The sequence below is a fragment of the Pipistrellus kuhlii genome, unplaced genomic scaffold (assembly GCF_014108245.1).
Source record: "Pipistrellus kuhlii isolate mPipKuh1 unplaced genomic scaffold, mPipKuh1.p scaffold_m20_p_8, whole genome shotgun sequence".
Taxonomy (NCBI): domain Eukaryota; kingdom Metazoa; phylum Chordata; class Mammalia; order Chiroptera; family Vespertilionidae; genus Pipistrellus; species Pipistrellus kuhlii.
This window is the reverse complement of record NW_023425584.1, coordinates 9,175,181-9,247,269: the sequence shown is the minus strand read 5'-3', so window position 1 is coordinate 9,247,269 and position 72,089 is coordinate 9,175,181.

Genomic DNA, 72,089 nt, shown 5'->3' with positions numbered 1-72,089 from the left:
ATTTCCAATAAATTTATTAACACAGTTAACCTATTAATAGCATTCTAATGCTATCATAAACTTCTCTAGCATTGCCTTCTATACAGCAACACCTAATTTTTTTCTGGGATGGAATAAAAATTAAAGTATGACAAAATTAGAAGAATATAATTCGAACATTAAACTAAGTAAATATTTAGGAAATTATACTTTTGACGCTTTTGGGGAAAAACAACCTTACAAAATTTAATAAGACTTACAGTATTATTTTGCTTTTTAAGTTAATTGATCTGCAGATGCCACTGATTTAGTACAAAAGGCTGTTGTTATAAATGAAGTTTATAACAGAGTTTGCAACATTCTAGTATTTCAGTTTGACAAGTAGAAGAAGGAAATGCTATATTTGCATGCAACATATATAGTATATTTTCATAAAATCAGTTAAAGCATTTCTACAAATCCTTTCTGAAAGTTCTAAACAAATTAGAATGACATGTAATACTACAGTACACATGGAAACATTTTCAATTACATCGCATTTGCTAAAATAATATACAGTAAGGTTTAAGAAGTTACAAAGAAAAAACAGAAGAAACAAACTTTAATCCATTTCAGTTAACGTAAAAATCATATAAATTAAAAATTTTAAACTATTCAAGGAAAAACAATTAAATACATGGATGTAGTAAAGCATAACTATTAAATTTTCTACATTCACTGGGGTGTTAAGCATGACATATTATAAAAAAGATTGGATTAGAAGTCAAAGAAATTTTTATTTAAAAGATGAGAAAAATAACTTACATTATGTAATTGCCTGTTCCAGTTCTTGGCCTCCTGACTTCTTCCTGCCATGCTCTAGTAAACAGTATTTTACAAAAGGGCAGAGTATTATAGCATTTTACAATATAACAAGATTGCATATTTGCAGAATGCTAACCATGGCATACTTCTCAACTGTAGCCTGTAATGAGTTACATACTTCTTTTAAATCTTTAGTGTGTGTTTTCTCATTAGTACAACCACAAAACTAAAATTTCATGGATAAATATTTATGATTGACATTTCCTTTGTGCAAGTAGACGATGCAATGTTAGAGCCAGAATGCAAGGCTAATAGTAAGAAATGTATTACAAGATATTTTGATATTTGACAAATGTATAATAGTATTATCAGGTGTACCAGCTAAATAATGCGGGGTTTGTAATAAAAGAAAACACCATCATTTCAAGAGAAACATCAAAAGTGCTTTATTCAAAGTAATGTCCATCGCTATTTACATGTTTCCCTCATCTTTCAGGTAATTTGTGGATACTGTTCCAATAGAACTTTTCTTGTTTTAAGGTAAACCATTCAGAGACCCAATTTTCCATTTCCTTCTACGTTTTGAAGTGCTGCTCAGAAGGTGTTTGTGCCATGGATCAGAACAAGTGGTAATCTGAAGGAGCAAGATCTGATGAATACAGCAGGTGGGTTAATACCCCCCAGGCAGGATCTTTTAACATGTTTTTAACTGGTTTTGAAGTGTGTGGTGGTGTGTTATCATGATCACAGTTACTTTGCCATGTTTTCTGGCCCATTCTGGTCATTTCACAACCAAAGCCTGGTTAAAATTGATTATTTGTTGTCTGTAACAATCAGTATTAATGGTTTTACCTGATTTTAGAAGCTCATAATACACCAGACCTTCCCGATCCCACCAAACACAGAATATTGTCTTCTTTCCTAAGTGATTTGGCCTTGCAGTTGATGTTGGTTGACCTGGACCAACCCTTGATTTTGTGCATTTAGGATTCTCAAAAGAAATACGCTTTTCTTTGCTGGTCACAATTCGATGCAAAAAAGACTTTCTTTCGTGCATTTGAAGCAACATTTTACTGATGACTTTTCGGTTTTCTATTTGTCTTTCATTCAGTTCACGTGGCACCCATTTTCTTTCCTTTAAAATCTTTCCCATTGCTTGTAAATGATTAGAAATTGTTTGCTGAGCAACATTTAATCTTCAAGTTGTTTTTGAGTTTGACATGCATCTTCATCTAATAATGCTTATAATTGTTGGTCTTCAAACTTTTTCGGTTGACCTGGACATTCTTTGTTTTTTACATCGAAATCACTTTTAAAGCATTTAAACTAGTGTTCACATTGAGATGAAGCATATTCACCATAAACTTCCTGAAGTATTCAGCAGCACCCTTCTTCAAAATAAAGTAATGCATTATAACGTACCTCAAATGCTCTTTTTTTGGCACAGAATTCGACGTTTTTAAATATAAAAATATCTATAATGTTAATACCTTCAGAAAATTTGACATATGAAGTTTTGAAGCTTGTTGTCAATACAACAAAATAGCATAAATATCAAATCGCATGTGTAGCAGCATATGTGTAATTCCATCTATTGAAAAAAATCCTCATTATTAACTAGCACACCTGGTAAACTGTATTTAGGACAGCCTTAGTTGTATAATGCCTAGTCATTTTTTTAGATTGTACATCAAACATCGTATTTAAAATCAAAATTTTACCAATTATGACAAATTTAGGGAGTAGAGTGAGTTTGGAAAAATTACCTTGGGATTTTACCATATTAAATTTTAATTAAAACTGTAGAAATGATGTTGGGAATGTTGACATACCATCTTGTTAATGAACATAAACCAAGCTGAGTGTTAGGGAAGATTATGAAGGAATTAGTAAATTCTTCCTGCTTGAGAAAATGACCAAGTGATCATAACTCAGTACCTTCATATTTTTTAAAATTAAAACACATGCATTTTCAAAACTAAAAATGATCACCAAAGCTTTTCAAGTGACATAAACTACCTTTATTTTTTAGGTCACTGATTTGTTTGTACTTAAAGGCTCTAATATGTGGTGGATCATTTCATGTGTCCACTTGGCTAGGACATGGTATGCAGATAATGATCAAATAGTATTCTAAATGTTTCTGTAAATATATATTTTAGGTGAAATGACATTTAAATTAATAGACTTCAGTAAAATAGATTACTCTCCATAATGTTAGTAGTTCTGACCCATTCAGATGAAGGCTTTAATAGAAAAAAACAATGTGGTTCAATTGGTTGGGCATCATCCCATGCACCAAATGGATGCCAGTTTGATTCCTGGTCAGGGCACATGTCCAGATTGTGAGCTTGATCCCAGATTGGTGGTGTGCAGGAGGCAGCTGATTAATATTACACTCTCACATTGATGTTTCTCTTTTCTTCTCCCTCTTTCTCTAAAAGTCAATCAAACATAAAAATAAAAGAAAAAAACTGATAATTCCAAGATATTTACCAGTCTACCTTGTAGATTTTAGACCTGTCAAGCCTCTATAATCTCACAAGCCCTCTCTTTTCCTCTCTCTATTTATCATTACTGATTTTGTATCTCTGGAGAACCCTAACCAATACAATATGCTGTTAAAATACCACAGTTGTACAATATTTTGCAAACTCTGCTTCACTTTGTCATTAAAGACACAATGAAAACTCAGAGGTAGGTGGATGTTGTCTTTAGTATGATTAGTCTCATTTTCTAGGGAAAAAAAATGTGCTAGGAGTTCACATATGAGTGATTTGCGAAAAAATTTTCAGGTTTCAATATGAATTATATATTTTTATATGGATAAATAGTGATAGTAGATAAAACTACGAGGCAGCAGGTAGGGATTATATATGATAAGGGAATACTTTTAATGGTTTCAGATGATTTAATCTTATTTCTAAATTACCATGGTACTAGAAGTCAAGCCTTAATCTCAGTAAAACTTTGGTACACATACCAAAGAAGCAAATAATTTATAAATAGAACTGTGAGTTTTGTTTTCTTTTACTCATTTATACTTTACTTAGTTTTAGTAGAAAATATGATATAGATTATTGATTCTTCAGCTCTGTCCAGTTTTAAAAGGTATTATGAGGAAATTAAAAAAAACACATTATTGTTCAGCATACAGTTCCATTCAGTCAGGTAAATCAAAGTATTTCTGGGTTTGGGGCACTTCACTGAACAAAAAGGCCCCAGGAATCCCAAATTCCACTTGTTTCCTACCTTCCCTTTCACCAGAACTTCACATGAGGTAAAGATTGAATAACCACAGTGTTTGATCACACATCAGAAAAGAACATCATAAGCAAGTTAATAATTTTTCTCTGAAACAAAATATTGTGATTTGCATATGTAACCTGTGGTGACTATTGAATATTCTCTTTTATTAATTTAGGTATCCTTGATCAACTTGATGAATTTCCATGTATATTTTACACATTTGCTGCTATTAGTACAATTAAAAAAAGAGAAAAGCTTGAAAGTTTTCCCCAAAGAGAAATTGTCTTTTGAATCAACACAAATGGGTTGAAGGCCTACTATGTAACCAGAACAAAATGTCTAACTTAAGTCTTCAAATATTTTTGTCACCTAATTCTATGCATTCAGAGTATTCTGTATTTAATACAAAATTTTCTTCTCAGAGAATAAATTAAACAATATCTATCTATCTATCTATCTATCTATCTATCTGTCTATCTATCTACAAAGGCATACCAACAATACATTAGCTTTTCTATCTACTAAAAATACTTTACAGCTTATTATATTTCAGACTACATATTGAAATGAAAATTCTCTCATCCTATTTTCCATTAACAAAACAAATTATCAAGTGCTATGATTGAAAAATTGCCATATAATTTTAGAAAATATTAAAATTTGATTTGACTGGCTTGTATAGTGGTTGACCTATAGTTATTTTCCTTGCATTAGGTTGACTACAAACTGTCTCCTGTATGGAATGGAGTTTCATGTAGATGATTTATGTTAAGCCTTCCAAACCCAAGAGTATTGTTCTGGGGTGGAAAAATCTTCATCATGTGCTAACAAATTAGGTATCAGTTTCATGACATGAAAGATATCATGATTAGCAAGCTCAGCAAGAGCCAACACTCGATGTGGCTCAAAGTTCCTGTAGGAGGGAACAAAAATGGTTTTGAAAAAAATAATTCCTTGGTTAATGCATGCCGCCTAAAAACATGATGGCCAGGCCTCCTAGTTTTCATGGCTCAAAACCTCAAATTATCTTAGTAAGTTGTGTTTCTGTGAAAAGAAAAAGAAATGCATGGAAAGTTAAATAGAAATGGCTATTTAAATTTAAATAAAATAACATTAACTCAAATCAAACTGTAGTTTCTCAGTTTCTGAGCAAACCCACATTCCAAGTGCTCAACAGCCACATGTGGGCAGTGGCTGCTGTTTTGGACAGTGCAGAATAGAACATTTATCTGAACCTGATTGTTTGGGGATTCTTTTGGTAAAAAAAAAAAAAAAAAAAGGTGAACAACAATTCATATTTACATTATACTCTGACATTTAAAACTACTTTCTCATATTTTACCTTCTTATTACAAAACTGATAAGTATAAATAGTTTAGCAGCTTTATTTTGCTCTCTCAACCCTGAAGTTTAAGGAAATAACTTCTATATGACCAGTAAAAGGCAGAGTGGTGAATTTAGCTTACATATTCTGATTCCAACTTGGAAGTGGTCAATTTCTCTTGACTACTTTGCATTTGCATTCCCATATGGAAAAGCTATGTCAGGGTAAGAGGCAAATCTTTAAAAAGGAAAGAAAGAAAGGAAGGAAGGGAGGGAGGGATGAAGGGAGGAAAATAGGGAAATGGAAAGAAAAAGAGAAAGACAAACTTATTTTGGTAAACATCAGTTTAGCATCATTGTATATATTCTCAAGATGGTTATTCTGAAAAACACGCTTTTTGGATGTATAGATCTTTATATTTATTACCTATTTAATATTTTTAATTATCATACCTTACATGTTTATAATACCTAATTGATATTAATTATCTTTATATCAGATCTTAGTATAGTATTCAGTCATTGTTTTTGTCACAATTACTATACATGGGTTAATAATTATAATTTCTAAATCTAATAATTTATGCATTAATATTTGTTCCTGTCATGTCTTTAATTTTTGCAATTAATTGTTTTAATAACAGAAAGGTTAATTGTGCTATTCATCAGAATCGCTTGCTGTGAAATGGTAGACAAATAAGAACCTTACAGATAAAGGGCATACTTACTAATCAAGCCTGTCATTTCTTTGGAAAATAAGTTTGCTGTGACAGCCTAATAAATTTATTTAATTTGTAAAATCTTAGGGTTCAGAAAAGTTCCTACTAAAACAAATGGAGTCATAACAAATTGTCAATTTTATATTTATACTCAAAACCTATCCAGAGTTGCATGTATGTCTAGGTGTAAATATATACATATTTGCTTACACTGAGAGCACATTTTCATAGTGTGTGCTCAGTTATCTATTAAAACTATCACCTAGAAAACCAGGATTTGTTTTAAAGTGTAATCAGATATGAAGCCTCTTATAATTTCCAGCATATGATAGACAATATTATTACATTCTTATAATAATGAATGTAAAGCTAGTGAACATCATTCTTAATAACACTAATAGATATTTAGAACCTTAAAAAGTATGATGGTGATAATTATATGCTAGCAATTTATCTCTCAACTCTGGAAATGTACGAGAAATATCATGAGGTAATACAATTTACAAACCTCTAAAATGGATTACAAAGTTTGTTCTGGGGCCTGTTGGCATGAAAATACATTTAGGAAAATTTTGGGTTAAGTACAGAAGCTTAGAAGATTAGTATCTTAAATTAGGTAAGCATTTATTTTTATTTCACAAAACTTAAAGTCCCCAAATAGGTACCGTGTTTCCCCGAAAATAAGACATCCTCCGAAAATAAGACCTAGCGCATGGAAAGATAAGACATCCCCTGAAAATAAGACCTAGCACAACTTTGGGAGAAAAAATTAATATAAGACACTGTCTTATTTTTGGGGAAACAGGGTAATAATGGTGATTGACTTAAAAATTTTACTCTGCTATCACTGGCTTTCACCTACCAAGTTGCCTGATTGTTACAAGGTGGTCATTGGAACAACGACCATTTCATTCCTATTCTAGATTCCAGTAAAAGGACAGACTATTAGTGGAACAAATTCCAACTGAAGCAGTCAGGGAGAGAGTTTTTTTTTTAGAAGGCCTATTAAATGACTTACCTTGATATTTTAATTTCTACAGACTTACAACCCACATATCACTCTCCAAAGTCTGCTGTAGTTACTACATCTCCCATATATTCTATGACTTAAATGTGGTGTATAATCTTCCCTGTTGGGGTTGGATATTGTGTCTAACAGTCTATTGAGTGATTGAGGACCCAACCCACTGAAGATACAGTGGCGGAGGAAAAACAACATAACAAAATAAAAATGCCCATTTAAAAAATTGAAAACAATAAGCATTATTCTTATATTATAAATGATTAAATTTCCACGAACATAAATAGTATTGACTACCTTTTCCACAAAAACCCTTCAGTTAGTTCATCCTTGGGGCAGCCTTCGTCCTGCCCTCTGCAAGGCTCTCCTCTGTGGCCTTCCATGATTAGTTCTATAGTTCTTGGGATTGTTATTTACTGGTTTTTATCTATAGTGCTAGTTCTCTTCTTTCCCATACATTTCCTTCCAAAGACCCAGTAGCTTTTTATTCAGTTTGGTTCCAGTTAATTCCATGGTTGAGTAACCACAACCAAAATCTTGTTTTGACACAGCTATAAGCCTGGGAACTCTTGTCATTTCCTTTTTCTGTTGTAAGCTCTGCTTTTAATTACCAAGATCAGTCTTTCCCTTTCTGTTCCCTGATAATTAGCCATTCAGTCAAGAGCCTCACTTGTAAGCTTCTTTCTCAAACTATTGACACTGAAAGCAATGAAACAAAGTGGGAAGACAACAGCTTTTCCCTGGACTTGGTAGAAGGCTGAATCCCAGCACTATCCCCACCTAAAACTACATTATTTAAAAAGTTCTCACCATAGGATATTTTCCATTGATTTTTAGAGAGAGGGAAAGACAGAGATAAATATCAATGTGAGAGGAATACATTGACTGGTTACCTCCAGCATGCGCCCTGACCAGGGCCCGGTTAAGGGAGGAGCTTACAACCAAGGTACCTTCCCTTAAACTGAATCAAACCTAGAAACCTTTCATCTACTGGCTGACACTCTATCCACTGAACCAAACTGGCTAGGGTTAAAGTTACATTAAAAAATGTTTATTGTTTTTTAAGGAGAGGGAGAGAGAGATAGAAACATCAATTATGAAAGAGAATCATTGATCTTACTGGGGATCGAGCCTGCAACCTGGTCATGTGCCCTTGACCTGAATTGAACCTGGGACCTTTCAGTCTGCAGGCAGACAGATACTTCTTGTTTCTTTAATCAGAGATAAAGAAATGAACAGATGGGAGATCAAAGGAGCAGCTGAACAGAGAATCTGGCAGAAGTATGTAGCAATTTATATGTGGATAATAAAAATTTGGTGAACTAGTACAGAAAGAGATTATAAAAATGATGCCTAATTCCTATGGGATGGATATTGAGATATTCTGAGATCTTCTCTCATAGAAACTTTTACACCAGTATAAACTAGTATAAACGTTCTACTAGCTAGCCATAATACGTAATTGCTTTTTAGTAAATAGCCAGGGTGGAAACTTGTCCTGGAAAAGTGCAAGTTTGTTGAAATATTTTGCAAGAAAGTAAAAAAGAAAAAGTTAAATAAATAATTTCTATGAAACGTTACCACCTTAGAACTAAACACGTGGCTTTACTGGTTGGGAGCTTATTAAGAAATATACTCCTTTAATTAGGTCCATGTGCCTCCCTGTACATCCAGTAGGGATTTCCTCCAATAATACTATGCAATGTGATTCTAAATGGAAGGCACATTTCAAGACCAGAGAAGCCTGCTATTGAGGTTAGATCTTTCTGCCTATTTTGTTGCATCTGGATTTTCCTTCATTCGGTGTTATTGTTATTGAAGGAAATGGGTTATTCATTGGTGTCACAATTGAAGAATTTCAGGGTCACCTGGGAAGGAGGAGTTTAGTGATTTATTAGAGTGAAAAGTGACAAGTGACAGTACACTCTCAGGAGGCAGAGAGCTAGCAAACTATAGGGTAGTGGCTTCCCTGAGTCCCTGCTAAACCTTCATGTATTTCCTTGAGTTTTGGAAAGAGCAAGCTTTCTTTCAAACTACCCAATTTCTTTCTTGGCTTTTTCCAGGCCTGTGCTGGTGCCCTTCCCAATCCAATGTCTTTCCTGGGTTTTCCTGAGTTTTCCTGAGACTTGTGCCCTTCTCCAATCTGACCATTTCCCCTTACTTTCCAGGGTTACTATTGTCCTCTCCCATTTATGGTCCTACTGGGCATGCCTTGTAGCTCTGCTTTGTCTTGGCTTCTACTGCTGCAGGCACTCAGAGAAAGGATTTCTCTCATGTTTTCTCCCTCCCCCTGCTAATCTGGGGGCCAGTGCTGGTGGTTACCCCCTGTGGGGACTGTGATATGGGAAACTTGGACTGGAACGCACGGTGCTCCCTCGGGCAGGATGGTCCCCGGGTTCTTTGCCCCGTGGAACTGAAGAATGAAACCATGGAAGAAAAGTTGTATAGTAAAAATAGGAGATTTTGTGGGAAATCAGCACAGACTCCCACATGGGGAGAGGGAAAGAGTCCAATTGGGAAGGGGGAAAGAATCCCCCTGAGTCCCTTTTCTCCAGGGTTTATGAAGGCTGCAGGTCTTAGTGCCTTGATATCCTTTCTGGTTGGTTACCATCCCCTTTGATTTTGTCACTATAACAACTCTTGAGCTAAAACCTCATGTGAAGTGAAGTAAGTGATGTTCCTTCCTCCTCTCCCTTATTATTTCCCTATTCCTTTTGGGATTTCTTTTTCTCTCTCTGAATAAGGGGATTCCTTCCCTTTATTCTGTAAATGTATGCCTTTCTGCCCCTCCCAGCTTCCTTATCCTATGGAAATGTCCCCTTTGCAGCTCTGTAGCCCTGTGTGTTTTTCCATGGACCCCTTAATTCCTAAAATTTCCTAACCCTGCCTATTTTGCCCATAAAAACTCCTTTCAACTGTAAGGCTTTCTTGCCTAAGCAGCATATTGTTGAAAATGATGCTGGTTATTCCCTGAAGGGTGTGTGTGTGTGTGTGTGAGGGAGACTGCAAAACTGAGTTAATCAGACTTAACTTTGCTCTCTTTCTTTTGATAATAGCCAACAAACTACCTATTCTAACATAATTTGTTACTTTTGTAGACACATCCTACTGTCCTTTGAAGTTAGAAATTACTGTATTCATCTTTCTAGGTCTCACTACAACACTAAATATGCATGCAATATTTGTTATGTAAATAGGACAATTATTTGCAATATAAGACAAATAAACATTATTATAATAATTGAGGAATTTTCAATTCTAAAATTTCTTCTGTAGCCTGCATAAATAGGGTTGTAATAATTACTTGCTGATTTTCTAAATGTATATGAAAATAAATCAGAGCTTTTACAAGGAAAGTTTATTTAGTTACTTTTCAATTCTTACTTGCTCACTCTGTTTCAGGTGAGGAGATTTTTTGTTGTTATTGCTCTTTGAATATTTTAAACATATATTTATTACACCTATACTCTATTTTCTGTTTGCCAATGTTAAAAGTTAACTACTTTGAGAGGGGAACTTTCTCAATTTGATTTTTAAAAAATTTGACCAAAAAATATACAGCTAACATCATATTTAATGATGAGAAACTATAAACTTTCTAAAATCAAGGAGAATGTCCTGAAAGGCAAGAATGTCCTTTCTCATAAACCCTTTTCAACATTGTACTGAAGTTCTACCTAATGCTAAATAAGAAAAATAAAATATATAGATTGAAAAGAAAGAAATAAAACAGTCTTTATAGACAACATGATTGTTTATATAGAAAATATAAAACAACCAAAAAATTCAGGGAATTAAAAAGCAATGATAGCAAGGTTGTAGGATACAAAGCTAATATAGGAAATAAACTGTTTTCCTGTATACTAGCAACAGATAAGTGGAATTAAAATTACAATGCCATTTATATTATAATTTTCCTAAATGAACTACTTAGAATAGATATAAAAAAGGTATGAGGAAAACTATAAACTTCAAAAAGAAATCAAATAATTAAATAAATAGAGAAATACTTTATGTTCATAGAATTAAAGACGGACTATCGTTAAGTATCGGGTTTTTTGTTTTTTGGTTTTTTTTTTAATGATCTACAGTGTAATCCAGCAAGTTATTTTGTGGATATTGACAGTCTTACTCTGAAGTTTTATGGATAGGCAAAAGACCCAAAATAGCCAAGGGGATATTGAAGGAGAAGTACAAAGTTGGAGGACTAGTGCTACCTGACTTCAAGACTTAATATAAAACAAGATTAGTCAAGACAGTGTGGTGGGCCCATGGAATGGAATACAGAACCCATCATAGACCTATTCAAATAGAGTTAACTAAATTGTGACAAAGCAACAAAGGTGCAATGCGTTGGAAAAACAATAGTTTTTTCAACACATAATGTTGGAACAATAGGACAGCCATATGCAAAAAAATAAAAGAAAAAAAGAAAGAAAGAAGACAAAGATAATCAATCTAGACACAGACTTTACACTTTTATAAAATCAGTACAGTCTGAATCATAGACTTAAATGTAAAATGCAAAAATGTAAAACTAGAAGACAACACAGACCTTAGAATTAGCAATGAATTTTTGTTGTTGATGTTAATCATCACCTGAAGATATTTTTCCATTGATTTTTATAGAGAGTGGAAGGAAGGGTGAGAGAAAGAAACATCTGTGTGAGAGAGGCACATTGATTGATTGCTCCCATATGGGCCCTGACTGAGGCCAGGGATCTAGCCTGTAACTAAGGTATGTGCCCTTGACCAGAATGAACCTAGGACCCCTCAGTCCGAGAGCCATCTCTCTATCTACTGCGCCAAACCAGCTAGGGCAGCAATGACCTTTTTATATACAACACCAAAGTCACTTTCCATGAAAGAAATAACTTAACCTGAACTTCATTAAAATGAAACACTTTTGTTCTCTGAAAGACACTGTCAGCAGGATGAAAAGACAACAATAAACTGGGAGAAATTATTTATAGAAACATATATGATAAAAAATTGTTATTTAAAATATGTATAGAAAAATGATAGGGAAAAAAATATTAAATACCTCTCCAAAGACATACATAGATACTGATATGCATATGTAAAGCTGTTCAACACCCTGTGGAGATACCACTTCTTACGTATTAGAATGGCAGAAATTGAAAACACTAACAATATCAAATGCTGGCAAGAATGTGGAGCAATCAGATCCCTCATTCCTTGTTGGTGAGGATGCAAATTGATGCAGCCACTTTGGAAGGCAGTTTGTCAATTTCTTACAAAATTAACTATACTGTTATTATATGATTCAACAGTCACAGTTCTTGGTTTTTACCCTAATGAATTGAAATCTTATGTTTACAGTTTTATGAAATAGGTCTAAGCCTCAATAAGTATATCATATTGTGCGTCTGACTTTTGTTCACACTATGCCGTATATGGTTATTTTTAATAAGGACCTCTTTGAAATTAACTATTATTTACCACGCACATTCTTTATTTGAAGTGTATAGAACCATCTAATGTTTCAGGAGAACATTAGATTATATTGGTTTAATATAAAAAATCAGTATGATGTGATAATGATAGCAATTAATATTTCAGAACAGTATAGACTTTTCCTCCCCAAAAGTAGAAGATTAATTTGCACTTGAAAACAATGTTCTGAGAGACTGGTTCGTTTCCAACTAACTGTCCTTCAGCCTCAGTTAAGAAAATAAATAAATAAATAAATAAATAAATAAATAAATAAACAAGAGAGAAAATTTTCTGTAGTCACTAGCTTAAATATAAACAAATACATTGTTGAACTCAGACCACAACAGGTCCACAGAGAACTGTTTTAGTACCAATTAAATTGATGATTGCAAAGAAAGGATTATTATTTTTCTTTATTTACAGAGTAGACTCCGAGTGGAGGAGGAAAATGTGTAGAAAGGAGAATGCCACTCAGAAATCATGTTTCAGCAAAGTAGGCCATGTTAAATGTTGAATTTTAATAGCATGCTGCTAATTATGCTTTCCTTTCTGTCCTCTACCACTATGTACTTACACATTCCCCTTATGGAAGATAACTTTTTTAAAAAATACATTTTTATTGATTAGAGGGAGGGGAGATGAAAAAAATCAATGGTGAGAGAGAATCATTGATTGGCTGCCTCCTGCATGCCCACCACTGGGGACTGAGCCTGAAATCTGGGCATGTGCCCCTGACTGGAATTGAATCTGGGACCTCTCAGTCCATAGGCTGATGATCTGTCCCTGAGCCAAACCAGCAAGAGTGGGAATAGAACTGTTTTGACATTCCTAATATTTTAAAGTGATAAACCAAAGTTATTCATTGGAAAATATATTTGTTAGTAATGAAAAACTGCTATATTTCTCTGCTATGAAGATGTGTTTTAAGCAGAAGCAGGATACTTTATGTCTTGTCATCTTAGAATGCTTTGATATGTTAATTATTTATCATTTTAAATTATGCATCTTCTAAAATTAAAGAAACACATAACCTATAATTTATTATTTATTTAGCATGAAAATGTCTTTATGTGGCTGATTCTCTTCTAGGTACAGAATTTCTGTTTTGATATAAAACGTATCAACATATAGCTTCAAATGCAGGATTAAAAAGCTCAGTGTTGTTTTTTTTCATGCACACACAGAACCTTTACCACTTGTTCTCCAGTTCAGTTGTACCATTTTTATATGTCTCCATGATGTCTGAGGCCTGTGTCATTAGGAATATATATGACTAGATAACATTGTAGATGTAAGTAAATATATAGATTAGACATAGATTAAGATATAGATATAGATACAGGTATAGATATAGATATAGATATAGATATAGATATACAGACATAGTTGATATCCTATTTAATAGAGAGGTTATATGCAAATGGTTGTCACACTGTGACATATAATGACCCATTAGCAGGAGGGTGGGGCAGCAAGCTACAAGAGGCAGAAAGCTATGAGCAGCGGTAGGCAGGGCAGCCAGATGATAGAAGTGGCAGAGAACTAGTTGCACAAGAATTCGTGTGAAGGGCCACTAGTCTATATATATATATAAAAGCCTAATATAAAAATTGTCCCCTCAGAAGTTTGACAAGGAGACTGAGATTGATCACTCACTATGACATGCACTGACCACCAGGGGGCGGAGCAGAATGAAGGAAGGCCCAGCTGGCAGCTGGAAGGCCCCGATCAGCCCTGATCACCAGCCAGGCCTAGGAATCCTACCTGTTCACAAATTTCGTGCACCAGGTCTCTAGTAGATATATAAATCAGTTTGTATATGTGTGCATACAGGCAAGGATGCTATCAATATAAACTCATGGCATTCTGTAAAGAAACCTTTCATCATCTTGGCATCTCTAAAAGGTGAATGACCTAACTGCCTTTTATGCTATTTGTTCTTGCAAGAATGCTCTTCTGTCTTGCATAAAACATTCACCAGATAAACTTTTTTTTTTGTATGAAATACTTTCACATGTGATGGTCAGTATGAAAAGACCAGTGTCAACCTTAAATTCCTCTAAGAACAGCACTATTTTATTGAACATATATTTAAATCCCTATACTGTTGAGAAAATCAACATTATACCCCAATATATTCTTGTAAATAGATCTTCCTGATAAGAGAGCTTTAGAAAGTTACCTTTGCCAACATTCTATTTCTCCCATCACTTCTTATCATGAAAGAGAACAATCATGCCTTATAATCTAAGCCAATATCACCTGCAACATAAATCATTGTAACGTTAACGCTTAATATTTATTGCCTGTTCTATCTTGTTGCTGACAGTCCTATTAGTGCTTCGCTTAGCAAGTAAAAAAGCAATACCTCAGTATTATGTAGTACTGGAAGAGATTGAGAAAACTCTTTGTACACAAATCAGCTGAAAGCATATGAAAGCATAACTTATCTGTTACAGCACAGGAAGATAAAACACATGGTCCTAAAAATCCCTGCAATCACGGTTATTGGAGTTGAGGTTGCCTCTATTGCTTTAATAAATCCTTTAAGTGTGCTTTCCATTTCTCAGCTTTCTTGACAAGCTTGAGCGCTGTTGTCTGTGAATCTGCCTCCCTCGAAAGTCCTGGTGGGGACTGTTGTCACGTGGCTCACCACTCCCGTGTCTCCAGCTTAGGAGAAGCTGGTGATCTCTTTGCTTGTGCTTCTTAATACCTTATTAGTTGAAGATTGATCTCTACTCCCAGCTTTTAGCCACCTAATTTCCTGTTATAGAAAATAAAAATTTTACTTTTGGAAATGATGAATGGGGTGATTACTTTTCACAAATGTTAAGGCCACAGGCCATTAACTGAGTCACTCGGAGCACTTGTCATTTTACCCTCATGTATGCAACAGGAAAGGAGAGGGTTGTGTTATAATAACTGATGACACCCACAGAAGAGCTCTTGTTAACTTCTTATGAAGACTTTGCTTTAGTTTTTTAGGTAAAAGTAAAAATAAATCACTATGAAAATGAACCCTTTCAGTGAGAACTGACCTAACTGCTCATTTTTAAGTATGGATTTCAAGTATAGTTACTTTCTATTTATTCTTAGGATTCCTAATATAGTATCAGCCAGAAGGTTATTTCAAACAACATTAGGAGAGTATAAATAGGTGAATATTTTTGCTCAACTTTATATATCTCTTCATTGAAGGTTTATGAGTTCAAGCAAAATATTATTATTGGGACATTCAGACCTTTGGATTTATTAGGCTGCTTCTCTGGCTTGGTATTTTAAGAGAGAGGATTTTACTTCACCTTGTTGGGCATAGACTCTAATTCCTTTTGGGTGATTAGGGCTTGACATTTCTCAGTGACAATTTAAGGCAGGCAAGGTATACAAAATAATTGCCAAAGAGTGTCTGTTAAGGAATTCCATGTAGTACAAGTCACCATTCCTAGAACTTTTTTGTTGTTCTTGCAAATATAATCAACTGATATTGTTATTTTTATTTTTTTATTGTAGTTTGCATTCCATACTTGTATGAATTTTGGGTGTATAGCCAGAGGATATGTATTCATATATGTTACAAAATATTCCTCCGATAATTCTGGTGCCCATCTGGAAGCATACATAGCTATTACAGTATTGTTAATCAAATTCCCTATGCTTTAATTTGCATCCGCACGACTGTTCTGTAACTGCCAATTAGTAGTTCTTAATCCAATCACCTTTTTTTTCCTTTATACCCATCCTACAATGCCCCTCTGCTCTGGCCATCATCAGTTGTTCTCTGTATCTACTGGTCTGAGTCTCTTTCTGTTTTGCTTATTCCAATGTGATATCACTTATATGTGGAATCTAAAGACCAAAATAGCCCCACCACTTTTTAATTCAAAGTTTATTCTTAAATACAACCCATTTGTGAAGGAAATGAGTTTGCAAACCTCTAAGCCGATGACAACTATAGTTTAGTCAAGTTGTACCCTCATAAATAAAACAATAGGAAAACCAGCCCATTTGTTGAGGGTCTGTGGTGCATTAAAATTGAATTTTATGAATTGATGGTATATCAAAGCCTGCAGAAGATAATTACACATGGTGAAAATTGGTCTGAAAAAAATTTTAGGATGATTCCCCCTTGGAGACAAGGCATATATTATTGTCAGCAAGTCTGACACTGCAGTTTTTCTACCAGAACTGCCACAGATTTTTATTTCTCTTTTAAGCCTCAGTAAGAATTGACTGTATTTAGGAACCATGTAGTATAAAAATCATGTAAAACTGTCTTATTGAGTCGTGTCAGCTCAGTGGGGGTGTGAACAGAAAAGAATCCATTTTTCTACAACCACTGCTTTCAACTGTGATGGGTCAAAGTGTCCTTATTGACAACTCTGGCAGATACCATATTCATCAATCACTCCAACTAATTAAAGTTCATTTCAAGTGATGGAAAACTTTTTTTTCATATTTTTAAAATATTACCTTCTTCCAATGTACACTTGAGCTGGGGGTCTGTCTACTGCAGGAGAATTAGTGGTCAGGAGAGGAGGCACTTTCTGCCTCTGAAACTTTCCCTCCTTTCTCTTTAAGTTCTTCCTATATCAAATGTGCTGGTGCGATGAGGAAGAAGAAGAAAAGAGACAAATATCTCCACTCGGTTGACTGTTATTATATATAGTGAATTTTCTCTTGGTAGTTTCCGTGTCTCTAGCTAGGATGGACTGCCTTTTGGTTTGCTGTTACAGGGCACAGGTATGAATTTGTCTGAGGGCCACATGGGCCTCTCCACTTCTCCCCACACTCGTCACGAGGAGTGATCTGCACAGCTTTCTTCCCAGTTTGGGCCCTTTGGTATGGTAGGCAGCCAACTTGGGTGAGACACTGACTAGTGGCTCCAGTCAGGCTGTCTCTGCAGGGTCTTTTTGTCTCCTGGGAAATAGGGGCCACAGGTCTCCAGAACAGTGGGAGTTCTCTTCTTCATTCCTATAGTCACAGAATTATCACAGCAAAGTTCATGTTTAAGCCGATAGCAAATTTGTAAACTCAAGAATGACCTGCTCTCAGCTCTCTTAAGCTCTATAAGAAGTTTTCATGGAACTCCATTCCCCTCAGTTTTGTTGTGGGGAGAGATGAAGTAATCTCTTCCCAAACATTGCTTCCCTAGAGACTTTACTTTCCTCCCTTTCCCAAGCCTCTGTTTATAAGGATGGAGGCTAGGATGGGGTGAGGGGAGAGTTGACTGTGGCCAGAACAGTTAAGGTAACTGAGAATTAAACCCTAGGATCAGATTTAGAATGTAGGCTACAATAGGCAAGACCAGTTGGGACTGAGAAGTAAATTGACATAAGACATAGTAAGAAGAGAAAAGCAGACTAAGTTTTACATGTACGTGGGAGCACTCACAAGAAAATGACCATATTAATGTAGTAACAAAATTGCACTCTTTATTACTTCATTGAAATGCTTGAGTAAGAAATTGATGACAAATACAAAAATAAGGTATAGCTTATAAGAAACTTTCAGGAATAAAAAAGACTGGGAGACAGTTTGAAATCTAGAGAGTCTTTAAAATAAAATAAACAAGAAAAAGGAAGTTTGGGGGAGGTAAATTAAATGGAACCTTATAGATTTAAAAAAAACTAATTAGAGGTAAACAATCATTTATAATTTATGGACTTTAAATCAAAACAAATTATAAAATTAAAAAAATATGTTAATAATATAATTACAGGAACCTAAACCCTGACTTCCTATTTTACAACATTTAGGAATCATTTTGTTAGATATTTTTAAAAGAAGACCAGTGGTATTGTGTGTGTGTGTGTGTATATATATATATATATATATATATATATATATATATATATTTAAAAAGTCTTTATATTTTTAAAAAAAGAAAGTATTTATAGACAAAATGATAAAAATGTCTGGTATTTGCTTCAAAATAATTAGGGTTGGTAAAGGGCTGAAGTGAGAGATGAGATAAAAGTAACCTGGGTATTTGGGAGTTTATGGTACTATTCCAATTTTTACAATGAAAATAATAACATTTTTTATATTAAAATACTGATTCTCAATGAATTTCCTCCCAAGTGTTATATTCCTAAGTGTTGTGTTACATGACTGTTAATTCTGCACTTTTTTTACTTATGGTTGTGAGGAGGACTTAATCCCAAAAGAAAATCAACAGATCAACATCCTTAGTGTGAAAGTTCTGAGTAGAGATAAATAAAGTCTAGGTAGTCACCTAGACAATACCTCTTCTTCCCTACCAAAATGGTGAGGAATGTATTTTGAACTTCAGGTATAGATCACATAGTAAGCATGGATATACTAGTAAACTGGAACATTATTATATATCTGCAAACCAGATTCAACTATGTGAGAATTTTCTACTTCCTGTTAAGATTCCTACAGGCTCATGGTAATCATTTTGTTCCTGTAAAATTTGGGGGAAGTAAGATTAAGTATTAACTTCAGAAGTCCACATTTGCCTTCTTCTAAAATCTATCACCCTCTGCTGCTTCTTCTAAAATCTATCACCCTCTGCTGAGAACCACAGTGCTTCATTATACAATGAAGCTGTAGTTTAATATACTAAACTGAGAATATTGAAGTCAGTCTAGATCAAGCATGAGTTTGAAGAAGATAACTTCTTTTAGATTTCCTGAGATATCACTTTTTAATAATGATAAATATTTCTAGTTTAATTAATCTCACTAATTTATTCCAGCCTACTTCTGTATTCTTAGTGATATTAAGGATGAGTATCTCACAAGGATTTAAATAAACTCTATTGGGAATCACACTCTCATGCAAAATGATTTTAAATTCATCTTTTCTTCATACTCCAAGTGTCTTAATTTGCTGTTCATAAATCAATATACTTACAAAAGATGAGAAAGTAATTTTCAGCAAATTAATAATATTAAAACAATTTTGATTTATGTTACCTAAATATTATATTATATATATCTAAGTATAGTTTATTATTCTGTAAATACTTTAGTATTTTCAAATAATGTTATTAAGATTATTCCAAATATATTAATAATGATACTACAATACGGCAAAAAATGCTTATGAAATACTAAAGGTAATATATTTCTCTTAGAGAGTTTATTATGTGAACAAAATAAAAGTTTTAGTAAGTTTCATAGTAAAGAAATCTCTAATTTAATTAACAGTTCTCAAGCTTATTTAATTATGAAACATTTTTTGAAACATATTAAAATATTTCAGAGCACTAAAGTTCCTAAATCTCAATTTTCTAAATGTTGTTTGGAAGTCTTCTTAGTAACATAAGCAGAGTTTTAAAATAAATACCTATTCTATTTTAATATACTAATAAATGATTAGAAATTTGTAAAAATTAAGCTTGTGTGAAATAATCAAATAAAAGAAGAATTTATATTTTACACTGAGCATGCTCCATATAGGCTATTGCTTATGCACAGAAGTAGACCTAACTGTGAACAGGTAACAGAAATAATAAGGGAATGAATTAAACTAAAGGTAGTAGGGGTGGAGAAGAAATATGAATTTTACAGTATTTAGTAGGTACAGTAAGACTTGGTGAATAATTTGATGTGGCAATGGAGAGAAATGACTTGTGAAAGGGTATTCATTTTTGGTACAAAGGCAAACATGCATACAGGAGGGGATAAGAAGAGCAGTTCTGTCTTTGACTCCTTGGGATCCAGTTAAATAAGTAACAATGAGGTGCAGGTGTGCAATAGTAACTGAATATATATAAAAAATTGAGGAAAAAGATGGGAACTAAAACTATGTACGTTGTGCTGGGTATTATCTACACATAGGACATCTTTAAACACCTGGAATCAGGTAGGATCATTCAAGAAGGAATATTCAGTCAAAAGAACAAGGTGGGATATGAAATCATGGGCAATACCAACTCGAAATAGGTGATGTTAGACAGAAAATGGAACTCGAGAAGCCAGGGAAGAAATAGAAAGAAAAGGATCTGTATGAGGAAACCCATAACAGTTAAATTTCTAGTGACCTAGTGACTAGACAGTTTCAGGGAGGAGAGTGTGACCAATAATGCCAAATTGTAGCAAGTAACAGCAATCAAAGGAATGTTAAACAATTGCAACTAAACTTGACATTTGGGAGTTTAACAAAAGAGATTTAGTGAGAAATCAGTACTTTTAAAAAAATTGGCAGCAATAATCAAATTTCAAGGACTGAGAAGAAAACAGGTATTTTTGAGGAGTGGAAATGGTAGAAATGATTCTTTAAAGAATCTCAAAGGGCTTGAGATGGCAAAGATTTGTTGTCACTTGGAGGCAGTGATCTGGGGAGGAAGAGTGCAGAATGTAGACGGTTAAGTTTATTTATAGGTGAAAAGGGAGAAAGCCACGGAGGGGGACAGAATAATGATTCCTACAAAAACAGGAGGAAATAGGATTAAAACCATGGAGTAAATAGATTATATTTGTTTATAGAGAAGAACTCTTAGAAGACCAGAGGAAATGAGTGCTATATATTATTTTGGGATTAATTTCTTTGATGTTACAGGAGGCAGATTTTGCCTTGAGAGTGAGAAAGCTTTGGGTCAAAGAGAATAAAGGAGGTTCTGGGTTGCTGAGGAGAATGGGAGGGAATGTCTCAGCTGGTGAATTCTGGCCCATTCACTTATACTCACTCTGGAGGATAATCATGTTATTCCACTGCAGTATTTTACCTCCTTTCTTCTGTTGTGCTTTGCATTTTCTTAATTTAGTGAGCTATTTAGGTATTCTGTCTTCATTTTGTTGGCTTCATTTTTCCTCTTTCCGCCCCCCCCCCCAATATTAATTTTGCTTCCTCCTTTAAAATTTCACATATAGCTTATTGTGTTATATACATACTAGAGGCCCAGTGCACAAATTTGTACATGGATGGGGTCTGGTCAGCCAGCCCCAATCAGATCTGGTTGGCTGTCCAGGAGCAGGGGATCCAGCTGGTCGAACTCCTGGTTGAGGGGACAATTTGCATATTAGCCTTTTATTATATAGGATATAAAGATAGGCTTATAAAATGGAACATTTGGAAAAGTGAAAATCATGGCAAAGTGTCTTCATTAGAGGAGGTGTGTTTTTTATTTATTATAAAACAATCACCTATTTAATATTTTTAAAACATAAAGGGAATTTTTCTATCTTGTACCAGCTTTACTGTCGTTATTTTTTGTTGCATTCTGTCATTTGCCCAAGGAAGTTTTCCATATATATCACCAATGATTATGTTATCCCCTACCTTGGATACAGTTTTCCTCTTTTTTGTAATACTTAGAACATTACAATTTATTCTTTATTAATTTTCTTTGCTTATATATCCCTACAACATTGTTAAATTTTTGTGTTTTTTTTAATCCTCACCAGAGGATATTTTTTTCCCATTGATTTTTAGAAAGACAAAAGAGAGAGGGAAAGACAGAAATAAATATCTATGTGAGAGAAACACACTGTTGATTGCCTCCTGCTCACACCCTGATCAGGGAGGGCCCAGGCCAGAGAGGAGCCTGCAGCCAAACCGAGATTCATGCTTTTGACTTGCATTGAATCCAGGACTCTTTGGTCTGCAGGCCAAAAAAAAAAAAAAAAAAAAAAAAAAAAAAAAAAAAAAAAGGATTATGCACTGAGCCAAACTGACTAGGGCAAGATTGTTAAAATTTTTAAGGCAATTTCCTGTTGAAAAAGAGGAATTAAATATTTATTACCTTATTGATCTTAGAACAAATTACTCCTTGTTCCTTCTCTCTTTCTTTTTTCCATTATGTCTATTTATAGCAGTTACCTATGGCACCTAGCACATAGAGGTTCCGTTATATTCCACGTGAACAGAATTGATAAAGTTGTATTTCCTTTGGCCGAAACCGGTTTGGCTCAGTGGTAGAGCGTCGGTCTGCGGACTGAAAGGTCCCAGGTTCGATTCCGGTCAGGGGCATGTACATTGGTTGCGGGCATATCCCCAGTAGGGGGTGTGCAAGAGGCAGCTGGTCGATGTTTCTCTCTCATCGACGTTTCTAGCTCTCTATCTCTCTCCCTTCCTCTCTGTAAGAAATCAATAAAATATATTTTTTAAAAAAGTTGTATTTCCTTTGAATGAAATAGATTTTTGGAGAAGTTATTGCTAGCTTGCCTCTTAATTATTACCTATTAATCTTTACATTTTTATCTTTTCTTTCTGTAATTCTCTGCAATTTTATACTTAATTTATAGCTAGCTATCATTTTCTTGCCAAGCTTCTCAACCTATTTTGCTACCTCTGGGGTATAATTCTCTACCTCAAGAATCTTATGAGAAGAGAACCCACCTTCCACCCAGCAGGCTCAAAATGCCAGTTACTCATTTTTGTTGTTCTCTTGCAAGTTGGAAGCAGGGTGGGAAATGAACCTTGGCCAATTTCATACCTGGTAAATATTTTATTTTGAGATAGCAATACTAAGAGTCTATTTTGACTGTGGGAGTATTAATTATGGGAGCAATATCTCATTTCTAGCTCAGGCCATGACTGTGGTTTTAGCAGTGGTGGCTGCTACTATCCAATACTGTTGGAGAACTGTTGGAGTTCAAAGTTAATATGTTTGGGATGTCCTCATTGGACTGATTTTGTAAATGACTTTTGCTATACAACTTTCTTTATTCTTGCCCATGCATTTTATCCTGGTTCTTGAATTTTTTTTGGCAATTCAATGAGCTACATCATGTTCTTTAAAAAAAAAAAAAAGTTTTAAACCTAAACTAGAAAGGATTGGTTTCTCATACTCACTGTAAATAACACTGATTGGTATATCCAGAGAACACTATCATTTTTATTTTATTTTTTGTTGTTTAGCATGGCCTGTTCCTTGTGATAATTTAAACAGATTTGGTATATCTAGTTTAGTATATAGCTAAATAATTTATTTAAAATTAGTTCTAGGAGGTAGGAACATTGTGTCCTTATATGTTTTATATCACAAAACTTTAAGGTGGTCCTAAGCACATATTGTATAAAAAGTATATATTTCAAAAAGTATATAATCTTAGTTTGTATTAGTTTTACTAATACAAAGGCAGGAGATTTTCAACACAATTTTGTAGAATTAATTAGGACAAATTATAGTTCCCTTAAAGTATCCTAATTAATTTTTGCTTATGCTATAGTGTTAAAACACTTGGTGGGCATTTGATGTGCGTTCTTTGCAAAATGAGGAAATATAACCTTATCACCACTTAACATACCCAGTATCTAACTAAATTTAGCTGGGACTTGTCCTATTATGCAAGTTCCCACTCATCCAAGTTGACTCCCATTAGCTACTGTGCCATAATGGCTTATGGGACGACTGAACAGATAATTGAATTAATGCCAGCCATTTCTCAATTATTTCTCATTCTCATAAAAATGATTAAAGCTGATGTAAGAGGGCTCATTAAAACGGAAAACATTAGCCTCATTAAAAAGCCATTAAGCCATCTCACTTCTCTGATTTATTTTATTATAACCTTATTTGGCCATTGTTTAAAAGTCACTGCACTCCACATTTCTTATTGAAGAAATGTTACTCAAAACGTACACTCTGGCTTTGTGGCTGTTTACTCTTAAAATCATCTCACACTACTATCATTTAGTTTAAAACTCTGAGGCTAGCTAGCATCTAATTACTACTAATTGAAAATCAGCTAATAATAACCAATTGGAATAGATTTACCTTCCAATATTACATTTTGCTCTTTTTTTTTCTTTTTTATAAAACACAGAAGTTCTTAATCTTTTAACCTTGTATTACCTAATCCTGAAGCTAAATTACTGCTCATACAGATAAAGTACTAGTAAATGCCCATTGGTCATTTATAATGATAATGTGATTTTTGCTGTTGTTGTTGGGCAGCAGTGATTTCTGTTGCTCAGCCAATAAAAGATCTAACCTGGGAAAATACATCTTTAGGAAAGGTTTCATTTTGTGCAGGCTATGCTTTAGGTATGATATAGTTGGGATGCTAACATGTGGGTGTGTTTTTTTTCCCCTTAAGAGTATTTTTTTAGCATGTCTTTCAAGGTATATATCCAAATGAAACTAACTTGGTTTTAAAAATAACATAATGTATTTATAATTCATATGGACAGTGCACACTTTATAAGATATACTTGTATTAGAAAAAGTAGCACTAGCCAAAGTAATAGACAGACCCTGAAATCTCAGTGGCTCATTCCTAATGTCACAGTCCGATGCTACAATAGTTTGGTAGCCATTTTCTATCTTGTAACTATACCTTCTGAAATATAGTGGCCATGATGTTGCCCTGCCCAGATCCTTCCTAAATAATTTTTTAATTATTGCATATATTAAGGTTTAATCTTCATGCTGTATAATTCAATGGGTTTGACAATCACAGGCTCATACAGAAGTTTCAATACCCTATAAAACCCTGCATGTTTCACCCATTCAACACTTCAATTATCCATCTTCTATCAGTTGCTGATCTTTCTACTGTCTGTGTAGTTTAGCCTTTTCCATATGTCATACTGTTATAATTGGAATCATACAATTCATAGTCATTTCAATCTAGCTTATTTTACTCAGTGATGGCATTTATAGTTACATGCTTTTGTGGAAAAATAATCTAGTTTTATTTAATTTATTGTGTATCCAAATGTTAAACCCGTATTAAATTCAGAAGCAGATAAAGGTGCTTACAAAGATGTCAGTGTTTATGATGATTAAGCTAATGATCAAGTAATTTTTTCATATTTATACCTATTCAGTTCATCTACTACTTTAAAATAAATAATTTGGCCTTCTGTTCATTATCATTGAATAATGATCATTTCATTTATGAAACTGCAGGTGAATGCAGCAAAATGGATTTACAAAATTGTTCCAGGTTCTCTCCAAGCTGGTATTCTAGAAGAGTTATAATGGTATTTATTTATGGAAAATCATGGAGATCAGAATGACAAATATAATATTTACTGCTGTAGACTCATTCAAATCAATATTAGGGATTGTTAGATATAGAATAAGCATGATTTTTGCATTCAGATCGATTTGGTTTAGAATCCTGGTGATACCAAACCCAGTTTCAGCTACCTGCTGCTCCAAAAGCCAATGATCAAGAGACAAGGGCTGACACAAGGAAAGTCCATTTACTAAAGAGTCAGCAGCCTGAGAGGATGGCGGACTAAGGTCCGAAAGACCATTTAACATCTCAGTGCCAGGGAAGGGGGATGCAGAATGAAGGAAATCAGAAGGAGGTATTCGTGAGCTCTCCGTTTGAGGGTGGCAGTCATCACAGTCTGCTCCAATAACCATCTTGGAGCCAGTCAAGTGGTGGTCTGTTTCTAGTTATCCTGGTTTTATAGTCAAAGGTCAGAAAATCTCCTGGAACCCAAAGACCTGAAGGCTGGAGTCTGCTTCTTTGGAAGTTAGCTCCTAGATCCTTTAAGCAAGCAGGCTGTTTACTAGTATTCCTAGCCACATGTGTATCTACAAGTCATCATGTACAAAAATAATCTTTAAGGACTGATGGGGTGGCTTACACTAGTTGTCACCAACAGTGAAGAGTTGTGGATAAATTATCTCTCATACTGTACCTTCATTTTTAAATTGGATACCTCTATTCTAACATTAGAGATGGTTATGAGAATTAAATAAGATAACATAAGTAAATAAACCACCTAGAACAGCTGAGGTTCTCAGGTTACAACACTAGTATGTGACATTATTTTAATGGCAACAATTATGGTTATGATACTTTTCACTATACAGTTCGAACTGTATTAATTCACACATTGAACAACTTCTCCTTCTATTGGTTCCAGTAGGATGGACAAACACATAAGTCTTCTCATGAAAGTCAAAGTATGGTGTCAGATAAAAAATGCAAGAGCATATAAGAATTTCTGTTTTTCTGACATGTGCATCATTGGTGATACATGTTGATAAGTGTGGTAATCTCATTAATGATTGTCTTGTCAATGTTTCTCTTCTATGTTTCTCTTCCTCTTCTTTCCTCTCCTGTAATCAGTGCTGGTTTCTTAGATCTATCTGGAAATTAAAAATACAATAACAATGATATATGTAGATGTTCCACAAAAGCTACAAAGCAAATCAGAACTTTTATTCATCATAATTTGTTGGAGACAGTTTTATAGATTTCACCTCTTGAGTTTACCATGAAGACAATAGACAACAACTACTTTCCATGCAACCCAATATCAAGAACCTACAGATAAAATATATTACAGAAACAAGGAGTAAAATAATAGAGAGATGAAACCAACTATTTTGAACTAATATAGTGAGCTTTATGCGTCATTCATTCTAAATTCTCCTGGTGTTACCCAGTCTTGGATAAAGAAATAACAAACTCTTACTGGTTTTCATTGATTTTGAAACTCAGTCAAATTTACTTCAACTCATCAGTTGCCTTAGCTAGATAAATTTGGTGTTAAGAGTGTCTCATCAAAAGCAAATACTGAACAAACTCTTAATCATCTCATTTTCTGTGTTTCCATAGCCCTTTACATTTTCAGGAATTCCTTATCTTTTCACTGTAGGGCAACAAAAACTGAAACACTTCTTAGATGGAAGCAGACATTCAATTCTCTGTAGTGGCTATGCAGAAGCCAGACTGCATTATAATTTATCACCTTCCTAATATTTCTGAGGTTTCTATTGTCCTTCATTTGTTATCCAGTATATTTTTACTGTGCTTGGCGTTGACTTGTATTGACATAACCTTCAAACACGTAGTATCTACAGAACGTGTGAAGTGCAATTAACAAGTTTTGCTTGAAAAAGTTTGTTTGGTTTGGTTTTTGTTGCAAAACTAGGGCTAAGAAGATGGCGGATGAAGAGAATATTCGGCACTGCATGCTTTACGAGTTCCAATTAGGAAGAAAAGCAAGTGAGGCTGCAAAAAACATCTGTAGTGCTCTTGGTCAAGATACAGTTAGCGCCAGAAAATGCCAGCGTTGGTTTGAGAAATTTCGCAAGGGAAATTTTTCGTTAGATGACAAGAGTGGTCGAGGCCATGTGTCCAATTTTGATCAAGAAGCTCTTCAAGCTCTTTTGGTGCAAAATCCTCAAATTACCCAACAAGAGCTTGCGACAACTTTAAATTGTTCACAAAAAACAATTTCCAATCAATTGCGTGCCCTTGGCAAAGTCCAAAAGTTTGGAAAATGGGTTCCTCATGAGTTGACCGACAACAACCGTAATCAAAGAGTCACAATTTGCAGTTCGCTCCTCTCTCGTCAAAACCGTTTGCCGTTTTAGAGCAAATTGTTACCGGGAGATGAACAATGGGTGCTGTATGTTAATTTGAAAAGGCAGCCTCAATGGTTGGACAAAAATGAGGCTCTGCAGCCCACGCCAAAACCTGACTTGCATGCGAAAAAAGTGATGTTGTGTGTTTGGTGGAATTTTAAAGGAATTCTTCATTATGAACTTTTACCATCTAACGAAACCATTACAAGTGCAGTGTATAGTGCCCAATTGGAAAGGTTAGCCCAAGCTTTAAGAGAAAAAGAACCCGCGCTGATTAATCGCAAGGGCGTAATTCTTCACCACGATAATGCACGACCGCATACTACAAGAATCACTGCTGAAAAACTGCGCCAGTTGGAATGGGAAGTTCTCCCTCAACCTGCATGTTCTCCTGATATTGCCCCTTCCGATTACCATTTGTTTCGTTCTTTGCAAAACTTTCTTCTTGGAAAAAAATTAATAATGAAGAATGCCTCAAAAATGCATTGACCGAATTTTTTGCATCAAAATCACAAGAATTTTACAACAGAGGGATTAAAATGCTTCCTGAGCATTGGGCACAAGTAGTAGAAAACAACGGCAACTATATTGTTGATTAAATTTTGTTGTATTGTTTAAATAAATTCGATTTAAAAAAAAAAGTATTAGAAAACGACATTAATTATTACTAGACCTAATAGTTAAAATAGCAGACATGGTTCTTCTAGTCTCTTCGAGTTGGCAGCTGAGATTAGGGCACCATGGAACTATCTAGAAGATTAAAAGAAGACAAGAGAAGAACAACAGTTGTTTAAATATTCACGAGATATACAGCAGCCATACCAATTAATAATACAGCATGGCATTGGCCAGTGTGGCTTAGATGGTTGAACATTGTCCCATGCACCAAAAGGTTGGGAGTTGGATTCCCCCTCAGAGCACATGGCAGGGGTGTGGGCTCCATCCCCAGTGCAGGGCATGCAGGAGGCAGCTAGTCAGTGTTTGTCTCTGATCAATGTTTCTCTCTCATCTATGTTTTTTTTCTCTCTCTCCCTCTCACTTCCTCTATAAAATCAATATAAAAAAAAACATACATTGTAATTGTGTATGTCATTTTTTACTTAATATAAATTTGTTTTATATTAGAATGTATTTGATTTCTCTGTATAACTTACCAATGTTACAGAAATGCTAAGACAATGATCTAATTACATAATCAATATATACATATGATGAATTCCTCAGGTGAGAAGTTAAGTAAATAAAACCAACAGAAAATCTCTTTTCCACTTTGTTTCCTTTAATTTAAAGAAGAAATATAAACATCTTACGTATCTCTTTTTCAATACTAGAGGCCTGGTGCACGAAATTTGTGCATGGGGAGGGTGCCCCTCAGCTCAGCCTGCACCCTCACCAATCTGGGACCCCTTGAGGGATGTTCGACTGCCTGGTGGAATTGGGCCTAAACAGGCAGTCGGACATATCTCTCACAATCCAGGATTGCTGGCTCCCAAACTTTTGCCTGCCTGCCTTATTGCCCCTAACCACTTCTGCTTGCCAACTTGATTACCCCCTAACCACTCCCTGCCAGCCTGATCGATGCCTAACTGCTCCCCTGCTGGCCCGATTGCCCTTAGTACCCTCCTCTGCTGGCCTGGTCACCCCTAACTGCCCTTCCCTGCAAACCTGGTCACCCCCAAATGCCCTCCCCTGCAGGCCTTGTCCCTCCCAACTATCCTCACCTATAAGCCTGGTCCCTTATAACTGCCCTCCCCTGCAGGCCTGGTTGTACCCAACTGCCCTCCCTTGCAGTCATTTAAATTCTGTAAATTCAGTCTGCTGTTGCTGTTTTTATGTATACCACAGAAAAAGTATATGTCTGTTATGCTGGATTAGTAAAATAAATAATTAGAACAAAGAAAATTATTAACATTTAATATCTAAGGGGTGGTTTTAATGAATTTAAATCTTCACCTGAGAATATGTTTGCTTGTTTGAGAGAAAGAGAGGGCGAGAGAGGGTTGGTAACATTGATGTGAGAAACATCAATCAGTTGCCTTCCACATGTACCCCAGTGGTATGTACCCTTATCTGAAATCAAACCCACATCCTTTTGGTGCACAGGAGGATGTTCCAGCCAACTGAACACCCTGCCAAGGCTGACAGCAGCTTTTAACAGTAAGAAAAAATGGGAGATAATCTTTCTGTACAGTAACTATCATTTACACAACTATTATGTTATCATAATATTTATTTAGCAATAATACAAGGTTTAATACATGGTTATAAGTATCTTATTTGATGCATTTAGAAAGAAAGAGAAATTCGTAGGCCCAGAAAAATAAACAGTACATTAAAATATTTCTTCTTTCTCTAACCTGTATCAAAGTGATATAGGAAGAGAAAGAATCCTAAAAGGAATAGTAATAAATGCAAGGTCCTAGTTTACTTCCCAGCTTTATTTCAACCCAGTTCTTCATTGTTATAGGCATAAAAGCTATTGAATTTTACTACATTCACCTTACACTGGTTCCCTATCAAACAGAATATCAGTGGAACACCTCTGCTGAGCTCCCTACATGAAATTGTCCTTTTGTACATCTCATAATCGGCAGCGATATGGCCAAGCATCTGGCAGTGACAAGCAGACATCTTTGATTTATTGGCTAATATCACCACTTGTTAGTGGATGGTTGAGCAGGAGACTAAAAGAGCAGAAAATCAGAGAGAATAAATTATGAAGGCACCGAACTGTGCTATTATAAAACCTTCCTTGTCACAGCTGTGACATCTCACAGGAAATGGAGGATGACAGCAGTGTTCTTTCTTCAAAGGCCCATACTTTCCATATGTGATCCTGACCATAAATAAATAAATAAAGCAACCACGGTGCCTAAGCCAGTTGGAGCTCTAAGAGGAAATGCCTTTCCCTCCCTAGAGCACTTGGGTTCCAGTTTTCTTCTACTTGAAAGGACAGAGAGCCGACTTCCATTGCAAACATGTGCTAGGACTCCATTTCTTTCCTCAACCCAGAGGCTTACTTTCATTTACATCACTTACCTAAATCTTACTTTAGTGAGTCTTTATAACCAATCCATTCATGCTGCCCCTCTATGCTTAGCAAGTGATTTCAAGGTTATCTAACATCAGGCCGTAGTTAAATCTATTAAAGAATAAAGGTTTATTAAAGTCCCTAATAGTAAGAAAATGGCTATGCACTATGATGGGTAGAAACTATACCTTAGAACCTGGAATCATTGCTAAGATTTTTGTTTTCTAATACGTTAAAATAGTTTTAAAAATACTTAAGTTTCTTTAAAAGGTCACATTTATTTTATTCTATATTGAAGTTTTAATATTTTACAAACTCCTGAATGTACGTAAGATTAAATCAAAGAAAAGGCAGGGTAAACAATAGAATTGCTTACTATCCCAGATGCTATTCCAGCTGCATAGTTTCATTAGTTCATTCCAAGAGTCGAGAGGATAGCTTTCGAGATTAATCTCAAAGCACATTGTTTATGGGGAAATGTTGCCAAAACTATGTCCAAAGAACTAGAAGAAAAGGTAAATCTTTGTTAAATGTTCATATCACCAAAATAATAACAACAATAAAGAGGGCAAAGGAAAACTTTGGATCTGATAATAAGGCATAGATTGTGGTGATGGTGTCACAAATGTATATCTAACTATAAGCTCGTCAAATTAGAGTGTTTTCATAAATTAGAAGGTATATTTGATACATGATGGTGCAACACAATTACATATGTGAGCGACAACATCTTATTCCTTGATCCTAGTGAAGCAGGGGCTGGGACTTCCAGTTTGTGTGTGATGGATAATAATTCTACCACATAAATCCAGGAAGAGCAGCTATTCCATAATATTATAGATGTAAGAATAAAACCTCACAGTTCTGCTTTTAAAGAAAGGAAGTTTTTCCTTGAAAATAACTTGAAAAAATATAGTGTAGAAATTCCCAAATATGTATCTTTGATACAAGAAAATATTGAATTGGCACTTGATTGACTTTGAACTTGTTTGCAAGTGCTGCCAGAATATTTATCATTAATGTATACTTAAGTAAGATGAAATCTAGAAGACCAAAAGGCTATGGTGAGGAAAAAATAAGAACCAAAAAAATACATTGGGAATTATAATATTTGGAATGGAGTTGGGCTTAAACTTCTCTTCTTGTACTACTAAATTGACGCAACATAGTATCTCTGAATCTCAATAATGTTGGTTAACCTTCAGTGTTGCTGTGATTTAAAATAGTGTAATGTATAAAATGAGGTGTCAGTGTTGAGGCTCTATATAAATTATTATTGTGACCACAAAATCCAAAGTGTATTTTGTCACTAGAATTGTAGATAACTCTGAACTATATGACCAGCTCTCCAGATAGCTTCCAGAACAAGGTTCAACCTTGTATTTTACTTTCTACTATTTCTCTTCTGTGTTTTTCAAAGCTAGATTAGTTATTGGCTTCAGGGATTTAATTTTCAGAAGAATATATTATAGTTTATCTTAAAGCAAAATCATAAAACTCAGAATTTTTAAGATTTTGATAACACACAATTCATTCTGTAATTTTATAACCATATACACGTGTATGTATATGTATATATATAAATACTAGTATTACTGGATTTTATCATAATTTTGCAGAAACATTTGATTTTCAGTAAAGGAACTAATTTTAAAAGAATTTATACATATACATACTATACAGACATTCACATAAACCTGCATATATTTAAACTATTTAAATGGGCAAATTAAAAATATTGTTTTTTATGTAATTTATGCAAATTATATATGCACAATACAGATTATTATATAATATTATCCCTTGAATATACAAAGTGTCCCCAAATATGTATATGCTCTTTGAATGATCTTAAAGTCAGTGTTTATTAACATACAGTTCCTGTTCAAAATTTAAAAGAATTTACAGAAATGAATAATTTTTTTTTGTCAATGTTTGTTTTCATACCGTTGACTGTTCTGATTTAGGTACTGCTGAAAACTCAAAGCAATAAAATTGCAAATATCGAGAATCTTTAAAAAGAAAGAATCGTTTCATTTGGTGTTTGTGCACCCCAACTTGTTGACTGTTGCCACTTGTGCATCATAAACTTTAGCTTTTATTTATCTTCATAAAAAATGTCCAGTGGCACTTTAGGATAAATTTTCTTTGTCCAAAGCTTAGTCTGGCTTCATCCATTATTTCAAATCAGTTAAGTTTGAAAAGAAGTAAAAATTAAGAGAGTTATCAGCTGTTAAAGTGTGTATACATTTTTTGAGAGGTCACCCTATATATTGTACTTTGAATATATATTTTGAGTACCACTAACTATGGTAAGTGGTTTATATTCATGATGTTAAGTAGTTTTCACAAAATATCTGAAAGCTAGGTGTCGTTATTCTAATAATTCAGAAGCATGAATATCTATCTAAAAAGATAAATAGCTCAGAATCAAATTTGAATCTCTTAAATTTACAGCCAGTTTTTAATTAAGCACACATTACTTTGTCAACAATGAACTGAATAATGAAAGATGCTACATACCTAACATTTAATTGTTTTCATAATCTAAGCTTTAAAGAGGGATTGCCTTACACAATTATAAAATTATGTGTCCTGAATTCAACTCAGACCCTGTCTCAAGATTTCTGGATATTATCTGTTAAAATGTTGATTGTTTTAAGATGCTGACATCCTCCCTTTAATGATATGTTTTAGTTTCTCAGATATATGGAAAATGCATATGGATATTTCTCAAGTTTGATGTAGTCTACATTAGAATAAAATATATGATTGTTTAGTACCTTTATGTAGGAAGGATATAATCATGTCTATAATGGTTTTCCATAATCCAAATAACAACCTCAACATTTCAAAATGTAATGACAGTGCCAAAATTATATACCTTCAAATAACCCAATTCTTTGCACTGAAGAAAGCAGCAGAAATGGTGAGGGCAGCATTCCTATCAGGCTTTCCTTCTCTGGTTTGAGGTAGACAATGAAATTAAAACATAACTCTGGCGATTTCTCAGTGGCTTAGGACTAGACACTTTTTACACATGAGTGGGAACAGGTGTATCCATGTGTGGTAAATCTGTCAGAACTCACAACAGGGGCTATGATGAGAATCCACCATCAGTAAACTTGACGGATAGTTCCAAGTCTTTGAATTGTTATCATAAGCAGCAACTGGTAGTGAGGCCAGAATCAGGGGTCTGTTCATGTTTCCTCAGGGTGTATTTCTGAACTTTCATAGGTTTAGTGTATCTTGGTCATTTGAAATCATGTCAGAATTAAGTGTATTATTCCCTCTTGATGAGCTAGAGAAATCTGGTAGATGAAGGCGGGTAGAAAAAACTATTTCCAAATAGACTAATGTGTTTGTGAGAATAAACCACAATGCCAGACTTTTGACACTCAGTCATTACATTCGAAAATGTTGTGATTACTCATTGTATTGTTGAGATCCATTATAGTAAGATTTTCATTTTTCACATAAAGGAAATGCATTATATTAAAGATTATATAACATCCAATACAGGAAATATCTTTATAGATTTTTCCTATATCCAAGAAACCAAGACTTTGTTGACCTCAACATAACCTCGTCTCTAATCCTGCCAGGTTTCTTCCTCTTCACTCCTTCTCTGCATTTTTGCCTTAGAGGGTAGTGCCTCTGATCTCATGAAACAATTCAGCTCTGCTCACCATGCCATATCCCTACCACTGATGATTTCCTGGCCCATGGCCTTATTCTGAACATTTCAACATGCCCTTGAGAACAGATTATTAAAAGATACTTATTTATAACTCTTACCCATGGTGTAACATCATGGGTTTTTTCCCTCCTACAATTCTGAGCAAAGGTAATGCCTCCTTTCTCAATAGTTTTATGATTGTATATTCAAAATAAACTTATATATTATGAAGATTATTATTATTTTTTAATCCTTACCCGAGGGTATTTTTTCATTGATTTTTAGAGAGTGGAAGAGAGAGGGAAAGTCAGAGAAAAATATCAACTGGTTGCCTACTGCATGGCCCCCAACCAGGGCCTGTGCCAGGGAGGATCCTGCAACTGAGGTAAATGTGTGTGGTATGGGCAATGCATAGGAGATGGAGAGTCTCCAGTTTTAATCACTTCACTTTTTATTTGAAAAGTAATTCATCATGAGAAGTCAGTGGGGTATAGAGAGCACTAATTGCAGCAAAATATCAAGGACAGTTTTCCTCTGTCTTAATTAAACATTAATGAGTAAAGTTATTTGCAAATGCATGCTGCAGGGATGGACTTGTCTGTCTACGTTTGGTAAATACTGACACTAGGTGTCAAAATAAAGCACCTTAATTGATTTATACAGGGATGGTTTAGAAAGACTGCACCTGGCTTGACATTTCCCTAGGTTTTTATAGAGTACTTTCTGATAAATTATTTATAAGACACTTGTCCTGACCCATCCTAATTACAGGAGTGATTGTTTCCAGACTAATCAATTTTGTGTAAATTTGACTTTTCTTCTCTAGTGTTATCAACTTAAGGAATTTTACACTGATGAGGGCCAAGTTTTTAAATATATATATATTTTTTTCAGAAGGAATATGTAGTTCCTTTTTTCTTGGTTATTGAAATTTTTTGTAATATTTTAGATATTTTTGAATTGATAATATTATATGAATGTACTCATTTTAAGTTAATATATTTGTTCATCTTATTTGAGCTGTAATCTATAAAACCTTAAATAAAATTAAAAGCCTAAAAAATACATTCAATTCAAACTTCAAAATTGCCTTTGATATTTTAGAGTACATATAAGCTAATATCGATACATTCTAAAAGGCATTATATAAACCTTTTTGCCTAGCTACATTAGCTGATATGTAGCTTTTTATCAGAGTTCCTCATTACTTTTCTGTGAATGATTTCCCTGCAATGTTTATTTTTATAAGAATACTTGAGCAATAATTTTGAATCTCAAAAATTATATTACTTAAAATTAGTTATATATTATATAAAGTGCTTCTAATTTCTTACATTATAAGTTACCAATATTATCTATACCTATGACAAAATTTTCTGTAGATCAGTGTAGCAAGGGAGCAATTATCAGAAAATGACCATAAAATGTGCATATAGTTTTAGAGTTTTAAAATAGCAGTATAGAAATATATACATATACATTTTTAAAGGGGAGGATCTTCTTGCTGTGACTTAAACTGGTTTATAAATCTGTAATTTACTCTGTTTTCAGATAGTGCTGTTAAATTTCACTCTGAATTCTCATGACACTCCCAGTTTCCCAAACCATATGGCTTGATGCAGATAAAATTGGCTTACGGCAAATAGTGTAAACATGCTTCACATTTTCCCACCTGTGAATTAGTGCAGAGTTCTGATGTACATTTTTAAGGTAATTATTACTGGATTTTGAAGTGTGTCTTTATTTTAATACTTTTTTTTAGTCCTTCTGGACAGCTTCATTGCCATATTTGAAGATAATCGAGCCTCATTTCATTTGGATTAACATAAATATAAGGGACATTTATTTGTACCTAGTATTTGTTTTAAACTATGAAATAGAAATTCCTATTTTTAATATGTAAAGAGCATTCTTCCCTTCACTTTCTGGAAACAACACAAAAGCAAGAAAAATAAAGAGAAACTAATGCCAAAATCATCTTTGAAAAAAATATTGAGATATCTAAAAGCACATGTACACACAAAAACGAAAGTCATGTCTTCCAAAAGCAATGGTATCTGAAATGATGACCAGGTTTTATTGCATTATAACAAAAGAACACCCTTGACTGCAGTTATCACAAAAAGCCATGTTGATAGGAATTTAAATCCTGGCAGACCCTGTAGTACAATACCAATCACTGCTTATTTGCAGTGGTGGCTTGGAGTTCTCAGGCTGAAGATTGGAATTTGACATCACTGTCTTTGGTTCCAAGCACAGGAGGCAGAGCATGGAACCAGATATCACAAAGGCAACATTTATTTGTGAGAAAAGTCTTATTAATGATTGAAGTTAAGAAAGAAACTGAACAGACAGGCGAGAAGAGATCTCACACTCATCAACAGCAATAAGAAACATTTCTACTTGATGGGAGCATGCATATAGCTCACTTATCACCTGTAAAATATGAGTAAACAAAAAGAAAGACATAAATCCTATGCAGATGTAGTGAAAGAAAGAGAGAAAGGGAAGAAGAGAAGGAGGGAAGGAGAGAGGGAGGGAGGGAAGATGATAGACAGTAAGGAAAGAAGAAAGATGGGTAACCTATAAAGAACATTAACCAGAAAAAATATTCCCATTGGACTAATAATATTGTATCCATTTTCAATGGTATAATGACTCCACTGTTTTGATATCTGCCAAAATGATACATCAAATTTCCATATGCCTTGGGTCTATATCTGGCTTTCCTATTTTATTCTATTGGACGGTTATTAATGTACCAATCTTATAACCATTTAATATGGAGGCTTTAAAGTAAATATGTTTGACTATTTGGTATTACCCCCAACCAAACAAATACACTTTTTTTTAAGTTTACTTTTTTTTTTTAAATAGATTTTATTGATTTTTCACAGAGAGGAAGAGAGAGGGATAGAGAGTTAGAAACATCGATGAGAGAGAATCATTGATCAGCTGCCTCTTGCACACCCCCTACTGGGGATGTGCCCACAACCAAGGTACATGCCCTTGCCCGGAATCGAACCCGGGACCTTTCAGTCCGCAGGCCGATGCTCTATCCACTGAGCCAAACCGGTCCCGGCACAAATACACTTTTTAAGTAATCAAATTTTATGTTCTGGAAAAAACCAAGTGGCATTGTTATTAGGATTATGTTAAAGTTTTCCAAGGATACCATTAGATCATCTGCCTTAAATAGTGGTAAAATTAGTGGGTGCCCAATCTTTGGACATGCCTTTATTAGGACGCCTTTAAAATTTTCCAATAAGTGAAATAATTGTTTGGAGCTGAGACAAATGTATTTTATTATGTTAGTGACGTGTCCAACTAGTCCTCTTTTATTTAGTGTTTCAGTCACGAAAGAACCTTGTCAAATAGTTTTCTTTGTATTCTATGTAGCAAATCAGATGTTCTTCCTTTTATGTATTAATTTACTAAATTGTATTATTACATTTCCTAATGTTAAACTACTTAGCAAAAACTTAAGTGAATCACAATGAATTCTTTGGTTAACACTTCATTGAACTTTATTTCCTACAATGGTATGTAATTTTTTGCTCTAGTGTTCATAAAAAATTTGTCTACAGTGCTTTCTTCTTGTATTATCTTTGAATGTTTGACACCAATGTGTTATTTAGCTTCATATGAAATATTTGGAATATTCCCTTTTCCGAGCTTTGGAATTGGGTCAATAGCCATTGATGACCTAATATTCATTTGTTTTATAGAATCACCCTGTAAAAGCATCTGGGTCTGGTTCTTTTTACATAACAGAGATATCTGGAAATTTCCCTTTTTCTTCTATTGAAACTGAACAGATTAGAATTTTCTATCAAGTGTAATCATTCTGGCTGCCTACTCAGGAAATTAATCCATTTTATTTAGGCTTTATCATAGTTTTTATTTTTAGGAGAATCCTTTTAGTACTAGCATATCTAAATCTTTATTCTCAAAGTTTACATTATGTTGCTTTCATTTTTTCTCAAACTCATGATTCCCCCTTTCAATCACAATATAAAGTGGATGATAATGTGCAAAAATGCCATGTAAATGAAGTTTCCTTGACTTTTATTGTCTTAATTAGGAATATAAATTATACAGTTTATTTTTGTTGTTTTTAAAATTACATACAACTCTAATGGCTACTGGGTCTTTGAATTGGATTAAATTGTGTTATTTGTACAATTTCTTTTTATTTGCCATCCTTTGTGTAAGAACACAGATTTTAAATAGATTATCTGAAGACTAAAGCCTTATATAACTCATTGAAATGGAGCCACAATTACTGTGTTATGTTATGAGGTGCAATAATTAATTTTTGCATTTCTTCACATTTACATGTTGTTAAATGTTAATCAATTCTTGCTGTTTTGGAGGTCAGAAAAATTTAAATGTTAGTAATAATACCCATAAGGAAATGCATTTATTGATATTTAAGTTATTGGAAACAAAATGATAGAGTGAGAAACATTTGACCTAGAACTACTAAATTAAATTTACTTGATATTCCCCAATAAGTGAACATTTTATGACTGCCATCACTATAAATACCACTTAATAAAGTGAGCTATTTTTAGTTATATGTCCCCTTGTTTATTACCTACCAGGCTTTTCTTAGTGCTGCAGGATTTATTCACTTTAAATTACTCAGTTTATAATACAGTATGAAGCTGTGTAGTGAAGATATAGTTCATTCCCTTTATGCACTTCTTTAATTATCCAGTCATTCTTTTTTTATTTATTTATATATACCTGAAACTTATACAATTTTATTTACCAATGTCACCCCAATAAATTTTAAAAAAAGCAGAATTTCAGTTAAAGGCAACGATATTCTCTCACAATTTAGCTTACATCAGTGAATTCAGATATCTTCACTGTGCCAAGTGCTTTGCAAATCTTATTTAGTCTTTCCAATACCTCTATGGTACTGTCACCCCTACTAGCTTTTTTTATTATTATTAAAAATTATTATCTATGTACATATTTTAACATTGCCCTCCCCTTCCATACATCCCCTCCCTCCCCAGAGTTTTGTGTCCATTGGTTGTATTTATATGCATGTATACAACTCCTTCAATTAATCACTTATCTCCCCCAGATCTCCCTACCCTCCCCGCTATAATTTGACAGTCTGCTTGTTGCTTTACTGTCTCTATATCTATCTTTTGGTTCATCAGTTTACAATGTTCTTTGTTATCCATAAATGAGTGAGGTCATGTGGTGTTTCTCTTTCATTGACTGGCTTATTTCACTCAGCATGATGTTCTCCAATTCCATCCAGGTTGCTGCAAATAAAAAGAATTCATTCTTTTTTACAGCAGCATAGTATTCCATTGTGTAGATGTACCATGGCTTTTTATCCAATCATCTGCTGACGGGCACCTAGGCTGTTTCCAAATCCTAGCTATTGTAGATTGTGCTGCTATGAACATAGGGTGTTTCTAGTTTCTTGGGATATAATCCTAGGAGTGGAATTACTGGGTCAAATGGGAGTTCCATTTTCAGTTTTTTGAGGAAACTCCATACTGTTCTCTACAGTGGTTGCACCAGTCTGCATTCCCACCAGCAGTGCAAGAGGGTTCCTTTTTCTCCGCATCCTCGCCAACACTTGTGGTTTGTTGATTTGTTGATGTTGGCCATTCTGACAGGTGTGAGATGGTACCACATTGTTGTTTTGATTTGCATCTCTCAGATAATTAGTGACTTTGAGCATGTTTTCATGTGCCTCTTGGCCTTCCTTCTGTCTTCTACTGAAAATATTCTACTTAGGTCCATTTCCTATTTTTTAATTGGATCATTGGTTTTCCTTTTATTTAGTTGTATAAACTGTCTGTAGATGTTTGAGAATAAACCTTTATCAGTGATATCATTTGCAAATATGTTCTCTCATACAATGGGCTTGCTTGTTGTTTTGTTGATGGTTTCTTTTGCTGTAAAAAAGCTTTTTTATTTTGATGTAGTCCCATTTGTTTATTTTCTCTTTATCTTCCATTGCCCTTGGGGCAGTATCAGTGAAGAAGTTCTTTTGGCATATTTCTGAGATTTTTCTGCCTGTGGATGCCTCTAGTATTTGTATGGTTTCCCATCTTATGTTTAAGTCCTGTATCCATTTTGAGTTTATTTTTGTGTATGGTGTAAGTTGGTGATCTAGTTTCATTCTTTTGCATGTATCTGTCCAATTTTCCAGTCATTCTAAAAGTGTTTACTGAGCACCTACTAGGTAAGCAATGAGTGTTAGATGCTCCGGTTGTAGCAGGAAACAAAGACCTCTGTACCAGTGGAGCTTTCATGCCAGCAAAAGAGAGCCCAAATGCAAACCTTATTATGTGGAATTTACAGGGTTTTGAGGTTTATGAAAAATATAGGAAAAAATAGAGCAGAGTGAGGGAGGCTGAGTAGGGGGAGAGGAAGCCTCAGGTGTTGTCCCAATAAAGTATCTCACAGACTTTCATCTGTTTTATAGCTCCTTGAGCAGAACCATCACTGACACACTGCGAAAATTGTGCTATTTAGGAGTTATAATCTGTAGCATTATTTGACTTATTCCTGGATTTTCGTTTAATTTTTGGTTTTCTTTTTTTAACCAAATACATGAAGTTGTTTTGCATATATTCAATAATAATAATCACCCATCTTGTCTACTCTAGCACACAAACATACATGCACATATTGTAACTACTTCATGAGTCCCTTATTTCTTTTCCCAATCTTTCTGCTTCCAACCACTTTCTTTTCCTCATCTTCATATGGGCAATTCTTATCTACAATTTAAGGCACATTGCAAATGATATCCCTCCATGATTTTCACAAAATGTCTCCCTTTTGAACCCCAACACTCCCTGCACTCTCCTGTACACATATTACTTGTTCTGTCTCATAATCTATATATTTGTATTAACTTCCTGCAAGACTGGGAGTGTTTCATGTGTATTTACTCTGGGCCCAGAAATATCTTGAAATGAAGTAAAAAAGGCTTAAACACTGATACATTTTAAATATTTATGAAATGCTTGGTTCTTTCCTTCATGTAATAGTTCTTACCTAACCTTATGGTGTATGGTGAGACTCCTCATTAGTGTTTGTTTATTTTCCAAAAGAATCAAATAAATTTATTGTTATCAGAAGGCTAACAATAGGTTTGCTGCATTGTTGCATTATTGACATAATTACAATTACTAGCCACATGGAAAATGTTAAAATAAAAAGCTTCCAGTTTCTAAACAGTATAAATCATTTTGAAAATTAAATGGATGTATTTCCTACCTATTGTCTAAATGTCCAGGCAAAACAGTTGAACTATATTATATAGTCTGTGGAATTACATTTTAAATTAAACTAACTTAAAAAAAAAACCAGCCTATTGATTTAATAAATTACCTTTAAAAAAAGTCCCAATCAGTAATATTTTATGTTCTAAAATAGTAAATGGTACAAATAGAAATTTACTCTCAGATAATAATTTGGGATTTATATTAGTTATAAACACATATTTGTAAATTCTCCTATTGATGTGGATTTCACAAAATGAAGCATAACCAATTTGCCAAAACCAATTTGGCTTAGTGGATAGAGTGTTAGCCTGTGAATTGAAGGATGCCATGTTCGATTCCGGTCAAGGGCACATACCTTGGTTGTGGGCACATCCCCAGTGGGAGGTGTGCAGGAGGCAGTTGATTGGTGTTTCTCTCTCATCCATGTTTCTAACTCTCTATCCCTCTCCCTTCCTCTCTGTAAAAGATCAATAAAGTATTTTTTTTAAAGGAGACATTTAAATAAGCATGCTTTGGGATAGCAGGGGATTATATCTGAGGGTTACTGATATAAAAACAGCATGAAACAGAAGCATAATGTAAGTGTTGAAGAAGAGTATGATAGTATTTATTATGTTTACCTTTTGTTCTTTTAAACTGAATATCTACATACCAATTCACAGAAGAAAAATGAAATAAATCATGCAGGGATTTACAGACAATAACATGGCAATATTTAAGTTTGAACTATTGTAAAGTTTCATGGATTAGAGTTGCACTAACAATTTGTGTATTTTATCCTTGTATCTATATATAGTAAGAGTAATATGTAAATTAGGCTAGGATGTGTAACAGGTCATGACTGGACAGGAGGAGTTTGCATGCGCAGGTGAGGCCCTTAGCGGACACGGACTGAGACAGGGGGCCTGGCCTGCAGCCTCTGTGGGCCGAGCACAGGCTGGGAGAGAAGGCGACCCGCTCACTGCTGCCATGGCTCATAGCAGGCCCTGAGATACAAGGGCAGGCCAGGAGGCCAATCACAGGCCCAGAGTAAAATGTTGACAGCAAGTCCTTATAATTAGGGCATTAGAGGACCACAGAATGAGCATTTCCTTTTCTAGGAAACACATAACTCTGACACATTATTTACAATTAAATAAATTCTATACATCTTGACATTTTAGAGCCCTGGAAAGTTACGTATACTAATCAGCAAAGTGAGAAGATGAAAAGAATGTTTAGGCTTTTAAAGATGTAACTAATTTCTGTCTAAAAGAAACACCAATTCAAAAAGTGATGGTTTTATTGTCCTATAGGCAGGGCATTAGCCAGATTGTATCTAATTTAGCGGTTTTACTTCAGGCTTTCATCTTTGGCAATCTCATTTGAACAGCATTATCATCCTACTAGTCCCTTCACTGAGTTAAACAGAACTTTTGCATCTGCTATTATGTATTATAATAGAATAATAATTATGGATTTAACAACACATGCAAAATTTTGTTTTGACACAATAAAACAAAATATTGTTTGATTCTTCCCTGGAACACAGAAAAGCACAAATTTGAGTCATTGGTGTGGCTTTAGGCTACTTTTCTAAATATTGTTAATAAAACACATATAGGGATCTTCACAGAGCCAAGAATTATCTCTTTCAGGCCTACATATTCCGCATCTCCAAGGAAGAGAGCTGTTATTCCATGTTTTGTTTAGTTTTTTGTTTGTTTGTTTGTTTTGCTTTGTTTTGTTTTGTTTTGTTTGTTTGTTTTTAATACTCACTAGAGAATATTTTTTCACTGCTTTTTAGAGAGATTGAACCAGAGGGAGAAGAAGATACAGAAGGAGAGGGAGAAGGAGAAGGAGAGGGAAAGGGAAAGGGCCCTTTTGAGGCTAAGGGTAGGCCCTCACCAGCAATCCTGCCTCTGAGCTTGAGCTGCGGAGGAAACACCTTTTCTTACTACTCACTGGCTAAGCTCCCTGTTCACTATTCACCGTGTTCTTGGTAACTTCCTAATAAGTATCCAAAAAGGTGGTCAAGGGTTTTACCACCACACACCTGGAAGGAAGAACGAAGGTCCACTGCTGGAGGGGCTAAGAAATGTCATATCCTGCCCTAGCCAGTTTGGCTCAGTGGATAGAGCATCAGCCTGCCAAACCCAGGGTTCAGGTTCGATTCTGGTCAATGGCATGCACCTAGGTTGCGGGCTCCTCCCTTGCCAGGGCTCATGCAGGAGGCAACCAATCACAGTATCCTTCTCACATTGATGTTTCTATCCGTCTTTTCCTCTCTCTTCCATGCTCTCTAAAAATCAATGGAAAAATATCCTCAGGTGAGGATAAAAAAAAAAGAGAGAGAGAGAGAGAGAGAAAGAAGGAAATGTTATATCCTATGAAAGATACATCTTGAAAATGCTTAAAGAAAGCTGTCATTTCTTCAGCTTTCTGTGGTGAAGGGACTGAAGTCTGTGTTGATGAAAACACCTTGGGGGCTGCGGTGGCCAGCAGTGGCAGCAGCATCACCTTCCCCTGATCAGCCAGATTGCCTCCTGCAGAGGGATGCCTACTGACTGCTTAGGCCCACAGGGAGTGGGCATCAGACATCAATAGAACATCCTCTGAGGGCTTCCAGACTGTGAGGGGCAGTGTGGGCTGAGAGACCCACCCCTCCCAGTGCACAAATTTCATGTACCGGGTCTCTAGTTACAATTATAATTTTCTAGCTATTTAATCCCCCAATTCTTGCCTGAATATCATGAAAAATGCTATAATATATGCCATGATAACCATAATTCCAGATTGACATTACATCTTCCTGCATATGTGTATTTTAGGCCTATATAGGAAAATCTGCAACAATTATTCTAATTTCTGATATATATAATTTTTTTTCCCATACACTAGAGCACATGTGTCAAACACAAGGCCCGCGGGCCAAATCCGTCCCGCCAGGCCTTGCAACGTGGCCCGCACCGCACTGTCATCACTGCACTCCACTGCGTTTCCATCACAATGACAGTTTATGACTGTTCAGTAAACCATTCGGCCCGCGATTTAGGCTGGATTTTAGATTTTGGCCCCTTCTCTGATTGAGTTCGACACCCCTACACTAGAGGCTCAGTGCATGAAATTCATGTGGGTGGGGTGGGATTCCTCAGCCTGGCCTGCACCCTCTCCAATCTGGGAACCCTCTCACAATCCAGAACCACTGCCTTCTAAGCACTGACCTGCCTGCCTGCCTGATGCCCCTAACTACTCTCCCCTCCTGGCCTGATTCCCCTAACTGACTAACTGCCCTCCCCTGCCAGCCTGATCCCCCTAACTGCCTATCTGCCTCCCTTCCTGACTTAACCCCCCTAACTGCCCATCTGCTTTCCTTTCCTCTCTGTGCCTTCAGACCATGGCACAGGAGTGCTGAGAGCTCTCTGCTGAGGCCCCGCCCCCATCTTGATGCCCCTCTCCAGGCCAGTGGTGTGGTGGGCCTGCACGTGTCTCTGTCAGGAGCAGCCTCTGTCTCTGAGGCAGCATGATGTTAGCTCTGGGCAGGCCTGCAACGCCTCCACTTGGGACAGAAGTCCCCGCCCCCATCCCCGTCCACCAGGACCTGTTGACTGGTCATGAGTGGGACACCCTTAGGATCAATTATATACAATAGATTATTATATAAATAATTTCTTAAATTATATATACAAGTTCAATACGCAGTTATTTTTATAAAGTTGAAAATATATAATATATACTTTCAGGGAAACTTAAGTTTACTACTCTTTCTTCCAATATTTATGAGAAAAAATATCCATATTTTATTCCTTAAACCTATGGTATATATATATTCTACTCTGAGGTTCATTCTCTAGTAGTCTCTTTTTCTTAAGGAATACATTTCGAAAGGGACAATATTCTAAGTTACACATATTGTACACATTAAAGTAAGGCAAAAACTTTGAAGGTTGTACAAGGAATATGTGACAAGTTGAATGAGGTTCCCAGACCCTATCTCAACATCAAATAATTATAAGACACCAGTAGGTGTCTAAGAATTTAACTTAATTTTGGTAATATGTACCGAGAGATAGCATAAAATCCCTCAGCTTAAGAATTCAGTCTTATAAAACCGTCCCACTACAAACACACATTCTGTCTCTCCCCACACCCCCCAATACATTCCAGATACCAGCCATAAGCCCATGCTCTTACCTGTGCACTGACCAACTGGCTATAGATTGGAGGTTCTCACAAACCCTTCTTTGGGTTTTATTAATTTGACAGAGTCACTCACACAACTCAGGTAATCCCAAAAAAACTGTTTGTTCAATAGGTTACCAACTTATCACAGAGGATTTTAAGGATATGAATTAGCAACCAGAAGAAGAAAGCCACAGGGCAAGCACACAAGCAAACGAGCTTCTGTCCTCATAGAGCTTGGGGCCCAGCTGGTGGCACATGGGAGCATTCCATTTGGCAACATGGAAGATCTTCATAAATGGGCCAATGAGCTGTCCTCTGGGTTCTTATGGAGGCCTCATTTTGTAGTCATGATTGAGTACATCATTGGCTCTCTATGACTGATTCACCCTCCAGCCCCTCTCCCCTCCCTGGTGGTCTAGGTGAAAGTTCCAAACCTCTAAGTATATGGTTAGTCCTCCTGGCAACGAGGCCCTACCCTTGGGTGAGGTCTAAAAGTCACCATGATTGACATAAAAAAAAAAACCCAGACACATTTATAACTCTCAATACTTAGGAAATTCCAAGAGTTTTGGGAGCTGTGAGCTAGGAATTGTAGTTGAAGACCAAATATCTTCTAAATTACAATAATGCATGAGACAAACTCTGAATTTCTTGCTTAAACTTACTGAGAAGGAGCTGAATGGAATTTCAACTCATTGAAATAATTCCAAGTTGATGACTTTAGAATCTTTAATGTCAGGCTGTTTTTACCTTTAGGAAAAGTACTCCTTTAATTAAAAATGTAAACTTCAATACAGCAATGGTTTTGTCATAATGAATGAAAGAATTTAAGGTAGCTGATAAAAATAACTTATCATTACATGCTATTGAATTTATAGAAAGAAATTATTTAATCATTGTGTGTTTTAACACACTATATAAGCATTATCCCTGTTTATGTAAATAAAAATAAAGCTAGAGCTACGGAAAAAAATATTTGTAAAAAAAAATCAGCAATATGCTATCACTGGTATATCAAGGCAAGTGGGGACAATAGAAATAGTCTACCCAACCAAGACAAGTGTTCAGAATTGTTGGGACATGGTGCTGTTGGGGAGGAGGGAATTTCCTTCATTTCCCTCTCAGTCCTCTGCCTGGCCTAATAATTAAATTGACATGAGATAGATGAACAGCAATAAAGCAGCCACGTTGTTTTATATATGTATGTAGAGGGTAGGGGTGTTCCATTTCAATATGGGGCCTGAGGACAAATCATGCAGTTGAGGTTTATACGCCAAGTTCAACTAAGAAAAAAGTGGGGAAAAGGACACTAGTTGTTTGAGAATTCTAAGGAGAGAAACTCAGTTTTCATGCAGATGAAAAGCAGAGGTCTGTGAAACAGATGTTTCTGTTTTAACATCTTTAACAATGGGGCACAGGGGACTTTGATCAAGTGGGCCTTGATAGGTTCCTCCCTTCTTTCCAGTTATAAATGACTGGGTTTATTAGAATGGTATTAATACTCTATATCTTACAGAATTATTGAAAATTATAAATGAGTTAATGTTGGTGTGTATACTTCCGAAAATTTCTTACTCAATTCAGTTTAATGCAAGCATATAAACACATATGCATCCACAGAGACAGCATCTATAGGTATTGGGCATTTTTATAAATTATTACATTTAGCCAAAAACCAGTTTGGTTCGGTGGATAGAGCATTGGCCTGCAGACTGAAAGATCCTGAGTTTGATTCCGGTAAAGGGCATATACCTTGGTTGCGGGCACATCCCCAGTAGGTGGTGTGCAAGAGGCAGCTGATCGATGTTTCTCTCTCATCGATGTTTCTGACTTTCTATCCCTCCCTCTTCCTCTCTGTAAAAGATCAATAAAATATATTTTTTAAAATTATTACATTTAAGAATACATAAAGTATTAACTATACATCATTATAAGATTGTATACTTTTCAAGAGTCTTCTCTTTATTTTATAAATAAACCTAAGGCTCAGAGAAATTTGTAGTTTTTTCTCAAGTTGATCTAAAACCTTGTTTCTTATCTCCTAAATATAAAATAGTGGTTTTTAAATTCTTCTCTACAACATGCAGAATAAATGATAGGAACTTTATACTCTTACATGAAACACCCTTCTCATTGTCCCCATGTGTTTGCTGTCCCCCAATATTTCCCCAGTAATGCCCACCAGCCCCTTTATGTTCTCTCCTTCCTCTGATCCAATCAATGCACAATTTCTCAGTCTCATGGAAAATGCTATAAAAACCTATCTCAGAACCCATCTTCCCTCAATACCAATAGGTTTTCCATCATGAAATACTCCTGGGTGTAATGCAATCCTAGAACTTACACAGGGAAGTAAAAGCAAAAATAACTCAAAACCCCACTGTGATTTCTAAGTACCCAACTCTTACATTTTTGAGTAATGGTTTCTCCCAAAGACAGCTAGAGATAAAATAGCCTCTGGGTTACAGAATCCAATGAAGTACCTTAGTCCTTGGTGAGTCCCTTTTCTGTCTCTATAATTAATATCTGGGTAAAGTGTTTATTTGTTTGTTGTCAGTACAACCATGCATCTGCTCTAGTTTGCATGATAAAAATGAATTTGCAAACTTATTAATAGTAATAAATTATTTACCATACCTCTCAGTATTCAGCTGAGGCACTCTGCAGTATAGCAGTGCATCATAAGAGCTCTGTTGAGAACTGTTTGGTCTGTCCTGTTGTCCAAAGTAGACACATAATAATTAGCACTTTTGACTCTGACAAGAAACACAAAGATTCACTTTTCACTGTGCTACTGACATTTTTTTAAGTTCTCTTTGGCCTGATCTCTAATCTGGCTGTGGTTTAAATTTCACTTTATGTATGACTTTGATATCTTTTTTAATTTAAATAAGACCCCAAGGCCTCTAATTCCAGGAATAAAGGAATCACATAGGAACCGAAAAGGTGAAGAGAAAAAAAGTGATTGATGTGAAATAGAAAAGAATTTGACAGGAAGAGATACAAATCTTTTCTGTTTCCGATGTTACAAATTTGAACAAATCGAAGATTAAAAATCTTCTGTGCAATTTGCCTAAAGTCCCAATTCATCCTCAGATTTTTTTTTTTTTAACACAACCAATTTAAACACTTTCTATTATCTCCTAGGATCAAAAGAATCAATCAACATCTTCTACAGTCTTATGGGTCCTCAATCATGCTTGCCCAAGGCAATGAAAATCAAATCAAAAGTTGCCTCTGTGGGCAGGGGGGTTATAACTCAGTATAACAGAAAATACCACAGAAGTAAAAACCTTGTCTAAAATGAAATGTAATTCATGCTCATTGAAAACTATATCCTTTCAGAAATTATATGGAGATTTTTTTTCCAATTTGTTCTTTCTCTCTTAAAATGAGCTTTTTAAATGTCAAGCTGTTATTCTTTCTGAGGCAGAAGATTAATTTTGTAATCAATCCAACCCCTATGCTTCTAATATAATAGATGTCTCTTCATATTGGTAACTTTAGATTATGACATTCAATTTGTATTTTTTTGAGAAGTCAGTATTCATTTTGAACATACAGTGATCATATAAATATACAAACCTGCCTATTAACCAACATGGTTATGTGTGTGTGTGTGTGGGGGGGTAATAGATACTAATGATATTTGGTACAATAATTGGATTAGTAAAAAAAATAGAAATAGTAGAGACACACTCAGTATAGTTCTTTAATCTATTTTAAATGTAGCTAGTTTAATTATATTGTAAAAAAGGACAAAAATTATACTTACTTGCACTGTTTATATCAAACTATAATAAACTTCAGAAATATTGAAACTTTAAGCAAATAGAACACAATAATTTACATAATAAAACGTTAATAAATAGAAAATAAAATCACGAAGTTTTAGGGGTGCTATCTTTACAATTCACATTGAACTCACCTAGAGCATTATTTCACACCTTATTCTCTTCAAACCAAAACATTATTTTCCTGCCCTAACCTTAGCTGACTAACCTGTTTCTTTTTCACTAAGAAACAGTGGCAATCAGAGTGTACCTTACAGAAATGTCCACAATATAACAACTGTGCTCATAACCCCTGCCATCCTTACTCTTGGGTGAGCTATCTGTGCTTCTAGTTAAGGGTAAACCCTTTGTGGAGTCACTTAGCATCTCCTTTAACTCTAAAAGGAAATGATACAATTGTCCACTTCTCTCTGGCTTCTTCAATTTCTCCACTCTTCTGGATTGTTAGAATAAGCATGCAACCACACCATAATTTTTTTAAATGAAATTATCTGTACATATAATGTGATTTAAGGCTCTTTTTTTTTTTTTCTGTGCTGCCACCCTTATTCTTAGAGTAATCGCTGAGTTTCTTTTTGCATAACAACAAAAACATTTTAGTGTGCTGTACTAAAGACTGGGCCATGCATTCTGTCCATACATTTTTTCCAAAACACAAACTAAAATTAGGAAATTAAATGTTTTGCTTAATGCTATAGCAGAACGTCTTTTTCTACCTGCCTCTGTAAGTAGAAAATGAATAATACAGAAAATTTATTTGAGATTAAAGCTCATTAAGACCAGGCATGGATATTTGATTCTGAGATTATTGGTTGGAAAATTACTGTTAAGTGCTTAACCACATGTCTTGAACTTAGTAAGCACAAAATAAATATTTAATTGATCAGTGAAAAAAAAATTCCATAGAACACATACATAAAATATTGTCCATTAATTAGGATTTATCATTTTTTAATACTTTCAAACAATTGCCTCTGCATGTTAACTATTTCCTTATTTTTATTTTTTATTAAATTTGTTGGAGTTATGCTGATTAACAAAATTATACAAGTTTCAGGTGCACCCAGGATGTTATTTCCTATTTCCAATAAGTATACAATTTTAGCTTATGGTTCAAAACCATTTGGATCAAATTCTTATATCCCTTTTTTTTATGGTTATTTTTGATATATTTTTCAAATGGTTTTAATGGCCAATACCATCATCAAATTTTTACTGGAAAATATGATCCAAACCCTTTGAACACGTATTAACCATTAGTTACTAGAGTAATCTTTAACTTTTTCTCCGTGAATCATGATTATTTCTTTTTTCTTTTCTCAGGTTCCCAATGGGCCAAGGTAAAAAAAAAAAAAAAAAAAAAGTAGATGCAACTTCTGATGGCTTTGTGAAATTTGAGTGTTATTCAGTGGACTCTACTTGTATAACCCCTTTATTCATTTGTGTAAATTTTCTATCTGATATCAGGAAGGATCCATTCTTCCTCAGTAATTAATGCAGCTAGTTATTGTTATAAAGAATATTTAACAACTAGTGGCTCTATTCACTAATTAAGACTCATGCAAGAGTGGGCCTTTCATTCCCCTGGCTGAAGGCACTGGCTTCACTCTAGCCAGAGCAGCCTTTCTGCCTTCCCACACTGCTCAGAGGCCTGGAGTGGCTGGGGTGGTGCGGAATGCCTGCAGCCTGTGTATGCAAATTAACCTTCCGTCTTCATTGGGTTAATTTTCATACTCACTCCTGATTGGCTGGTGGGCATCGCAAAGGTACAGTCAATTAGCATGTTACTCTTTTATTAGGTAGATATGCTATCCAACCAAATGGTAATTCTCAACAACTGAAATGTATCTGATCTTTTGAGTGTAATATTGGCCCTAAAATCTCTGAGATGGTGGCCACTGATGGGAAATTCCAGAGTTCCTTTTTCCCCATGAAGGATTCTTCCACTGACTAGAGCAAGTCATTGTGTGTATAAGGATTGGGAAAACTGCTATGGAGCCATTCCTCCATATTAAGAAATCAATTACTCTCCTTTTGGCATGGTGTCATTTAAACACACTCCCAACATATGGCTACAGTGAAACGCTATAGTTTGTTTAATGCTTGATTTGTGTTTGGAAATAAGAAAGAGCCACGTGTACTTAAGCTTATCTCAACAAAGAATTTTAGTTGTTCTTTTATTCCTATTCAGAATACAAAGCCAACTCCTTGTCAATAGTCATGTTAAAACAAAATTCTCCCTTCTTGAGTCATAGTTATTAATAGTGGATTTTTCAGAGTCTAAAGATGGGAGGGCCTTTACGTGTGGAATTAAAAAATCATGGTGCTTTCAATGACATTTAAAAAATTCATTCCATTCCAGATCAGTTATTTAAACAGTACTGTCTATGAAAAGGAATGATAATGAAAAGCACAACAAAATATTCTGTGAAATATTTGGATAGTAACCTTGAAGTTATGAACTAGAATAAAAACTAATACAAAATAATGTTAAATGTAAACAGTAATTGAAAAATAAAACAAAATAAAATAAAGAGCTAGAATAAGTTTATCATTCATTGTAATAGTACTCATTCTCCCAAGTTTCTATAAATGTTATTATAGTTTATAGAAGTCACAAGTATTCAAATATCAACAAATCAGAAAACAAGGATGTATTTAGGCCAAAGTTACATATAATTACATATAGGGATTAAAATCTATATCTTTAGATATTGAAATACTATAGAATACAAGGCTGAGCAAAGGTATTTGTGCAGGTGTTCATATGGAAAATAATACAATAATACAATAAATAATATTGTCCATGTTTCTCATCCTTACTACTGTACATCTACTTTTGCACCACCCTGTATAGCAGTATTGAGTTAAATTATCCAAACTGCTTGATGCTCCTGAATAGCAAGGATATTAATTTAACTAATGATCCTTTAAATGGGTATGTAAAATAAATTTAAGCTACTTGCAACAGGCAAAAGAGAGGCATCATTTGTTACTGTCAAAAATTACTGGCATGTGGAAATCAGAAAATCATTAGCCTTGATAGGAATAGCTTAATACAACAGGGAAGAGAGCACATTACTTAGAGCAGTTAAATGACAACTGATGCAACCGCTGGTGAAGTGCAGAAGAAAGCTGAAAAGGTTTAGTGAATGATAAATTCTGCACTTGGTATTTACTCACACAAGGGAATGGAAATACTTGCTCATTAACCGGTGCACAAAGGTTGTGAACCAAAATGCTTGAGGCTGTAGACCTAACTGCCATAAATGTTTATTCCTGTGCATGTTTAATTTAGGCGTAAGGGGAAAAAAAGACTGTTCTTCATGATGAGTGATTCTACATCTTTTCATTTTCTTCATCAGCCTACACCAGTTTACTTAAATTCGAACTCATATGCCTTCTGTTCCATAAAGTCTCCATTGTACCCTCAGCTGGAATTAATGCCTTTTTTCCTCCCATTTTGCCCCACACTTTTTATATCTAGAATGCCCATGTGCCTAATGGTATAGTTATGGGCATAACTCATTTTGCACTGTCTTATAGGGCACGATTTATCCTAGCTTTTCAACAGAGTGAAATACTCTGCTTCCTTTGGTTTGAATGACAATTGCCAATCTGTTTTATTTATGCTCTTGAATGACAATTGCCAATCTGTTTTATTTATGCTCTTGAATATCTTCACCATTAAGAAACTAGTTTCAACTGATGATAATTTCTACTGGATTCTAGGCACATATATTAAAAGTTTCTCAAAGATGAACAAGCATGAGGGGACATGTGAACCTTAATGGACCTTGCTATGGGGCTACCCATTTCACCATTGGAATATTTGTAAAGAGTAAAGAGAAGTCAGGCAGTTATCCCATGCTTTTATGTTAATTTAGTTTTAATGATTCTGTAGGGAACACTTCTCCAAAAGGGCTGTCAAGACGTAGATGTATTCATTGCTCACATTTATGAAACTCCCATTTGGAACTATGATTAAATGTTTATTGTGTTTAAAACAACTTTTGATACAATTTTAAATGTAATACAAATTTATTGAAGTGACATTGGTTAATATAATTATACTAGAGGCCCAGCATGCAATTGAAATCGCTCGAGGAGGCAAACTGTGGGGGCCTGGTACCCGCACCTGACGCACACAGCACCTTTGTGTCTGTTGGGGTGGGGGCAGGTGCTCCTATGTGTTGTGTCTCTGCTCCAGCCCACCCCAGCCCCAGCCACTCCATGTGTTGCTTCTCTACTCTATGCCCCCTTCCCCGCCCCCACCAGCCCCAGCATCCCACTCATCTGTGCACACAGCTCCTCCTGAGCAGTTGTGATGCATCCTCCTCCTGACAGGTCATGACACCGGCTAATTAGTATATTCCCTGTTTATATATATATATATATATATATATATATATATATATATATATATATATAGAGAGAGAGAGAGAGAGAGAGAGAGAGAGAGAGAGAGAGAGAGAGAGAGAGAGAGAGAGAGATAGGTTTCAAGTTTACAGTTTCATATACTGCATTGTGTGCTCACCACAAAACATCAAATCTTTCATTTTAAAAGGGAGTAAAAGGGATATGCCTTTATTTGTCTACTAGAGGCCCCAGTGTACAAAAATTAATGCACTAGATGGGATCCCTCAGACCGGCCTGCACCCTCTTCCAGTCTGGGACTCCTTGAGTGATGTCCACCTGCTGGCTTAGGCCCGTTCCCCAGGAAGTCAGACATCCTTTTAATAGCCTGGGAGCTCTTGGGGGATGTCCAACTGATGGCTTAGGCCAGCTCTTGTCACCTCTGCTACATTTGCAGCTATCAGCCTGACTTGTAGCTGAGTGGAGCTGCCCCTATGAGAGTGCACTGATCACCAAGAGGCAGCTCCTGCTTTGAGCATTTGCCCCCTGGTGGTCAATGCACATCATAGCGACTGGTTATTCTCAGTTGTTCCACCATTAGGGTCAATTTGCATATTACCCTTTTATTATATACCTATGTACTCCTTAACAGTCAGAAGGGTAATCACACTTCATGGGTATCTCTTAACTAGCTAAAAAGGCTATCTAAGCAAAATAAATGTGTGAAGAGGACAAAGGTTTTTATTTTATTATTATTATTTTTTAAATTATCTGGTTTAAAGGTAAAATAGAGCCCATATAGGTGTTTATTTTTATTTCATGTAATCTAACCAAGAATCACATTAAGTATCAGAAACTGAAGAGTGCCTACTTACCTAAAGAGAACATTAGCTAGTGAGGAATAATTGACTGTTTCCATAGAATAATGTAAATATATTTTTTTCCATTCCTTCCCATTTTTTAAAGAGAAACAAATTCTGATCTTCATGAAATTAAAAAAAAATAAAAATCACAATAAAAAATGGAAAAGAAGTCCATAAATGTGAGCAATGAATAAATAAAAATCATGACAACCCCTTTGGAGAAGTGTCTCCTACAGATTCATTTAAAACTAAATTAGCATTTAATTTAAATTATAGTTATTTTCAATAATTTTGGAAGTTCAGATGAAACATCTCCACGGATAAGATGAAGCTCATGGCCTCACCCACAACCATTTTTCTCTTTAGTCTCTCTGTCTATCTTCATTCTTCCATTTACTTTTTAAAAAAATTCTATCCATACTTCTCTTTCTACATGTTTGCTTGTGTGTGCACATGTGGAGCCTGTGCAAATTAATGGCATGACCAGGAGACATTTACTCATTCAGGTTTTCCTGATAACAAAATTTTCAAAGTTGGGTTTCCAGATTGCCTGCATCAGAATAATTAAAAATACAGGCTCTTGTGCCCTGTGCCCAACACTGAATCACAAACTCTATTGACAATAATTTGTGAAATTGCATTCTTAAACAAGTTTGTGATTGATTTTATTCATACTGTAGTTTGGAAAACTACTGCAGTTTGGTTCTAACATATCCTTGACAGAAATGGATTGACAATAACTGAAAGTTATATAAAACAAAAACAAAAACAAAAACAAAAACCAGGAGGCACTCGGAGGACAACAGAGTACCCCAAAAGTTATTATAAAGATAGAAAAACCTTCTTAACCTACTTCAAATTTTTCACATAAACTGATCTCACAATTGTGTTTATTTGCTCACTGAAATCTTTAAAATACTCTTCCTACATGCTGGAGAAGGTGATGTTAATTTTGAAAGATACCATTTTAAAGGGAAACCTCAGGAAATAGTCGATGTATCAGTTTCTCACATTGCCATCTAGATAGTATCAGTGTTGTTCACAGAATGCTTTTCCACAACTGTGTTTTTCCTAACTACTATTGCATGCATTTGGGTCATCCCGTTGGACTATATTTATGTGCATCTTAATGTTTTATGAATATTGACTAACATTACTGAAACTAAAATACTTAAGATCGTGTAAATCCTGTAGATGATTTTCTTTCCAAATTTTAAATGATTGGTCTTTGCTGTCTAATTACAGAGATATAAAAAGTTAATACCATTTAGGTGCACATAATTGTGGTATTACTTGAATTTTAATAACTCATTCTTACTGGAGGAGTATAGAGATTAACTTGATAGTTTAAATTTTATTGATAGATTGTTGTATGCTATAAACTGGGAAAGCCATTGTGTATTTGTGCTTTGCTAAAATTTAGAATAAAATGAAATAGTCATCAGCTGCAAAATATAAAATATAAACACATAAGTATTCAAGGATGTTTTACAACTGAAAATTACATTGTAAATTTGTATTTCAGTGGCACCATGCAACTTTCTCTGTCTATAACCTTAATTCGAAAGGTAAAAAAAAAATCTCTATTTTAATTTTGATGCATAAAAATGTTTGAAATTAATAATAATTTCTCTGAAATGTCTTGATTTTTATATTTTATATAAAATTTGATTTTAAGACACTTTAGAACATCCATTTGTGTCACTAAATACATCCTTTTCATGCTTTAAAAATAATTGTGTAGCCCTAACTGGTTTGGCTCAGTGTATAGAGCATAGGCATGAGGACTGAAAGGTCCCAGTCAAGGGCATGTACCTTGGTTGCGGGCACATCCCCAGTAGGAGGAGGTGTGCAGGAGGCAGCTGTTCGATGTTTCTCTCTCATCGATATTTCTATCTCTTGATCCCTTCCCCTTTCCCTTCCTCTCTTAAAAAATCCATAAAATGTATTTTAAAATATTTGTCTATTCATACACATGAATCTGGCTTTGTATGTATATAAGCAACCTTCAAATCCACAACATTGCAATGGCAAAATGGATGGTCAGCTCTGTTTTCATTTTACACTTTATGGATTTGAGACATATTTTTAGCCTCTAAAATGTAACAAAGTCTAGGAGTGGATAAGTAATTGTCAATTGTCCCATCAAAAGAACATTTCTCATTTTTAATTATGCCAATTAGAACTCAAAATTAAACTTTACATAGTAAAATCTTGCCCAGGCAGTCTAGCTTCTTAAAAGATGGGATATAATTGGAGTGATTTATATAAGAATGAAATGTGACATGTGGAAGGCTAAATGTAAATTCTGAAGGCTGTTTTTATATTTGGTATTGTATTCCTAGGGTAGTTCAGCCAACTTTGATGGACAAGTGAGGATCTGGATAGATTATTAGAGGAAGATAGATTATTTGAATACAATGAAGAAAATCAGGGGATGATTGATTGAGAAAATATCACACATGTAATACTTTTTAAAATCCTTTTTTATAAGTTCATATATGAATGAATATTAGTTTAATATTATATTAATAAAATATTAATATTTGCTTTTATGACTTTTAGATATACAGCATATATAAGGGTTATTATATATAAATATATGGTAGATTAGATTAAATATAGATATAGATATGGCATATCTCTATCACATTGCATCACATTTGCAGCTTTAGAATATTTCTTTTGAACTCCAGAAAACTTATATATGATCATTAATATTATGGATTATGAATAGTTTATTAATTTTGAATGTCCATGTTAATACTCATTTTCATTTCAGAAATAATATGATTATTTTGACCTAGGCAAATTCATAGTCAAGTGGCATGGCAGAGCATTTTCTAATCTGATTTAAATCATTTTATGTTTAAAAACCATTATTCTCAAGACTTTGAACCTTTGTACCTACTCTGTTATAAGGTAATTTTAAGATTATATTCAGATATGTGTTGGGGCTGTCTCAGAGAAAGCATATCACAATAACAGAGAAGTCACCCCCTCTCCTGGAACACATTTCCTATTATAAAGCAAATGTTATTATATCTATATTACCCATCAGTTGTATTCCATTGAAGGCATATACCAAGCTTAGGGAAGTTTTCAAACACACTCCATCTTTAAAACATGATTCACACTCTTCCTTCTCCCCATTGGCTACCTCAGGCAGGAGTGCTTCTCCCTGTAACAATTCAGTCAGTGGTTCAGCACATGCTCCTGAAACTGTGTTGTCATAGACAACTCCAGAAGAGAGCAATTTTGGAAAAAGCTATTTACAGCCAGCAACTCACAGCCAGATTATATATGTACTGGAGGCCCAGTGTATGAACTCATACACCAGTGGGGTCCCCTGGCCTAACCTGCAGGATGGAGCCAAAACTGGCTCTCCAACATCCCCCGAGGGGTCTTGGATTGCGAGAGAGTGTAGGCCAGGCTGATGGACCGCACAAGTGCACAATCAGAACTGAAAGGGACATGGAGGGCTCCAGGACATGTCTGGCCTGTCTTGCTCAATCCTGATCAGCTGGAACCCAGCAACAAGCTAACCTGGTTGGAGTGTCTGCCTCCTGGTGGTAAGTGCATGTCATAGCAAGTGATTGAGTGTTCTTAGCATATTATCAGTATATTATGCTTTGTTTTGTTGAACAGCTGGCCAGCTGACTGGACATTAGCATATTAGACTTTTATTATATGGAACTAGAGGCCCAATGCATGAGGGTTCGGGGGAGGTCCCTCAGCCCGACCTGCACCCTCTCTAATTCAGGAGCTCTCGGGGGATGTACTACTGATGACTTAGGCTCACTACCCCGTGGTTCTATCTATGGGGCTCACTTAGCCGCTCTCAGGTTGCCACAGCGATGGCCAAGCAGGCCCTGCCCTCATAGGCCATCCTCCTGGGACTGGAGGACTTCAGCAGAGCTGAGAGAACTGGGTGCTGCCATCTAGTGACTATGGGCACCACCATCTTTGTGTTGGAGTGATGATTAATTTTCATATTACTATTTTATTAGATAGATTGTGTGTATGTATGAATGTATGTATGTATGTATATATGTATGTATATATATACACACACACACACACACACACATAGTCTTGGCCATCCTCCATTGCTGAAATCTTCTAATAGAAGTGCATTGATTTTCTTGAATAATCACATTCTGCTCTGAAGTAATCAGAATACATTGAAATCATGCAGCATGGGAAATCGAAACCTGTATACTAACTAGTTTTGCTACTGCTATGGCTGAAAATCAGGTGTGTTTGTTTCTGTTTAACCATGTCATCTGTTTCCCTTATCCTTCAAGGAAGATAGTCTACAATTGAAACCTTGTTTAGAAATGGCACTTACACTTTAATCAGCAATTTCTAATTGTGGTGAGATGATACAGGTTCAGAATGAAAGTCATAGTGCCTGAGTAAAATGCAGATGTGGGAGTCGAGCTCAACATATGAGCAATGCCCCTGAGAAGCTAAGTGGTTTTAGTTAATTTAGCTAAAGTCTTTTAGCTGCATAACAATAACCAGTTAGAAGTACACTTTGAAAATGTTAGAAAACGGTACAAAAAGTGCTGAGCATGGTGCTGGTTCATGGTTTGTAATCCCCCATGTGTCTCCTTTTCCCCATCTCACTTGAAAAATAATGTATTACAAGAATGGAAATGATTGGTATGCCATACCTTACTGGCATTAAATGTATATTGCTTTGGGATAATCAGCACTTTCTCACACTTTTAAGTATAAATCTAAACTTAAGGAGGTCAGTTTTAATGTGAAACAAAGTTCTGAAATATGAGAAGTTTAGCTGCTGTTAATTGTCAAAGTTTGAAGTTCCAAATTTTTGCAAATTCCTACAACGTTTTATTGGTATAGAATTTATCATCATTGACTTTAGTTGATCTTTTCTCCTCCTAAGATGGTATTGGAATTAGCCATCATAATTGGAGATGTGGTGGAAAGCCTATTTGGTTTCTATGGTACTTTCTTTTTTAAAGTGGTGATTCTTATTTTCCCCACATACATGTTGGGATGCCCCCACAGTCAAATTTTTAATGAAGGTTGATGTTAGAAAAGTTGCATGATCTTCCTGCTTAATGTTTTCTCTGTGGCTTCCTTTCTTTAATGAAGGAAGAGATCTTGCACATCCTTTTTTAACACAGGGCCATTTGTTATGCTTTGGCATGTAAGACATCCTTTGGAATTCTAAGATAATATTTTACAAGTATTTTAAACATACAACTTCTTTTATAATCTTTACAAAAAGAGGTTATATCACATTTGAGCTGTCAGTGTATTCTATAATATATAGTTGGATATATACAAACATTTAAAAACAAACCAATTATAGTATTGTATATCATGATATGCCCCATATTGTTTTGTTTCTAAACCTTTTTATTTCCCTTCAAAAATCAGTACTCTAGAGCTTATAGTCTTTTTTTTTTTTTTAAATATATTTTATTGATTTTGTACAGAGAGGAAGGGAGAGAGATAGAGAGTTAGAAACATCGATGAGAGAGAGTCATCGATCAGCTGCCTCTTGCACACCCCCCACTGGAGACATGCCCGCAACCAAGGTGCATGCCCTTGACCGGAATCGAACCCGGGACCCTTCAGTCCCCAAGCCGACGCTCTATCCATTGAGCCAAACCGGTCCCGGCATTCTAGAGCTTATAGTCTTAATATGGCACCTTCAACACATTTAGAAAATATATCATTACTTTTCTGAACATTACTATATAGAAAATAGTCTCTGAAAACATTTAGAGAGAAAACTACGGTGATAATTAAAGAAGATTTTATACATAATCTCTAAATCTAACTATGTTTGTTGAGTGGTGTGATATTCACATGCAGAATTGTTTTAGAAAGGACATTTCCTTTTATTTTTATTTTGAGGAACTCTGGTTCATCTCATTTTCAGAAAAGAGCTCCTCTTTCAGGTATACAAAATATCACATTTAGTGTAAATTTTTCTTTACTGTACATAAGACTCACGCATAATGTACTAGTATATTTGCCATTTTATTAGAGTGTATTCTTTGAAGTAATTTGGCATTGAAATTCTCAGGCTCAGATGGAAGATTACTGAGCATTATTTTCTTTCTATTTTATCTTTTTATTCATATTAAACATTAAGATAAGTCTTTTGTGCATTTTAATTTCCGGTAATATTTTGCCACTGTTGAACATATAAAACAGAAATTAAGTTGGTTTATCATTACACTTTAAAAGATTATTTTATTTGTGATAGAATTATCCATCAAGACAACCTTAATAATATTTAGACTCTAATGTAATATCTATTAAGTTATGACTAGATAATTTGTAACCCCTGTGATATCAGGAATATAGACTTTCAGAAAATTTACCATTAAAATGTATTCATTTGCTGCAAACTAATATTTTCATTAGTGATGAGATTCCAGTTTGAAAAGAGAATGCAGAAATCTTCAATAATATCCAGGCATCAAACTATGAGTGAAAGTCACATCAATACACTTTGCAGTTGGTAATCTTTATGATAAAAATGTAGCTAAAATGAGAAAGAAGTCATCTTGATAACATATTTCCTCCTGATAATTTCTCCTCCCGAATAATAGTGAGTTAGGCCATCTGAATAGAAAAGAGTGTTTTCTACTTTTGTTGCTCATCAGATTGCCCATGATTAAAAATAAAACTTATGCACATTTGTGCTTCTACTCATGGGAGAAAGCCAGAAACACTTGTTTAAAAAACTTTATAAGAAGATTTTAAAGTTTAACAGGACATTGAAGGTAGTCGATCTCCAAAGCAAGGTATAAGGGGCACCGAGTGGCCTCAGAGAAGCGTTTTGAGAAGCATCTCCTCTTTATTATATAAGTAAAAAGTGATGTGGTGACAATTTGATTTAAGCTTTTTCCTTTTACATTCACTCTCCTGTGCGCATTTGATTCAGTGCACAATAGTGGTGTGGGCCCGGAATATCACTCCTGTGTCTCTGTGACTGCTAGTGCTCGCCTCACACCAGCCTCCTGTTCCTCCAGTGGGAAGACTCAGTCTGGCTTCAAGGCTTTGTGCTGCCCTAACCCCCTCTTGGTGTGCCATTGGCCCGATTCCATTCCATTCACTACATCTTGTTCAGTGCTCTGATCAAACATTACTGCTTAGTGAGGCCATCCTAGCCACCACCTCTGTTGCACTAACATCCTCTATACGATCTTTACATACCTTTTTGATATCTGAAATTATTTTGCTTATTAATATGCTTATTGGTTTATTGTATGTTTCATCTTCACCTGTTCTCCCATTGTGTAAGTTCCATTGAGGAAATATTTTTTATTTTCATCATTACAGGCATATAGGACGTTCTAAAATAATATGGCTAGGACAAGTGAACTGAACCTAGGAGAAAAACTGTCCAGTTTTGCTCCCATGATCCAGGCCCATCTGATCTGTCCCTTGCCAGGAACTCTCAATCTGTAAGTTCCCATTGTGTTTCTTCTTTCAGGATTCAGCCTCAAAGCCTCTCAGAGCCACCTTTTCTAAAGACCTCACCAAGGTGATTATTCCTCACTTTTGTGCATCACAGTGACCTATTCATTTCCTTCTTGGCACATGTTATGCTCTATATTGTTTTATTTATTCATTTGTTTACATATTTTATGCATTCATTTATTTGCATGCATATATTATTATTTGCTTCCTCCAAGATTGTAAATTTTGTAAGGTTGGAACTTTGTCTCTTTTGTTCAGTGCTGTGTCCTCAATTTGTAAGGGATTAAATTTTTTCTAGAAAAGAGAGATAAACAAAGAAGTAGTTATAACTTGATGAAGTAGTATATAAGAAATAGACCTTGGTATGGGGGATATTATAGAGGAGAAAGGTGTTAAATTTTCAAATGGAGTATCTGGGAATGAATCAGGAAGTGGGTAATGCTTGAGGAGATTAATCTAAAAAATGCCTTCTCAGTTGGCTCAGTGATAGGCAGATAGTAGTGCAGTTGACAGCCTCAAATTTAATCATGTGAAAGAAAATGTTTTTCTCTACTTCACTGGAGAGAATCAATGAAGAAGCAGTCCAAATACTTGTGTATGCTTGGAATAGGCAGTAGAAGAAATGAGAGAAGATATAAGTTATATGTTGTTGGTGAAATAGAGAACACTGCCTAGATAGAGAAACAACAGTATAAACTATTGTGTCCTCTAGTTATTATGCCCATGTAAATCTCACTGGCCACATATTTTTTCCCCCCTGAATTCTCATTGAAACATCGTGTGCTTGTTGGTACCACTGTTGTGCAGTGAGGGAATGGCATCTCTAAAATGTACACCACTAATGCCACGCCTTGTACAATGTAAATAGGGTTATTTGGTAAAATTCTATAAGCAAAGGACCAGTAGAATGAACATGGTTCCCTGGACTATCATAATCCTGTCAGAGAGGTGTACACTGTATTTGCAGAAATAGAAGGACATGGAACATCTGTGGCTATACAACAGTGGGAGATCTCTGTATATAAAGAAAGGAGGAACTCCAACTGACAGACCAGCTTCTGAATAAGGCGTCAAAGGTGGGGGAGCAGTAAGCATCAAGATGTGTCCCTTTTCAACTATGTGTCCCTTTGTAATGAATTTTTGTGCATGCAAATGTGCATGTTCATTCCTATATGTATCTACTTGGATGTTTGGACATTGACTGTAACACTCATAACAATAACTAAAAAAGTGAATCTAAATACAGAATGGGGATTTCATAAAAGCTCAACTGAAATATTAATCTACAGATAAAAATGCTAGTCATTTCTTTATTTATCAGTTTTGAAAATGTTACGCACTGGATTGGAAAGGTTTATCATATATGTTAATAAGCATCTCAAATGTAGCTTTTTGTTTACTAAATTATTTAAATCATGTGCAATGAGATAAAATATGCAGACTGACATGTTTTTAGTTTGCTACTAATTTTATAATTCTGAGTAAAAATGTTATTCACCCCCAAATGTCATTCTAAGATTATCAAAGTGTATATTATTATTGCTTGGTTTCCTACGTATGGTAATGGGTACATTTCATTTGTATATATTATCATACTAGAGGCCTGGTGCATGAAATTCGTGCACTGGTGTGAGTGTGTGTGTGTGTCTGTCCCTCAGCCTAGCCTGCACCCTCTCCAATCGGGAACCCCTCAGGGGATGTCTGACTGCTGTTTGGGATCTGGCTTAAACCGAAAGTTAGACATTCCTCTCACAACCTGGAACTGCTGGCTCCCAACTAGTCATATGCCTGCCAGCCTGATCCCCTGTAACTATTCCCTTGCCAGCCTGATTGCCCTCAACTGCCTTCCTCTGCTGGCCTAGTATCTCCTAACTGCCTTCTCCTGCCAGCCCAGTATCCCCTAACTGCCCTTCCCTGCAAGCCTGATCCCTTCCTCAAGTGCCCTCCCCTGCTTGTCTGGTTGCCCCCAACTCATCTCCCCTGCTAGCCTGATCACTCACAACTACCTTTCTCTGCCAGCCATCATGTGGTAGTCATCTTTGACCACATGGGGTGGCCATCTTGTGCAAGGGTGTGAGGGTCAATTTGCATATTACCTCTTTATTATATAGGATATTATCTATCCTTAAAAGGCGCTGTTTTTTAAAATATATTTTATTGATTTTTTACGGAGAGGAAGAGAGAGGGATAGAGAGTCAGAAACATCGATGACAAAGAATCATCAATCAGCTGCCTCCTGCATACCCCCGACTGGTACATGCCCTTGACTGGAATTGAACCTGGGACCTTTCAGTCCGCAGGCCAATGCTCTAGCCACTGAGCCAAACCGGCTTTGGCAAAAGGCGCTGTTTTATAGTATACCAGGTGTACCAGTTAATAATGCAGATTTTATAATCGAAACACGATAATTTCAAGAGAAACATCAAAAGTGCTTTATTCAAATTAATGTCCATCAATAGCTACACATTTCCCCCATCTTTTAGGTTATTTTTGGAAACTGTTACAATTGAGCTTTTCTTGTTTTGAGGCAAACCATTCAGAGACCAAATTTTCCACTTCTTTGTATGTTTTGAAGTGCTGTTCAGAAAGTGTGTGTGCCATCGATCAGAACAAGTGGTAATCTGAAGGAGCAAGGTCTGGTGAATATAGCGGGTAGGTCAATATTTTCCAGGCAAGATCTTTTAAGGTGTCTTTAACTGGTTTTGAAGTGATGGTGTGTTATCATAAAACAAAATTACTTTGCCATATCTTGAGGCACATTCTGATTGTTTCAAATTGATTATTTGTTGTCGGTAATGATCAGTATTAATAGTTTCACCTGGTGTTAGAAGCTCATAATACACCATACCTTCCTGGTCCCACCAAACGCAGAGCATTGTCTTCTTGGCAAAGCGATTTGGCCTTGCAGTCAATGGATGTTAATGGTTGACCTGAATCGACCCATAATTTTGTGTGTTTGGGATTCTCAAAATAAATGCACTTTTCATAGCTAGTCACAATTCAATGCAAAAAAAGACTTTCTTTCATGCAGTTGAAGCATTAGTTCAACTGATACAACACATTTTATTGATGACTCCAGTTTTTCATTTGTGGGTGAGAGAGGAAGAGGTGAAGAAAATGCAACAATATACATTTTTTGCGCATATCTTTTTTAAACCATATAAATCTCTAGAAATAATTATGCAAGCAGAAAAGTATATGAGGATATTTGTTGCAGCATTATTTTTAGAGTGAAAAGTTGAAGTGTTATGAAGAATGAGGATGATCCATGTACTAGTATATCTATGATAGATATTTTGGGTAAACAAAAGCAAATTATACATACAATATATAGTAGGAAAGAAAGTATATACAATATACAATAGTTGGTTATAGAAACATATTTATATGTAATGCATTTGCCTATACATACACATGTTCTGAAGTGGTATGTACTAGTGAGAAAATGTGAGAAATAAGAGTCAGAGGGCAATGATAATGATAGCACTTTTTAATACTATCCTATTTTAAAAAATATATATTTTATTGACTTTTTGCTGAGAGGAAGGAGAGGGATAGAAAGTTAGAAACATCGATGAGAGAGAGATGTCCATCAGCTGCCTCCTGCACACCTCCTACTAGAGATGTGCCCGTAACCAAGGTATATGCCCTTGACCGGAATTGAACCTGGGACCTTTCAGTCTGCAGGCCGACGCTCTATCCACTGAGCCAAACTGGTTTTGGCAATATTTTCCTATTTTTATTTAATCATCTTTGTATTATTTTCAAACTTAAAAGGGAAGTATATTATTTAAAGTATTTTGATATTAGAAAATAAATTTTAATTCCAGGCTTTGTTTTTAAATTTCTAAGCAAATTATATCCATCGTTTAAGTAACTTGAAATACAACACATAAAATATTACAGACAAACCAATGACCCCGTGATATTCACTGAACAATTTCATAATATTCTCATCTACCAGGACTTTGCATCAATAGTAATGCTGATAATGAGTTTATTTCAGAAATGTTAACCCCCTTTTCTTATTCTAACTCAAGTAGGAAATAATGATTTAGGAAATTATAAGCTTGTGTTCAAATTCTATCACTATGTGGTAGCAAATATTCATACTGCACCCCATCTCCAAGATCCCGTAATATAATATGACAAATTCCCATTTTAATCAAATTGCTTTTAAAAGAAGACATCAATTTTTATGTTATGAAAGTGCTCATGGTGATTTGTAATATCAAGTTTGTCTATGCAATTCTCAGAGCCTCAGCAAATGTTTGCATGTGGCAATATGCTCGAAACCCCATTGTATTTCATTGAGCAGTATTTGAATTTAGCGTGGAGGAATCTCTTTAATTTAAAACAGACCAAACTGCATCCCTCCTCTGACACTGAATTTCCCATGTTGCACAGTCTCTTTTCCTCATCAGGAAAATAGTGGTAATAGTATTGCCCCATGGGGTTGTTTTAAGAATTAAACTCCATTTATATCATAATATTAACACAGATTCAATATTCAATATGGTAAATTTAAAATATCGATTCTCTTCATGACCCCAGCCCTCTTGAAAAACTCAACTAGGAAACCTGTATCAGTTTCATTTATCTGGAGTACATATGTCTTATTCAGTTTCTACTTTACACAGTATAGAAATTATGGCTTTTCATGGGAACAATCAAGGCTGAAAGTAGTTCAGTGGGAGAGACAGTCAAGGGCATTTACCATATGGAGAGGTTGCCAGCCTTTTTGAAACAGAAGGGCTGGGGAGAAAATAAAATACATCCAATATCACATGATCTCCCTCATTTGTGGAATATAATGAACAACATAAACTGATGAACAAAAACAGATCCAGAGACAGAGAAACATCTATCAGACCATTAAACCTCAGAGGGAAGGTAGGGGAGGGTGGGGTTAAAGAGGAGAGATCAACCAAAGGACTTGTATGCATGCATATAAGCCTAACCAATGGACACAGACAACAGGGGGGTGAAGGCATGAGAGGGGTGTAGGGGGGATAATGGGAGAATAAGGACACAATATATAATACCATAATCAAGTTTAAAAAATAAATAAATAAAATACATCCATTTCCATTTCCAAAGAGAAAGTTACTGTTTCCAGATTGAGGTTAACTCATCATATATTTGGAGGGGGAAGATTGATGTCACTTCCCTTTATGAGGGAGGAGAATGGTGCCATCTTCTCTGTTCCGTGTAATTGGCCATCAGTCCAGCTCTGTCTGCTTAGCATCCTCTAGATGTTCCTTGATGGTTGCGATTAGCTGACAACATCTATCCAGTTTGCATTTAGTTCCCTGGAGCTCTTCCTAGTTCCAGCCTTTCCACAGAATGGGTTTTTTAACACTTCACTCCCTGAATTCAGAAGGTGATTACGTGCCTAACTTCGTTAGCTCATTATAGCGGGGTTTCCAGGCCTGTGCTCAGAAAAAAGATATTATGAAAGATATCAGAAAATAGTTTTCCCGGGGGGACAGAAATTTGGTGTACAACAATGATATAAAATGATATTGTAGGATTTTACTCAAGAAATTCAGTTCAAACCCCAACTTGCAAATTAATATCTCTGACCATCAATTTTCTCTAGTGCAAGACAGGTTTGAAAGCAATTAGCCCACATAACTTACAGGGAGGTGATACAATTTATGGGTTAAGATCATGGATTTTTAAGTTTAATTATTTGGGTTCAAATCCTAGAACTTCTTCTTTCCAGCTGTGTGACCTTGAGAATTTTCCTTAAACTCTTACATGAAATTTGTTCTCTGTCAAACAATGATGAAAATGATAACAGTAACTTTCTATATTATTGTGATATTAAATAAGATAATATCCAGAAAGTACTCACAATGTTGCATACTAGTATATCAGTCAACATATGTCTTTTCCCTTGTCATTATTATTTTTTATTATGATCAGATGGTATTGAGGATTAAAGTACATAATACTTATGACAGTATATATACAACATAAAGTTTATATATATATACTATTATAAGTATTTATAATATAGATATATTTATTTGTATATATACTATTATAGGGTCATGAATTCTATTATTTATTTATTTACTTATTTACTTATTTTTAAGATATTTTTTATTGATTTCAGAGAGAGAGAGAGAAAGGGAAAAAAGAGTGAGAGAGAGAGAGAGAGAGAGAGAGAGAGAGAGAGAGAGAGAGAGACATCAATGATGAGAGAAACTCATTGATTGGATGCCTCCTGAACTCCCCACACTGTGGATCAAGACTGCAACCTGGATATATGTCCTGACTGTGAATCAAACCCTGATCTCCTGGTTCATAGATCTGTGCTCAGTGGGTCATGAATTTTAGATGCCATCCTTCTTAGTATATAGTCATGCTCACAAACATAATGTAAACTCACATGAAGCTCAGAAAATTAGGAATTTTTTTTGTACTGAGAAGTAAAATAAAATTATCTCAAATATTCACATTGAAAAAAAATTATAGGCTTACAGTGTTGAAATCATTCCTGTTTATGATGTTGTTTGAAATACTTGGAACGTAAAATATTTGCAAGAATTTTCTTATCCTCTTTAATAAAAACCTAATATGCTAAGTGTCCGGTCATGTGGTTGGCTGTTCAACCAATCAAAGTGTAATTTTCCTATATAATAAAGAGATAATGTGCAAATTAACCCTCATGCCCTCACAAGATGATTGCCTATGGCCAGGCCAGCAGAGAGCTTAGTGAGAGATGACCAGGCTAGCAGGGGTAGGAGGGGGGCAGTTGGGGGCAACCTGGCTGGTGGGGGAGGCAGTTAGTGGTGACCAGGTCAGTGGGGGGAGGGGGGGAGTTAGGAATGACTAGGCCAGTGGAGGGTGCAGTTGGGGGCAACCAGGACATCGGGGGGGGGGGGGGAGTTGGGGGTGATTAAGCTAGCAGGAGGGGGGGCAGTTAGGGTCTACTAGGCCAGTAGGGGAGCAGTTGGGGGTGACCAAGCCAGCTGTGGGGAGGGCAGTAAGGGGTGACCAGGCTGGTGTGGGGGGGCAGTTAGGAGCAACCAGGATGTTGGAGTTGGCAGTGAGGGGCGATTGGCCTTGCAGAGGGGGCAGCTAGGGGTGACCAAGTAGGCAGGCATGTGAGCAGTTAGGAGCCAGTGGTCCTGGATTGTGAGAGGGATGTCTGACTGCTGGTTAGGAGCCAGTTAGGAACCAGTGATCCCAGAATGTGAGAGGGATGTCCCCAGGATTGGACCTGAACTGGCAGTCGGACATCCCCTGAGGAGTCCCAGATTAGAGAGGATGCAGGCTGGGCTGTGTGGATCCCTCACCCCCATGCACAAATTTTGTGCACTGAGCCTCTAGGATATAATAAAAGGCTAATATGCAAATAAATCAAGGAGTGGAAAGACTGGTCACTATGATGTGCACTGACCACCAGGGGTCAGACACTCAAGGCAGGAGCTGCCCCCTAGTGGTCAGTGCACTTCCACAGGAGGAGCGCCCCTCAGCCAGAAGCTGGGCTTACTGCTGGTGAGCCTCTCATGCCAGCTGCTCCCAGACTGTGAAAGGATGCGGGCAAGGCTGAAAGACCACCACCCAAGTGCACGGATGTCATGCACTGTGCCTCTAGTATGCTAATGATATGCTGAGGCTGCTCAACCACTCGCTATGATGTGCACTGACCACCAGGGGGCAGTCAACCAGGCGACCAATAACTATGACTTGCACTTACCACCAGAGGGAAGACACTCCAACTGGTAGGTTAGCTTGCTGCTGAGGTCTGACCAATGGGGACTGAGGCCAGATATGCCCTGGAGCCTTCCCACAGTTTCTCCCCTGCTGGCCAACCCAGCCCTGTCCCTCCCTAGCCCCAAATCGGTGGGGTCCCTCGGTTTGGCCTGTGCCCTCTCACAATCCAGGAATCCTTGGGGAGTCTAAGAGAGCCAGATTTGGACTGATCCCACAGGCCTCTAGGAATGAAAAACACCAAATATACAAATAGCTATTGTTAATGAGGTTATACTGTTTAATAAAAATGTAAAGTATGGATTTTTTTAAACAACTATATAAATTTCGAAGCCTATTTCAAGGATAGAAATGAGTTATTTTTTCAGTAACATCGTTTTATTGATATATAAGTTGACAATTTCTCTTTCTTTTATGCTTTATATAGAATAAGAGAAACACCAATTTTGAGAAAATTTTATTAATTACTAGACCTGATATATAGGCTAAGATAAAGTGTGAACAATTAGACAAAGATAGACATGCATAAATATAAAATTGAGATTTTATTACTTTCCTAAATTACAGAGAGATGTCATTTAATTTTTATTAAAATTTAAACTTTCCAGGGCAAAAAGAAAACAATACAATCATAATTGTGACCTTTCTGACATAGATATTATGATTTGGAATTCATATAGCCAGCATAATTTTTTCTTGTCTTTTTATAAACTTATTTAAATGTGAGTTTATATGCCTAGCATGGTCCTAATTGTAACTGATAATAGATAAATAAATCAACTAAAGATGATAATGAACCAAATTATGGGATATCAGAGGGTTATGCATTAATCATGACTTTTACACTGACTCCTTGTATGGAACTATAAAACTGTATTCTTAAATCTCAATTACTTCTCAGTGGAGTTGAATATGTGAATAATAATACTTCACTGTTCATGTCCATCAAAACGCTTAGAGAAATATTCAAATTCAAATGCTTAGCTTTCCTGTTTAGCCATGAGATAGTCTTTCAAAATTTTGGTGAGATCATGTTTTCTCAAACTTCTTATGATTACTAAGATGAAAAAATAATGTAGATACAAATCTAATAGATGAGATAAATTGCATTTTTGTAAAATTAAAGGATGTCTTTATTCCTCTCCATGGTGTAAGCAAAAGCAATAAAAATGACTTTCACTATACATTCTTCCTAAAACCCCAGAAGTCAATTTTTGCAGGAAATGAGATTTTATTTTACATAGTATCCTATATAATAGAAGCATAGTATACAAATTGTCTCCTCAATCAGAGTTCTTCCAGGAGTTTGATCAGGGGGCGGGCCGGCCAGCGAAAGCGAGGGAGTACCCCCAGCCAGCAGCCCACAGCCTCTATGGCCCCTAGCAGTGCACACATTTTGTGCACTGGGCCTCTAGATATTCATAATCATCCACAGAGTCATTGATTTTTTTTTCTGGCTTTATGGTGACAATAAGATAATATAAACAATTGTTTAACATTAATGATCATTTTATCAGCTTTCTAGCTTTTCAAGCTTATTGTAGCATATTTTGTCAGAATTATTCATATGCAATATTGCATTCTCCCCATCATTTTCCCAAAGTCAATCCATAAAATCTACTTTCACAAGGAAATGATAGATAATTTAGATGGTCAAATTTATTAGGAAAACGGCCTGCTAACTTCCAAACTATTCAATAATATTTCAAAGAGTTTCAGAAGTCAAATTTAAAATAAACTATTTATCTATCAGTAATATTATCCATTTTGTTAGTAATAAGAATGGTTATTTTATCAGTACTTTACAAGCCTTATTGGACCATACTTTGGAAAATGTCTCTTTTTTTTTTGTTTTATTTAATAATGCACTTATTTCTTTTTTAGATATGTGCTTATGAGATATAATTGACATATAACATTAA